Source organism: Hibiscus syriacus, unplaced genomic scaffold (genome assembly GCF_006381635.1).
Source record: "Hibiscus syriacus cultivar Baekdansim isolate YM2019G1 unplaced genomic scaffold, ASM638163v2 tig00110694_pilon, whole genome shotgun sequence".
In the NCBI taxonomy this organism is placed as follows: Eukaryota; Viridiplantae; Streptophyta; class Magnoliopsida; order Malvales; family Malvaceae; genus Hibiscus; species Hibiscus syriacus.
This window is the reverse complement of record NW_024062828.1, coordinates 846420-918508: the sequence shown is the minus strand read 5'-3', so window position 1 is coordinate 918508 and position 72089 is coordinate 846420. Positions and strand designations below refer to the sequence as shown.

At 31.8% G+C, this 72089-nt stretch overlaps 2 protein-coding genes and 1 pseudogene across 5 annotated transcripts; 2 read left to right on the top strand and 1 right to left on the bottom strand.

Moving 5' to 3' along the window:
- Nucleotides 1-31362: 31362 nt before the first annotated feature.
- On the top strand, nucleotides 31363-32553 carry LOC120138569 (annotated as a pseudogene).
- A 561-nt stretch (nucleotides 32554-33114) lies between these two features.
- LOC120138519 (DEAD-box ATP-dependent RNA helicase 14-like) lies at nucleotides 33115-45154 on the bottom strand. 4 transcript variants are annotated; one of them, XM_039153967.1, is made up of 9 exons: nucleotides 37948-38031; nucleotides 36838-37189; nucleotides 36434-36586; nucleotides 36223-36291; nucleotides 35404-35673; nucleotides 34842-35192; nucleotides 34429-34706; nucleotides 33879-34253; nucleotides 33115-33592 (listed from the first exon to the last, which is right to left on the bottom strand). In XM_039153967.1, the coding sequence occupies exons 2-9, from the start codon at nucleotides 37162-37164 to the stop codon at nucleotides 33484-33486; spliced, it is 1932 nt and encodes a 643-aa protein (XP_039009898.1). In that variant the 5' UTR covers nucleotides 37165-37189; nucleotides 37948-38031; the 3' UTR covers nucleotides 33115-33483. The 4 variants fall into 4 exon arrangements, with proteins under 4 accessions (XP_039009898.1, XP_039009897.1, XP_039009899.1 ...); XM_039153966.1 differs by lacking the exon at nucleotides 37948-38031 and adding an exon at nucleotides 45149-45154 and having other exon boundaries at nucleotides 33135-33616; XM_039153968.1 differs by lacking the exon at nucleotides 37948-38031 and having other exon boundaries at nucleotides 33135-33616; nucleotides 36838-36951; nucleotides 37071-37194.
- A 6656-nt stretch (nucleotides 45155-51810) lies between these two features.
- Nucleotides 51811-52527, top strand: LOC120138513 (50S ribosomal protein L12, chloroplastic-like). Its single transcript, XM_039153959.1, has one exon. The coding sequence runs from the start codon at nucleotides 51846-51848 to the stop codon at nucleotides 52413-52415; it is 570 nt and encodes a 189-aa protein (XP_039009890.1). The 5' UTR covers nucleotides 51811-51845; the 3' UTR covers nucleotides 52416-52527.
- Nucleotides 52528-72089: the final 19562 nt, after the last annotated feature.

Genomic DNA, 72089 nt, shown 5'->3' with positions numbered 1-72089 from the left:
ATATCATCACTAACTTAGAGAAAAACATACCTTTATTAAGTTGATAGTTGATAATTTGGGAGAGAAATCATTGAAAAATTATATAGAAATAAAATTATGTAAAAACAAATTAGAGACGGGGAAGAATGTCATTGGATATAGGAATGGATGTCGCCGGAGAGATTGATAGCTGAGATAGAATGAGTTACGATTTAGGGATTTAGGTTATGAGTTGTTACTGCTGCATAGTTATATACCCAAAAGATTTGTGTTGAGAAACTAAAACCTGTTGCGAAATTAAATTTGTGTTGCGAATTCGAAAACCGAGTTGCGAATTTGAAAATCGAGTTGCGAATTTGAAATTCAGTTGGGAATTTGAAATTCAGTGTTGCGAATTTGACAAACGCGTTGCGAATTTGACTTTTTTGTTGCGATTTTCTAAATTCGCGTTACAAATTTGGAAACTGGGTTGCGAAATTAGAGTTCGAGTTGCGAATTTGAAATTCAGTTGTGAATTTGAAATTCAGTGTTGCGAATTTGGCAAACGCGTTGCGAATTTGACTTTTTTGTTGCGATTTTCTAAATTCACGTTACAAATTTGGAAACTAAGTTGCGAAATTGGAGTTCGCGTTGCGAATTTGTTGGTTATTTTCGCAAATCCAAAAAAGGTTGGTTAAAATCATATATTATAAGGCATTTTCGGTCACTTAGGTTATTTTCTCTATTTATGTTTATGTTTATGTTTATGTTTATGTTTGTTTATGTTTATGTTTATGTTATGTTTATGTTTATGTTATGTTTATGTTTATGTTTATGTTTGTTATGTTTATGTTTATGTTTATGTTTATGTTTATGTTTATGTTTATGTTTATTTATGTTTTGTTTATGTTTATGTTTATGTTATGTTTATGTTATGTTTATGTTTAGTTTTATGTTTATGTTTATGTTTATGTTTATGTTTATGTTTGTTATGTTTATGTTATGTTTATGTTTATGTTTATGTTTGTTTATGTTTATGTTATGTTATGTTTATGTTATGTTTATGTTTATGTTTATGTTTATGTTTGTTTATGTTTATGTTATGTTTATGTTTATGTTTATGTTTATGTTATGTTTATGTTTAGTTTATGTTTATGTTTATGTTTATGTTATGTTTATGTTTATGTTATGTTTATGTTTATGTTTATGTTTATGTTATGTTGTTTGTTATGTTTATGTTTATGTTTATGTTTATGTTTATGTTTATGTTTATGTTATGTTTATGTTATGTTTATGTTTATGTTTATGTTTATGTTATGTTTATGTTTATGTTATGTTTATGTTTATGTTATGTTTATGTTTATGTTTATGTTATGTTATGTTATGTTATGTTTATGTTTATGTTTATGTTTATGTATGTTTATGTTTATTATGTTTATGTTTATGTTTATGTTTATGTTTATGTTTGTTTATGTTTATGTTTATGTTTTGTTTATGTTTATGTTTATGTTTATGTTATGTTATGTTTAGTTTATGTTATGTTTATGTTTATGTTTATGTTTATGTTTATGTTTATGTTATGTTTATGTTTATGTTTATGTTTATGTTATTTTATGTTATGTATGTTTATGTTTATGTTTGTTATGTTTATGTTTATGTTTATGTTTATGTTTATTTTATGTTTATGTTTATGTTTATGTTTATGTTTATGTTTATGTTTATGTTTATGTTTATGTTTATGTTTGTTTATGTTATGTTGTTTATGTTTATGTTTATGTTTATGTTTATGTTTATGTTATGTTTATGTTTATGTTTATGTTGTTATGTTTATGTTTTGTTTATGTTTATGTTTGTTTATGTTTATGTTTATGTTTATGTTTATGTTTATGTTATGTTTATGTTATGTTTAGTTTATGTTATGTTTATGTTTATGTTATGTTTATGTTTATGTTTATGTTTATGTTTGTTTATGTTTATTTATGTTTATGTTATGTTTATGTTTATGTTTATGTTTATGTTTATGTTTATGTTTATGTTTATGTTTAGGTTTATGTTTATGTTTATGTTTGTTATGTTTATGTTTATGTTTTGTTTATGTTTATGTTTATGTTTATGTTTATGTTTATGTTTATGTTTATGTTATGTTTATGTTTATGTTTATGTTTATGTTTATGTTTATGTTGTTTATGTTTATGTTTATGTTTATGTTATGTTTATGTTTATGTTTGTTTATGTTTATGTTTATGTTTATGTTTATGTTTATGTTTATGTTTATGTTTATGTTTATGTTTATGTTTATGTTTATGTTTATGTTTATGTTATGTTTATGTTTATGTTTATGTTATGTTTATGTTTATGTTTATGTTATGTTTATGTTTTGTTTATGTTTATGTTTAGTTATGTTTATGTTTATGTTATGTTTATGTTATGTTTATGTTTATGTTTATGTTATGTTTATGTTTATGTTTATGTTATGTTTATGTTTATGTTTATGTTTATGTTTGTTTATGTTTATGTTTATTTATGTTTATGTTTATGTTTATGTTTATGTTATGTTTATGTTTATGTTATGTTATGTTTATGTTTATGTTTATGTTTATGTTTATGTTTATGTTATGTTTATGTTTATGTTTATGTTTATGTTATGTTTATGTTATGTTTGTTTATGTTTATGTTTATGTTTATGTTTATGTTTATGTTTTGTTTATGTTTGTTTATGTTTTGTTTGTTATGTTATGTTATGTTATGTTATGTTATGTTTATGTTTATGTTTATGTTTATGTTTATGTTTATGTTTATGTTTATGTTTATGTTTATGTTTATGTTTATGTTTATGTTTATGTTTATGTTTATGTTTATGTTTATGTTTATGTTTATGTTTATGTTTATGTTTATGTTTATGTTTATGTTTATGTTTATGTTTATGTTTTAGTCAATAATCTTTAAAGTATGTGGTTAAAAGCTCTTAGTTTACATCTCTTCTCTCCTCTAAATTTTGAGTTCAATAATAGTAGAAACAAAATTTTCTATTTTTCCTCATTTAAGTAGGAATTGTTAAAAAATAACTTACTAAATTTACTTATTTGTTATCATCATCTCTAGTTTACATGGAAGGTCCAGATAATTAATGGGGCTCTTGTTATTTTCCATGCTTTCAACTAACAATATTTTATATATATGAAGGTATATGTAAAACAATTATTTGAACACTGGCCGATTTTACAAAAAAAACACTTTCTAGTTCTAGATAAATACAGTTGATGTAGACTTTGTGCAAGGACAGATCAAGAGGAGCGGATGGAACAATCATCTCCTGAAAAATTTAAATTATCATATATTTCAAATGTTGTTTTGTATTTTTATTTTATCATCCCTAAAATTTTATAAATATGTGAACCCATCAAGTAGTCTTAGTGATTAAATGGAATGATGTTCTCCCTTGAGTCTTGGGTTCAAGTAGTTGTGTCTGTGTTTACTCATTATCAATGACTAAGAAAAATCCTTAACAAATATTTAATCACCTCAACCTATTCGAAAATATAACAACATTGAGAAAAAGAATACTTTCTTATTCAGACTTAAAGGATTACAAAGTTTGATAAGAATGAGATAATCTACTCCTCAATAATACAAGAATTGTATATATAAGCTAGCTAATAATGTAACTAAATTATACTAACTAACTATAACAATTACTAATTATAATAGCCCCCTCCCCCAAGATGAAGATTGATGTATTTTGAGAAGTCTCATCTTGGCAATAAGAGAATAAAAGGCGAGAGAATGAAGAGCCTTTGTAAAGATGTCTGCAAGTTGATTGATGGATCGAATATGAAACAATTTTATGATGACTTACGTGATCTTATCTCGAACAAAATGGTAATCGATCTCAACATACTTAGTATGCTCGTGAAACACATTATTTGTGACCAAATGAATGATGACTTGATTGTCACAATATAAGGTTGCATGAGAAGTTTATATCTTGAATAGGGATGGAATATAGGTACAATTTAGTGGATTTCACACCGCACCCACTCCAATTAGTGTGGGGATGGGTATAAATTTAGTGGGCATTGGACGAGTGTGGATGTAAAAAGTCATACCCATCATGTGTAGTGGGTAGGTGATGGGTTTGAGAACTTACTCGCCCCGCATCCGTCCGCCCACTATTTATCTACCATATAAATTTTGGATCATTATGAATTTAGGTATAATTTCAGAGACTATTATGTAAATCTTAAGATTTTGTAGAACATGACTTGTAATTTAACCAAATGTTAGGGTATAAACATTTTTTAAAATTGAATATTGTCTTTTTTTCCTATCTCAAATTCTCAATCTTTAGAATTAGTTTCTTAAGGGTCGTGTTTTTTATATGTTTTGTTGCTTATATAATCTACCAGGCTGCTGCCAGGCATGTATGGGCGGGTACAAGCGAGTACGGGATAGGTGGTGGGTATCTAGTTGGGTAGTGGGGGTGGGGTGGATTTGAGAATGTGTAGGAGGATGTAGATTTAAAAATTTTACCAGTTGTAGGTGTTGGGTAGGTGGTGGATACGAAACTATTAAGTATGTATTGGGATAGGGGAAGGGTTATCCACACTCGCCCCGTCTGTTCACCATCCCTAATCTTGAAAGAGGATAAGAGGGTGGCAATCCAAACTAACTCACAAGTAGATGAACCCATGGCTCGATATTCAGGTTCATAAATGGACTTGCTCATAGTGTTTTACTTCTTTGATTTCCATGAAATAATATTATCACTGAGATAAGTGCATAAACTAGTTGTGGATCGACGTATGTCAGGACATGAGTTATAGTTTAAGATAACAAAATCACTAAGTTGTGTGATGGAATTTGAGGAGAATAACAAACCAAGTCCAAGAACCTTTTTGATATAAGATAAAAGGTTGTATGTTGCCATAAGTTGTGGTTGTCTTAGTGAAAAAACAAATTGACTAAGCAAATGAATTGTGTAAGTGATATCAGGTCTAGTATGAGTAAGATACAATAAATAACCAATGTCGTCGATAAATATGAGGATATGTTAATAGCTTTCCTTTAGTTATACTTAACTTGTGAAGAGAGATTATGGGAAAATTTGTAGGCTTTTTGCCAAGAGAACCCATATCTTCCAATAATTGCAAGGCATAATGTCTTTGTGACAAAGAAATACTCGATGAATTTCGAGCAACCTCAAAGTCAAGGAAATAACGTTGTGAACCGAGTCCTTGAGTTTGAAGTTTTGTTGAAGAAAGGCATGCACTTCTGCTAGTAGCTTCAAGTTTTTGTCAGGAAAAAACAATATCATCAATATATAAAATGAGTGTCACCAAATCATCACCCGAAATTTGACAAATAAAGAATGCTTTAAATGTGATTGGTTAAAACCAAACTTCAGAATCAGTTGGAAAAAGTATGAAACCATTGTCTTGATGCTTGTTTAATCCTATAAATGGACTTCTGTAATTTGCAAACCTAATTAGAACCTTAAGAGTATGAGTTGTATCCAAGAGGAAACTTTATATACACCTCCTCATTGAGTTTTCCATTAAGGAAAACATTGTTAACATCAAGTTGTTGGAGATGCCAACCATAAGTAGAAGAAAAGGAAAGCAACACCTTAAAGAATGTCATTTTTGCTATTGGTGAAAACGTGTATGTCAGTCAATGCCTTCAACTTGAGCGAACCCTTTTACTACCAATCGAGCCTTGTATATGTCAATATTTCCATCAACCTTATGCTTAATTCGATATACCCATTTACAGTCAATAGCTTTTTCACCTTCAAGCAAGGGAACTACTAATCAACACTTAAGAGACTCCATAACTTTTAACTCCTTATCCATAGCCATTCTCCATTCTATAAACTTAAGAGATTCATGATAAAAAGAAGGTTCATAATTTGAAAAGGTATTTGTTGTGAAGACAACATACTCGAGTAACAATTTGGATGTATCAAGGTGATTCTCAATGGGATAAGAGTAGGAAGAGGAAGATGCATGATTGTAGTAATACTATTTAAGATAAGAGGGCTTATGTGTAGTTCTAGAAGATCTTCAAAAAATTATTTCATGTATTGTATGATGTGGATGTGATTCAAACACCTCTTCATGAATACAACATCGTTTATCTAAAGGTTCATTAACAGTTGTAGCAACAAACTCTTGAGAAATAGGATCTGGTAAGATTGATGGATTTAGCGGTTCAACATATAAAACACTATCACTGATAACAGTATGTAAAACATTGATATGAAAAGGATCAATAAATGAGTTAGATGACTTTATATTTGGAAAATGAAATATTCTTTCATGAAACACAACATCTTGAGATAGCACGAGTCTTCAAAATATATACTTTGTACCATTTCATACCATCAATGAAAATTCCAAGCAATGCTCTTCCAAAAAAAAATTCCCTATGTGCACGAAGTGTAGAGACAAAACAAAAACACCCAAAAAACCTTCATATTCATGTAATCAGGAGGCTGGGAATTGAGAACTGAGAACCTCATAGGGTGACTTCTTAACCAATACTAAAGAAGGAAATCTATTTATAATGTATGTGGCTGTGAGTAAGTAATCTCCCTAGAACTTGACGGGCACTCTTGATTGAAAGAACATGGTCTTGTACAACAATTAAAATGTGTTGATACTTCCTTTCCATAACTGATTGTTATTAAGGAGTCTCAACACAAGAAAACTGATGAATAATACCCAAACTGGAGAACAAATTTGTGAACTATAATTCTAGATCATTGTCAAATTGAAAGATCTTCAAACCAAAATCAAATTTACTCTTGACCATACGAATAAAGCTAGAAAGAATAGAAGACACATTAGATTTATGTTGTAGCAAATATGTCCAAGTAAATGTGTAAAATCATCAACTAAAGTGAGAAAGAAATGTTTGTTATTATATGGACCCCAAATATCACAATGTACCAATTCAAAATTAAAATTTGTATGATTCATGGATGTGGAAAAAAGAAGACGATGTTAATTTGCAAGGAGACAAATCTAACAAGTAGTTTTATTAATGACAAAAGATAGTAATACATTCTTTATCAACTCTAAAACATGAATACTAGGATGACGAAGTCTATCATGCCAATAAACTAAAACAACATTAGAACTATGACTAAAAACATTTTAAATGTTGTGTGCTAAAGGTAATTATAATAGATATAGTCCTCGATCAATCTCACCATTTCCAATCACTTGCCATTGGTCCTGAATCAAGCATCGAGTTTTATGAAACAAAACATTAATATCAAAATCTTTGACCAAAGAACTAACTGCGAAGGGATTAAACTTGAATCTCGGTACATATAACACGTTCTTGAGGACTAATCTTGAGGAAAGAGAAATAGTAATAAAGAATCTTACAAGAACTATGGACTTATTTAGAAGAAGGATGGTATAATCTTTTATAGGAATTAATGAATCAAACAAATCTTTTGAATAACATACATGTCTAGATGCCCCTAAATCAATAATCCAACATTTGTAACCATCAAAAGAACTAAACTTGTTTATGTAAGAGAGAATCTTACCTTACATTACTAGGTTTATGGATATGGAAGAAAGGTCTGATGCCAAAGCTGTCTGGACTTGATTTGTGAGCATGTCTATCAACTGTTGACACGGATGAGTAGACAAGAAATCAGTATCAACAACTACATTGGTAATCATGGATTGCTTGGAATTTGACGACCAAGAACAACCATTGTACCCATGAGGATATCCATGAAGCTTGTAGCATTTTTCTTTAGTGTGACCCATCGTATTACAATGACTGCACTAAGGATAGACTTTTGGATTAACATCGGCTTTGATAGAAAATGTAGCCTCACAACTAGATTGACCAACATAATACTCTTGACCCTCATTTTAAAGGAAAAAAAGGGGGGAAAAACTTTTTAATAGATGGGAGAGGATCCAACACATAATTTGGCTCACATGAGCATGACTCATTTAGGCCCATCAAGAATTACAAGTTTAACTCTTTTTGTTGTTCATCTAACATTTTTTTAACACCACCACAATCACATTGTAAGCAAGTACATATATGTTAACAGAAACTAATTCATCTCATACAATCTTGAGTTATGAGTAGTAATTACTTACTTTCATAGACCCTTAAACAACTCGCCTAGCTTCTTTCTTAAGGAAAAGATTCTTGGTCATTTGTTTGTTGAAAATGATCTTCAAGATCCTTCCAATATCAGCAGTAGTCGAGTGATACAAAGACTAGCAGTAATGTCTTTGAAACTGAGTTCAGATTCAAGAATTCACAAGATTATTGACTCTTTTCCAAGAATTAACAGATCAAGTGAGGTGGGATTCGGTGTAGGAATGGAACCATCAACAAATCTTAACTTGTTCATCGACCACTTCCAACTGTTATAATTACCATTGGCGAGGAGATGTGTAACTGAGATCATACCAGGATTGTCAAATTGGTGAAAGATAGTAAGGATTGTTCCTATGATCAAATTGATCAGTGATCTCAACTATGTTAAAAAAGAATTGAAGAAGAAAGAAATAGATGATGGAAGTAAAAAAACTTCTTATACCATATAATAGCAACGAGAGAAGAATACTTTTCAAACTTGAAGGATTACAAAGTTTGATAAGAACATAATCTACTCCTCAATGATACAAAAACTAGACATATAAGCTAGCTAATAATGTAACTGAATTATACCTAACTAACTATAACAGTTACTAACAGTAACAAAAAAATTTAAATATTTGTCTTCCCTAAAACTTTAGAATTTTATTCTCCCAACTAAAATCATCTGCGTGTCCCAAATTTTATGAGTTGACTTTAACAATTCAATCTATACCTACCATGTTCTTTTTTTTTCCCTATGTTAACTTGAAAACATTAAAAATTATCAATATATTTAAAATTTTAAACATAAAAACATATATTATCTTTTGATGGGGTTCCTAGGAAGGTTGAAAAATATCATGGAAAAGGAATTTAGGGATAAATTTTGTTGGCAAAAAATATGAGGTCCATGTTTAGATTCCCTTTGGAGAATGAAGCCGTCGTTGCCACATCTTTGTTAAGCAGCTTTGGAATTCATGCTATCCATGAATTTTGCACCTCCAGGTAATCAATGAAACCTGAATTGACAATTCTTTTCCTTGTGTTTAGTCTGTAATTTCACATTATCCCATAATTACATGAACCAATCAATCATGTAAATGCCATTGTCCATTCATGCAAAGCTTAAGCCCCCACAAAATCTATAACCTCGTCTTCCCATATGCAACGTATATAACGCCAGCTGCAAAAGTAATGCCATTGTCGATTCATTCAAAGTTTAAAGCCCCCCACAATAACTATGACCTCGTCTTCCTATACGCTACGGGTATATTCGAAATTATTTTAGAATAACCACTTCATATTCGAAATCATATAATATTATTAATATAAATAATTCATATAATTATTTAATACCATATTCGAAAAGTTAGATTTTGATGAAAATCAATTAAATATTTTTAAACTTTGAAAATTATTTAATATCAATAAAATAGTAATAAATCAATGAAAGCATATTCAATGGTCAGATTAGAGTATCAAAATTTGAGGTATTAAAAATTGAGAAATAAAATTAATAAAATAATCTTCCAAGAGTGAATTATTGAAACCTCAACATCTTTCATTTTGTTATTTTTTATTTTTCATTTGTCGATTATCTATAACACCCTCACGTCAACACGTTTTAATCAAACACCGAACTATAGATATCACATCAAATGACCAAAATCAAATAGATTTGAATCAAAATCAAATTTGAACATTCATCATTTAAATCATCACAAATTTAAGGCATAATAACCTTATTTGATTCATTAAGCAATACACAACATTAAAATGTCAATTTTTAACATCTAATTAAGCCTAAAAATATATGATTCATACACTAAAGACTCTAATAATTTTTATAAATTTAATTTCTTTTAACTTCATAAATCATGATAGAACTTAGACATTTATATCAAATCATTTTCTAGATCCTCATTTAAAATCATTTTAAATGTCAATTCTATAATATTTTGAGTTTATATTTTTTATAATCTCCTTAACATATGTAATACCCCAAACTTCAGGTCAGTGACTGAAATGTAAGGATTAAAATTTGGTGGTTTAATTTCAATAAATTGAAAAATTCAAGGACTGATTTGGAATTTGTGTCTAGGACATATTAACAAAGATGGAGAATGGAAGGGAAAAGAGGTATTTTAGCATGAATGAATTTAAAATTCATTTTTAAAAGATATTTAAGAGGTAAGGAATAGTGAAAGGAAAAGAAAAGTCTGGAATTCTTCATCTTCTCTCTCTTCTTTCTCCACCGAGACTCTCCATGCTAAGGTAAGAGATTTTAAAGTTGATTGTTTCTTTCATTTCTGATTTGGTTTTGAGTTCTTAGGTAATATAGAAGCCTAAGGAAGCTTAAGGATGAGTAGAACTAAGGGATTAAGAATTTAATTGTGATTTAGTAAATGGGTTTTTAAGAGAATTGATTGAAATTGATTGTATTTGGATTGTTAAAGATATATTTGACTTTTCAAGGGTTTAATTAAGGGATTAGAAGTGTTAGAAAGGATTAAGAACATGTTTGAAAAATTGCTATGATTTTTAGTTTCAAGAGTTCTATGGAGAAATTAAGGTGTTAAAGGGGTTTTAATGGATATAAGTTAGTGGTAATGACTGTAATGAGCTTAAAGGCATGCATGGAGTTAAAAGTAGGAGATTTAGGTAAATTTGGGTAATTTTTGAAGTGAAATAGATGAATTTGGGTAAAGGTATATGTACTGGAAGAACAATACCGATACTATAAGGTTAAGTTGAAATAAATAATTTGAATCGGATGAACATTATCGATACTGATTGAAGTAGTATCGATACTGATGTGGATGTATTGATACTAAGGGTAAGGTATCGATACTGTAAGTAGGGATGAAATTACAGAATACCAAAATGGTATCAATACCGAAGTGGGTATCGGTACGATAGAAGAGAAGTATCAGTACAGTAGAAGAGTACCGATACTATTCAGTCTGAAATTAAATTATGTGTTTCATTTTGTTTAAGTAAGGCTAATTGATTAGATAATAATGAGCTCTGATATTCATATTGATCATGCAATGTGTAGATTCGATCGAAATAAAATGTTGAACAAAATGAAGAATAAAGTTGGGGAGTTAAAGAGAAAAAGAGTTTCTTAGGGCTTAAGTGAGACAAAGGTGAGTGCATTTTATTTATGATTTCAAGGTACGGAATGAGGGAGACTTGCGATGAGTCAACCTCGGCTGATTTATAAAGAAGTTGTTTCAAATAGTTTATAATATATATTTTATCATGTTTTGTTAAATGATTTCTTTGAATGATTTGGGTATGAATTACCCAAACTATTTAATATGGTACGTTCTTTATATCTCATGTGAATATTGTGAGTATGAACTACATGATACTGGTTTTGTGAAATATATTACTTATTAATTATATGAATGATTGTATGGAGAACAATATATGATTTTGAATTAAGACAATGTATGAGTATATGAAATAAGTAAATATGTTCTATGTGAATATGATATATGTAAATGTGTTCTACGTGAATAAAAGACACTTGAATAATAAATGTGAAAAAATTATATGGAAAAAGCCCAAAGTATATTTTATGAGAATTAGGGGTATAGTTGGCATGCCAAGAGTCGAGGGTTCTACGCGGTCCTTCGGGACAAATTCTACATGGTCTTTCGGGACAAAATCTACGTGGCACTTCGGTGTAAATTATATGAAAAGTGGTGACTATATTAGTGCACAACCTCAATGTACTCACATACCTTGAGTTCTTAGTGGTATACGTTGGGCTAATTAAATAAATGGATATTACTTAAATAAATTGATATGGGTTGAAAATAGTATATATATGTAGTTTTTGTTATGAAATGTAAGTTGATTATGAATTGAACTGTTATTAAATGTCTATTTCTATTATATGAAACATAAATGGATTTTCATATTAAGTATTTTTCTATGAAATGATTAAATAAATGTTTTTGGTTTTAATATACTCATTATGCCTCACTAAGTCATAGACATATAGCGAGGAATTGTTTTCACACATAGGTTCAAAAAGCTTCGAGGAGTAAGTCGAATAAGCAAGAGCATGACAACATACTTGTGAAGATTTTAAGATCAGCGAAATTTGAATTGTATGTCTTTGTTATTGAAAAGTTGTTGGCATGTACTAATAATGTTTTAAACTGTAGATGCTCTGATATGTTATTAAGTTTCATTTTTCTTTGTCAAATAAAAAATAAAAAGTCAAAATTTTAGCCAAGTTTACAAAGTTTTCATAAGTTAAAAGTCAATGTTACATCTCAGATTTGTATCCCAGTCGGGTATGGGTTGGGGGTGTTACATTTGTTGGTAATAGAGCTTAGGTTGAGTCAAGTTTTCGAAATAGACCGGTTGGTCGACTGTAAAAAATGTTTTGTTTGTACATGCCAATGAAATAACAAGTATCTCTGATATGATAGTGTAATGAATATATTGTCCTCGCTAGTCTAGTTAAGTGATTAGATTAATAGATGTCAGACTACGAGGGCTCTCAAAGTGAAATAGGATATGAAGTTCAGGAACATCCGAATGAAGGGGAAGTTGAGAAATGTTGGATTTAAAATTGATTTCAGAATAGAAAGTGATAGTTAAATGTTTTAGGTTACAAAAGTAAAGATGAATAGTGTATAAGTCTTTAGGAGAATTCAGGATTAATAGATGTCAGACTACGAGGGCTCTCAAAGTGAAATAGGATATGAAGTTCAGGAACATCCGAATGCAAGGGAGAAGTTGAGAATGTTGGATTTAAAATTGATTTCAGAATAGAAAGTGATAGTTAAATGTTTAGGTTACAAAGTAAAGATGAATAGTGTATAAGTCTTTAGGAGAATTCAGGATAAATTCAATTACAGATAGACATTTCCATTATTAAACCCTAATAGATGGTTGTTCAAGGTCATGATTCAGAATGGTTCGGAAGGAAATATTTTACAGGAACAAGTGCGAACGATTAACTTCTACGATAACATGCAAAAATGATTTGTATTGATAAAAATTACTTGTTGTCGCAGTCGTCTTTCGGATGGGCCCGAAATTGGGTTTAGACTAAAATAAATAGGTTAGAGAGTCACCACCGATCATTAAAAAAAATATTTAGGTTGATTGGACGCCATCTTACCTAATCTTCATTTTACCAGAAATATGTCAGATTCGGGAGTCGGTTACAGTCAATGAATGATTAACACCCTTGAACTCCCCTTTCGGTACCACTTTAATTTGTCGGTTGTCTTAATTGCGAAAATTAAATTTAAAGACTCGATTCGAATTACTTACCTTAGATCGTTGAAATTACCTCTAAAATTTGAAACGTTAGATTATAAAAATAAAAGAAATATCAAATAAAAATTAAATTGAAAAATAAATCAAAGAAGGAAATATTAATTTAAAAAATGTATAAAACTGTTAAAAGAAAATAAATAAATGACGAAAATATTAAATTTTAGAAAAGAAAAATAATAAAATATAAAAATGATAAAAGAGAAAATAAAATAAAATAAAATAAATAAAAAAAAAAGTGGGAAAATAAAAAAAAAAAGAAGTGTTAAAATTTAAAGAAATACAAGGAAAGAATTGCGCATCAAACGAATTGCGCATCAAAACTATAGGAACTGCGAAAATAATTTAAATATTTCATAATTACAACCTAGTCCTCCTATAATACCTCTTAAAACACAAAAAAAAATAACATTTCCCTTATTTTCACCAATTCTCCCATCTCTTCTTTTAAAAACCATTTTATGTCTGATAACCGTCATTTTGCTATCAAAATAATTTCTGGCTTCTCAGTTAAATAGAAAGGAAAATGTTGTATAGATAAACAAGTCGATCCACAGGGACTATGGTTTTTTTCATTTAGTAAAAATGTTTCTTGATTTTAGGTAAAGATAGAATTCCAATTAAAGTTTGAAAATGTATATAAAATAAAATAATAATAAAATAAAATCTAAAGATTGAGATAAAAAGAAACTTATAGTGAAAGCACCTCGGACTTCAGCTTTGCCTCGAATTCCTCGGATCATCGAAACAATCTTTACTTTAAAATTCACATCGGCTTACAATGATAATTCTTCGTTGTCGACTATTTGTTGTTTCAACAATACTGGTTTCGATCTCATTTCCTTTTAGCAACAATTTTGCTAAGTGTGTCTCGGAAAGTGAATATGCTTCAATAAGCAAATCCTTCTTCAAACGTTAATCATAACAACATCCAGACCAATGTCAAATCGTTTTGATTTGAAAAGTAAGCTCAGAAAACATAGAGAAACTCTGAAGCTCTTAGGTGTCTTACAATTCTCACGTTTGGATTGAGCTTTTTTCGCCTTTGGACTAAAGAAAATTACCTAAGCATGACCAAAGTCATACCTAGCATAATTGTTGAAAACGAAATTTAAAGAAAATAAAGAAGTGTGCGAAAATAGAGAAAGCTAGAAAGAAAAGGAGATTTTATTCTCAGATGTGAGAGATCTGTTCCTAATTAAAACACTTAAAACTATTTAAACTAAAATTCCTAAAAAAAGATAAGATAAATAATAAAAATAATATCCTAAATCCTAATTAAAATACTTAAAACTATTTAAACTAAAATTCCTAAAGATATAATTAAAATAATATCCTAAACTTATTGGCCCCCTAAAAAAAGGAAATAAAATAACAAATAAATAAATAATAATGACATTATTTAAAAATAATTATTATTTCGAAATACTTTCAAACCATATATTATAAGTTAAAAAATGTTTTAAAAAACTATATATTATATTTTCAAAACTATATATATAATATATACTAAATAAGCCCCGGACGAAAATGGGTGTCTACAGTGCCCCTCTTTGTCCTTTTTCGTATAACGAAAAATAGGACAAAGATAAAAGGACACAAAATTTCGTTCAGTATAAGGGGTCCCTGAGTCTAATATTCTCCATTGTGAGTTGAAAATTGACTCTGATATTGCAATTAGGAATAACTCCCTGTTAAATAGAGTTGCAGACGACTCCTCCATCGCAAAGTTGAGTCAGTCTTAAAATGATATCCTTCTTATGAATTGGAATCGTAGTTCAAAATTTGAATCGGAATGTGCCTTCTTGTTGCCAAACCGTAGTCAACATTGGTCTTCTTTTTATTTTAAAGACCTCGGTTGAAAAATTCGATCGAAAAGTAGTTCCTTGTTGCTACTAAGCTGCTGATATGCCTTCAAGTTGAATGGAATTGAACTCAAAAGTTTTTTTTGGCAGATAACTCTTCTTGCCTTGAGCTATGTTGTAAATTTGACTGAGATATAGTTCATTGTTTCTAAATCGCAGCCAACCTAGGTATTCTTTTTGACTTAAAGACCTCAGCTTAAGCTTCAACCGGAAGGTAGCTCGCTGCTACCATGCGGTTGATATGTCATTGAGCTGAATGGAATTGAACTCGAAAGTTTTTGTTAACAGATAGCCCTTCTTGTCTTGAGCTATGTTGTAATAGGCTGGGAAATAACCCCCTATTATTACAGATACTCATTTGCTGTGAAACTGAGTCAATCTATTTGGGCCAGATATCCTTCTTCGTGAAGTTGAAATCGTGGGTGGCTCATTCGTTGTGAAGTTGAGCTCTGAGTTAGATATCCTCCATTGTGAAGTTGAAATCCAATCTCGAGTTGTAGTGCTTGCCAACTTGGCTTTGGGTTGGATATCCTTCGTTGTGAAGTTGAATTCCACTTGTATAAGTTGCGTCGTTTCGAGTTCAATATCTTTCGCTGTGAAGTTGAAATCTAGCTCAAAATCTGAACTGGAAAGTTGTTGTTAACAGACAACTTTTCTCGACTTAAGCTATGCTGTAAATTTCTTATAAATGAAGAATGACCCCTTCGCTGGTCTAAGCCGATCATAATTTTTGAGACGACTCCCCTTCATGGGAAAACCAAGTGATATTCTGTCAGTCGGATATCATCCGTCGTGGAGTTAAAATCTGGCTTGAAAACATTAACTGGAAACTAGCCACTCATCGTTGAGTTAAGCTGAATTGAATCCATTCTGAATTGACTCTCGAACCCATTTGAAGTTAATTCTAAGATCTGTCGATCTTTAATAGATCAAGTTGGTTTAGGTGTAGCTCCCTACCACTAAGTTAAGTAACCCCATAAATCTTTTTTTAAGGTACTTTTTGAATAGAGTATTTTTCGTCTTGAAGTTGAAACTTGACTCTAAAGCTGTAAAACTTATGTATGCAAAAAATGATAATGTGATATTCTTACATATGTCTAAGATGCATGCAACATGAATTAGTTCTTGTTTTATTCTTGGGTGGAGTCTCATTCTTTGTCTATTGGTCTTGTCCTTGGAATTGATCATGCCCCAGCACTTACAACTTCATGGTAAATTTCTGATATTTCCTCATTTGTTGGCTTAATCCAGTGATCTTACACTCATGATTGTATATGAGAATCTTAAGCTTTCTCTTTATTTACTCAAGGGAAATAAAACTCTTTTGTATTTCAGATGACGATCAACTACTGGAACTGGTTGAATCAACATCATGGTTGACAAATCAATATTTAGTGAAAGGCCTTCTTACATGGCTTGGAAGCTCAATAACCTCTACAACCAAGGCTGACTCTTCTAGCAAAATCATCTTGATTGTCATGGAAAAATACCGGCAAACAAGAAGGCATCCTACCTTGAAATTATATCAAACACCCTCAGTGCCTCTTGTGAGTTCTCAACTTCTTGTATTAGAGAGTATTTTGAATTTCTTCCATGTAAATCTTGTTCTCATTGCTGTAGGTATCTTGCACCTTATTGGATGACCATCTTCATAGTAAGAGAAACTGTATTGCTCATATGCACTTATTTTTCACAAAGTCAAGCTTGTTTTGATAGTAACCATCTCAGGAGGTACAGGTGGTAGAAAGAGAAGAGATTGAAAACTTGGAGATGTCTCACATTGTTTCAGGTCTTTCAATCAACTTTCGAGAAAATGTCTTCTCTGAGATATATCTTTCCTTTTAAAGGGTTTGGTTGGTATAAAAAGATGTCAGACCAATTGGAGCAAAGTATCAGTTCATGAATATCAAATAAACGAATCACACAAGTTGCTTTTAAAAGTTATAGCCCTTTGATAAGTGTCAAGATCCATGGGTTATATGAGAAGGCAATGCGATTTGGTTTTGAATTTCATGGATTTCAAATAGGATGTAAACAAAATGACGCAATTGACGCATTCCACTACACGGCCCTTTAGAGAGCATTTCTATTTCAGTTCTCAGGCATCCTCTATTTGTTTAATTTTTACAGACTCCTTAAGCAGAGATAGTGTCGAAATATCAATCTAAAAACAAAACCTTTGAGTGTTTTTTGTGTCAACTATAACAAATGTTTCCTGACTCTCTTAGTCCATCTTTCATTAAAATTTAATTTCAAATCCACATTTATTTCAGGCATTATCGTCTTTCTTTAAACCTGATGTCCTTGCTTTAGATTTTGCTAGGAGATTCATCTTGACAAACAGAGACTAGTGTCATGATCTGAATGTATTCGTATTCAAAAAGCTAGGGAACTTAACATTGCTCATTATTTTAGTGGAATAACCTTAGTTAAAGGATTCAAGTGTCAGAAAGTCTTCGACTTGAAAAACTCAAATGAAACTCACTTCATAAAGCTCGAACATTACCACCATAGCTGCTTCAGACATTACCTCCGAAGATTAACAGCCTACTACTTTCAGCGGAGTACCCCCAACTTTGTTAAAATTAACACATTAATTTTTTGATTTCGAGATTTCCTAAGTTTGTCAGAAGAATCTATTATAGTCTAAGTTTTAGTGAAAATTAGAAAATTTCATCTTTAGAGCTCAATTTCTAAGCCATTGATCTAAGCCAAATTTGTTTATTTCACCATTTCATTCGTGAAAATTGTATTTCGTCACAGAACGTCCTTAGTAGACATGCAAACTAAGCTGGTCTTGCAATATCATGCATCGGAGATGCCCTATCTTGTCTATTTCCATACTTGTACGAGTAAGATAGCATTTTTCCTTTGCGGGTAAAAGATATGGATCTTTTAAACAATTCTCTATTACTCAAAGAAATGTTATTTTAAAAGAAAGTTCAAGCATATAAAAGATAAATTCAAACAAGACATTTTTTTTCATAGGGAACACGATTATGTGGTAATAATGACGACATCTTCTTGTCTCATCCCAAGATACCATGTTCCTTGATTGCAACATTCACTTTTCAAATCCATCTCTAGTTACATAAACATCCACTTCGGTAGTGTCATTGCTTTTATCATAAAATTCCAGCTCTTTTCTGTCCATCATTAGATGGATCAAAGCTCTAAACTCTGAGCAATCTTACACATCATGCCCTTCTTCATTGTGGTAAATATTTGTTACCATCTTAATGTTTGATATATCGAAATGGGGTACAAGAAATCCTACTTTCACCATTTGTTTCCATACCCAGGCTAGGGGAGATGTTATTTCAGCAACACTTATTTTGACTCTCTTGTTATTTTCCTCAGTAATTACATTAACCCCGGTTTCTTAGTGATTAGGCAAAGGGTTCTGTGCAACATTCGATGCTCCTGAGTTGTTGAAGTGGATTCAATTCTTGTTACCAATTTTCTGCACGATTCTCTTGAATACGAAACAGTTCTCAATAGTGTGCCCTGGGACACTGCCATGATATTCGAAATGTCCCCTCTCTCTTTCTCTCTTAGGTTCTTTTAAATCTAGTCTAGAAGTACCTAACGGTACAACTACAGTTGATTTTGGGTTGGAGATTGTAACACCTTTATTAGCGTTGTAGGTTTTGATGTTGTTAATCTCTCCATCCCTTTTCTTCATAGGAGATTTCTTACTGGTCACCTCTCCCTCGATCTTGCCTTACTTTATGGCCATTTCTATATTCCCCGACCATAATTAAGTCAGAAAAATTTCTAGATGTGATTGCAACCAGGTGTCCGAAGTAAGGAGCATTCAATGTTTGCACAAAGAGTTTCATGGTTTCCTTCTCATCCAAAGGTAGATGAACTTGCACAGCTAAATCCCTCCATTTCTATGAATACTGTCTGAAACTTTTGTTATGCTTCTTCTCCATGCTTTGTAGTGTGACTTGATCTGGTCTCATATCGTTTATATGCTTGTATTGTTCCAAGAATGACTTGGCTAAATCTTTCTAGGTCTTAATATGAGATCGATTCAGCTAGTTGTACCACCGGATGGCTGAACCGGACAAACTCTCCTGGAAGCAATGAATCAGGAGCTGATCATTTCCTGCATATCCTGTTATCTTCCGATAGAACATGATAATGTGATCTGAAGGGCAATTATTCCCATCAAATTTCTCAAACTCGGGAACTTTGAATTTTGGTGGGAGCACTAAATTGGGACTAAACGCAGCTCTAGAGCATCAACTCTATAATAATCATGGTCCCCCTTAACCACCTTCATTTTGTCTTCCAGCAGTTTGATCTTTTCTTCCATTTTCTTTGCCTTGTCTTCTCCATCAAAATCCGGTATATGGTAATCATCTGTATTATTCTCAGAGTTAGATACAGAAGTCTTTACCTTTACAGCAGAAGAGGCTTTCGCTTTTACAGCGGGTGAGTCCCCTTGTAGTCCTGGTAGGATTCCAAGTAAGATAACCACATGCCGGGTATGTGGCATAGCTACCCCTTCAGATAACCCTGCCCCGGGTGCCCTTGCCTAGTTCCGGCCAGATAGCATGGAAACAATTTGGTCAACCAAAGATTCTTGGCTTTTAGTGATTGTTTCTAGAGTGCTTTGGTTATTCTGGCTTATCTTTTCTTCTAACTCCCTCTACAACCTCAACATGTTCTCTTCAAGTTGAGCAATTTTGGCTTCCATTTGTCTTTTCTTTATGCGGGTGTTGTAAGGATGATGTGTGTCCAAGGCTTGTGGAGGTATACTCAGTGTTTGTTCCCTAGACATTTTCTGTTAATTAATGTGAATGTAAAGAAATGAAGAAAAATAATAAATGCAAAATATATATAAATTCATTATGCATGAAATGTTTGAGGCATTGATCCAAAAATACGTCTGTTATTATAAATAATCTTTATTGAGACAAAACCCTCTAAAGGTACATTTCAACTAAATCTTTTAAACCTCGAACGGCTTTTAATAGGTTAACTAGTCTTCTGCCTTCGTCTGTCACCGGTTGAATACCCTGTCAAACCACTCCGACTTCTCTAGCTAAACCGTGCAAGTATCGAGCTTCTTTTTGTACTTGTTCCAATAAGTCTCGAATGACTGCATCTTTGGCTTTCACTATCTGCTGAGTCTGCTCCCTAACGGAAACACCATTGGAGCCCTCCATCGATAGGAACTATCAAAAGTTCATTTGCTTGTTTCTTGAATTTGTCAACAACGGCCTCCAATTTTAGCTATCGTTTTGTCCTATTATTGTTGTATTTAAAGGGACTCTCCAGGTTAGTAACCTTTTTTTCATCTGACCTTGCAACCTTTGCTAACCTATTTTCGACAAGTTGACTTTTGATGTGCTTGGTGCATATCCCGGTCCATTCTGAGTCCTTCACAATGCAGCAGGGTGGTATACTCTTCGATTACGAGCACCACATCTTCTTGATTGAATGTGACACATAGTTGCCTTGCAGATTGTCTCCCTTTTCCTTCTGAGTCTTTTCTGACCATAGCCGAACCTCTGTGTCTTTCACCTCTTACATTACAACCCCTTTGTCCATTAATGCAAACTATTCATGTTTAACGAATACGTTTTTGTGGATCAACACCTCTTTTGAATTATGTAAATTATAAAAAAAATTAACTAAAAGAAAACAAAAATGAAAGGAGAGAAAGAAAAACAAAGTTAGTAAGATAAAGATAATAAACAAAACAATGTAAACAAAAAGTCCTACCCCACATGATATCTACCCCACATGCTTATTATTCCTACCCGGACATGATCTCTATCTCGTATGTTAATTTTGAACAAGTCCTAACCACATATATTTCTAGTTCGCATGTTTTGAACAAAAAGTAAAGTAGGAAATAATTTAAGACAACCTAGGTTTTGAAATGGGGTTTTGGGGTGGGCTCTAATTCCCTGTAGTCTCCCAGTTTAGGTTCTAAAGAAGGGTACCCGAGTTCTCCTTGCTGGTGCCCCCTTGGGCTTGCCAGACCCTTAGTCCTAAGCCCATTACAAGGTTATGTGGACCAAGTTAAACTCGAGATGATACATTCCTTTATGTATATACGGAGAATAAATTCACACGAAAACATAAGGTATATGAATCCCGAAGGTTACTTGCTAGGTCTATACGCAGAATAAATTCCTACGAAGGCATCGCATTCACCTCCACTTAAAAGGGTTTGGAGCTCGGGTATAGAGACAGAGATGAAAATTTTAAAAATCTAAAATCATTGAAAAAAATCAATACAACTATTTATTTGAAAGAATAATCAAAGATAAATAATAAGAATCGAATAAATAAATTAAAATTTAAACTTGTTATTTTCACTTAAAAAGATAACCTGAAATTAATTCTGGCCTGACTCACTTACCTGTCCCTACCAGAGTCGCCAAGCTATCGCAGCCGTCTTTCGGGTGGGCCCGGAATTGGGATTCGACTTGAATAAATGGGTTAGAGTCACCACCGATCATTTAAAAAATATATAGGTTGATCGGAACCATCTTACTTGATTTGCTTTTTACCAGAAATATGTCAGATTCTGGAGTCAGTTACAGTCAATGAAGGATTAGCACCCTTGAACTGCCATTTCGGTATCACTTTAATCTGTCGGTTATCTTAATTACGAAAATTAAAATTAAAATTAAAAGACTCGATTCGAATTACTTATTTTGATCGATGAAATTACCTAAACAGTTAAAAACGTTAGATTATAAAATAAAAGAAATATCAAATAAAAATTTAAATTTAAAAAAATAAATCAAAGAATGAAATATTAAATTTTAAAAAAATGTTATATAAAAAATGTTAAAAGAAAAAATAAAATAAATGAAGAAAATATAAAATTTCAGAGAAGAAAAATAAAAAAGTGTTAAAATAAAATAAAATAAAAAAGTGAGAAAATAAAATAAAACAAAATAAAATAAAAAAGTGGGAAAATAAAAATAAAACAAAATAAAATATAAAAAAGAAGTGTTAAATTTTAAAGAAAATACAAGGAAAGAATTGCACATCAAACAATTGTGCATCAAAACTGTAGGGACTGCAGAAATAATTTAAATATTTCATAATTACAACCTAGTCCTCCCTATAAATACCCCCAAAACACACACAAAAATAATATTTCCCTTATTTTCACCAAACTCTCCCATATCTTCTCTTAAAACCCTCTCGATGTCTGATAACCGTCGTTTTTCTATCAAAATAATTTTTGGCTTCTCAATTAAATAGAAAGGAAAATATTGTATAGAGAAACACGGTTGATCCACATGGACTATGGTTTTTGTGATTTAGTAAAAGTGTTTCTTGATTTTAGGGAAAGATAGAATTCCAGGTAAAGTTAAATATATAATAAAATAAAATAATAATAAATAAAAGGGAAATATAATAAATAATAAATAATAATAGTAAAGATAAAAAAAGTTTCTAAAAGTTGTTTTTAAAATAAAAGAAAATAATTAAATAAAAGAAAATAAATAAAAAATCTAAAGAGATTGAGATAAAAAGAAACTTATAGTGAAAACAACCTCAGACTTCAGCTTTTCCTCGAATTCCTCGGATCATCGAAACAAATCTTTACTTCAAAATTCGCGTACACATACAAGGACAATTCTTTGCTGCTGACTCGGATTATGTTGTTTCAACAATAACTGGTTTCGATCTCAGTTTTCTTTTAGCAAACAATTTTTCTAAGTGTGTTCTCGGAAAGTCGAATATGCTTCAATAAGCAAAACCCTTCTTCAAATGTTAACCATAACAATATCTAGACCAATGTTGAAATCTTTTTGTTTTGAAAAGTAAGCTCAGAAAACAGAGAGAAAACTCCGAAGCGATTTAGGTGCCTTACAATTCTCATGTTTGGGATTGATCCTTCGCTTTAGCCTTCGGCTTAAAAGAAAATTAGCTAAGTACGACCAAAGTTATACTTAGCATAATTGTTGAAAACGAAATTTAAAAAAAATAAAGAAGTGTGCGAAAAATAGATAGAAAGCTAGAGAGAAAAAGGAGATTTTATTCTCAGATGTGAGAGATCTATTTCTAGTCTTACCCTGAGAGGGTATTTATAACCTTCAAATTCCTAAAACAAGCTAAAGATAATTCTTAAAATAATATCTTAAAGCCTAATTAAAACACTTAAAACTATTTAAACTAAAATTCCTAAAACAAAGATAAGATAAAATATAATAAAAGTATTATCCTAAATCCTAATTAAAATAATTTAAACAATTTAAACTAAAATTCCTAAAGATAAAATTAAAATAATATCCTAAAACATGAGTTTAATTCAAATTCAAATTGCAGAAATGTGCGGCTGATCTATTCGTTCTTCTAGAAACACTGATTGGGCCTTCTAGAAACTGTCACGTCAAACCGTGTCATGCCCAAAGTCATGCCCATGTCTCCATCCGTGACCAAATAATAAAATAAATTGCAGAATGTGCCCGTTTTACTACTAATTTTGGAGAGTAAGACCTGATTAGAACACTCCTCACTTGCCCACCCGGTTGGGTCCTTACTGGGCCTCTTGGACTGTTTTGGACTTATTGGACCCCTAAAAAAAGGAAAAATAAAAATAACAAAATGAATAAATAAATAAATGAAAATAAATAAATCAATAAAATGACATTATATTTAAAAAATAATATTATATATATTCGAAAAATGCTTTCAAAACCATATATTATATACGTTCAAAATGTTTTCAAAAACTATATTATATATATAATGTTTTCAAAAACTATATATGTTAATATATACTAAATAAGCCCCGAACGAAAATGAGTGTCTACACTTGTTAAGGATTGACGAGCTTCGTAGTTAAAAGTATAGAAGTATTTCTTTTTAAATTTGATCGAATATTAGAATTCGAAGAGCTGAAGACTAGTTTGGAAAATATTTTGAAGTTTAACCAGATTTTGTTGATATTTATGTGCTAGGGAATCGAATTCCGAATTATATCCGAAAGACAACGATAATTGTATTTTCCAATGATATTGGATTTGATTAAGATAAAGGAATGACATGAAGTATTTTTATGAATGATTTAAACTTTCAGAAAGAATATAATGGTGAAATAGTATAAAGTATAATATATGTTCGAGCTATGATTGAATGGAAGTTTGAAAAGTTATTTGAATTTGAAATCTTTTGGAATTCTCTGGTTATTCAAAAGATTCATAAGGAAAATCTTAATGGCCCTCCTCACTAAGCAAGTTATTAGTAAATGAGGCAACATTTTTGGATTATTAAGAAGCAAGGAGATGCAAGGTAGGTAATAATAAGATCAGTTGAAGAAGAAATTGTAATGTTATAGAGGATAATTGAAAAGATTCTTCTGTGGTAAAGAATACAAATAAAGCAAGTAGGTTTAGTTCGAAGTAAGAGAAATTTATTTTGAAATATGAATAAGGATTAAGAATTGTTACTGATAAGAAATCAGGTTTAAATGTAAACTTTGTAAACTGGATTAGAAAAATCCGTCAGAAATTGTACTAATTAAAGTGGAAGAAGTATTTTTAAATAGTTAGATATGTATTTGAATTTAGTTATGAGGATCAAGTGGAGAAATTCTGAGTATAAGGAATAACAAAGAATAAGATTCCTTACAAAGTAGTAAAGATTACCAAAGTTAGGAAGGTGCAATAATTTGGTAATTAGAAATGATTCTAAGTAGTATGATGATGTTTTTCATACCATTATGAGAAGGATATTGGAGTACAAAGAAAAAGGATAGGACTTTCTACGGAGTATAATAAAGTTATGGAAATTGATATGTTACTTTAATTGTTTGTTAGAAGAAAAATATAACACGATAATTGCAGAGGTAAAGTTCAAGGTTATGTTGTTAGAAAAAGGAAGAATATATAATTACATGTTAAGGATAGAACATGTTAAGAATTTTAAAGAGGTGTAGCTTATAAGCTTGACATGTTGAAAATAAGGTATTAAATAAAATTGGAATGAAAGTAAACAATTTTCAGTTCTCAGTAAAAATGAGAAAGATTTACGATAGATTTTGTAACTGGGTTACCTTTGACACCGAACAAAAGGATTTAATTTGGGTAATTGTGGATTATTTAACAAAGATTACATTTCATTCCTGTTCGAACTAATTTTTCAATGGATAAGTATGCGGAACTATACATCAAGGAGAGAGTTAGACTAAATGGAGTGTCAGTTTTAATTGTATCTCATGGGATCTAAGGTTTACTTAAAGGTTTTTGAATTCTTCGTACAAGGCTTTCGGAACTCGATTTAACTTTAGCGCTAATTTCCATCCACAGATAGATAGTTGGTCCGATCAGGTTATTCGGAATTTAAAAGTTATGTTAAGGCATGTGTGATCGAGTTTAAAGGATCAGGAGGAAATTCGTATGCTAAGTTTACTAAACATAAGTGTGGATTTTCTAAGGTTGTATTCCTTGGCCATTTAGACTCAATTAAGAAGATAAGGATATGTATATTAAGGAAGCTTGAGATATAGTCGAATGAAATTCCAAATAATGATAAGAATATAGTCAATGATTATATTTTCTCTGACCAAATTATTGAGGATAGATATTACTTAATTTGATTGATAAGTGTCAAGAAAATGTTAAGAAATTACAAAGAATATTGGCATGAGTTCCAAGGTTAGTATGATTAGAATTTGGAAAAGATTATGTGAGTCATAGTAATATGTATTATAATTATAGAATGTGTGTTTGCATAAGAAGAAAAGTTTTAGTTACACTGTTAAGAAACTAAAGAAGTATAAAAGAAATCAACTGACTCACAATCTCGAGTTAGCAATGATTGAGGATACTTTGTTGATAGAAAACCACTAATTATTCGGTGAATGATGTTATATCCATAAGGATCTCAAAAGTTAAAAGTATGTGTTGAATTGAAGGAATGAAAAAACAAGAAATGGATTAAATTCCTTGAAAAATGAGGACGTGGTTATCAATTACAAACATGAAAGATTAATATGGTGGCTGGTACTACAAAGCTTAAAGACATTTTATTTTGAAAGTTTGGAATCCATGATTATTTTTAAAGAAAGATTGTGTGTTGTTTGTATAATAATTTTTAAAGCCTTTATTACTTGATCGAATAAATATCTTAAAGAAAAGATGAAAATTTTATGGTTGACAAATATGGAATAAGTGGGAAAAGGAGAAACTAAAGACTTATTGTCTGATGAAAGATTATAGTACTATAGAAAGAGCTTAGAAATAGGTATGGAAAGAGTTATCATTAAGTTTATTTTTAAATGATTGACATAAAGTGAATATTATTTTTAAGATTATAGTACTTATTGTCAGCAAGTTTAAGAAAGGTATCAAGATAACTTTAAGTGAAGTTTTGCATAGAAGAAAACTTTAGACTCCATTAAGTTGGTTCGAATTGAAAGATCAAGACTTAGTGCGGCTAGATTTGATCAAAGAAGTTGAAGAAAAAGTGAATATTATTTAAGATAATCTTAAGATAGCTGTTGATCGACAAAAGTCCTACACATATTTGAAGATAAAGGAAATTGAATTCCAAGTAAGTGATAAAGTGTTTCTCCAAGTCTTGCCTTGGAAGAAGATTCTCTATTTTGGACGCAAAGGAAAGCTCAGTCCTAGATTCATTGGACCTTATTAGATCTTAAAAAGAGTTGGACCTATAAGTGAGCATTGCCACCAGAATGGAAAAGATTCACAATGTCTTTCATGTTTCAATGCTCAAGAGATATCGATCAGATCCTTCTCACATCAAAGCACCGAAAGAAATAGAAGTTCAATCTGACCTGGCCTATAAATAAGAACTAGTACAAATTTTAGTATATGAAGTTAAATAACTAAGAAATTAGATGATTTCATTAGTAAGAGTGCTTTGTGTAATCACAAAGCGGAAGAGGTGGCATGGAAGTGTGTTGAGGACACAAAAAGAAAAGTTTCTCATCTCTTTGTATAATGAAAATTCGAGGACAATTTTTCTTAAGGGGGAGAATTATAATACCCCAAACTTAGGGTCAGTGACTGAAATATAAGGATTTAAAATTTAGTGGTTTAATTTGAATTAATTAAAAAGTTTAAGGACTGAGTTTAGAATTTGTCTCTAGGACTTATTATCAAAAATGTAAGAATAGAAGGGCAAAGAGGTCTTTTAGCATGAATGAATTTAAAATTCATTTTTAAAAGATATTTAAGAGGTGAGGAATAGTGAAAGGAAAAGAAAAATCTAGAATTTTTCATCTTCTCTCTCTTCTTTCTCCACCGAGACTCTCCATGCTAAGGTAAGAGATTTTAAAGTTGATTGTTTATTTCATTTCTGATTTGGTTTTGAGTTCTTGGGTAATATAGAAGCTTAAGAAAGCTTAAAGATGAGTAGAAACTAAGGGATTAAGGATTTAATGGTGATTTAGGGTCCTAAGAGAATTGATTGAAATTGATTGTATTTGGATTGTTAAATATATTTGACTTGTCAAGGGTTTAATTAAGGGATTAAAAGTGTTAGAATGGATTAAGAACATGTTTGAAATATTGCTATGATTTTTAGTTTCAAGAGTTCTATGGAGAAATTAAAGTGTTAAAGGGGTTTTAATGGATATAAGTTAGTGGTAATAAGTGTAAATGAGCTTAAAGGCACGAATAGAGTTAAAAGGAGGAGATTTAGGTGAAGTTGGGTAATTTTCGAAGTGAAATATATGAATTTTGGGTAAGGGTATAAGTACTGGAAGAATAGTACCAATACTATAAAGTTAAGTTGAAATAAATGATTTGAATCGGATGAATAGTACCAATACTGATTGAAGTAGTATCGATATTGATGTGGAGGTATCGATACCAAGGGTAAGGTATCGATACTGTAAGTAGGGATGAAATTACAGAATGCCAAAATGGTATCGATACCGAAGTAGGTATCAGTACCATAAAAGAGAAGTATCGGTACTGTAGGAAAAGTATCGATAATATTCAGTCTGAAATGTTAAATTAGGTGTTTCATTTTATTTAAGTAAAGGCTAATTTATTAGATGATAATTGAGCTCCGATATTCATATTGATCATGTAATGTGTAGATTTGACCGAAAACAAATGTTGAACGAAATGAAGTATAAAGTTGGGGAGTTAAAGTGAAAAAGAGTTGCTTAGGGCTTAAGTGAGGCAAAGGTGAATGCATTTTATTTATGATTTCAAGGTACGAAATGAGGGAGACTTGCGATGAGTCAACCTCGGCTGATTTATAAAGAAATTGTTTCAAATTGTTTTATAATATATATTTTATCATGTTTTATTAAATGATTTCTTTGAATGATTTTGGGTATGAATTACCCAAACTATTTAATACGATAAGTTCTTTATATCTCATGTGAATATTGTGAGTATGAATTGTATGATATTGGTTTTGTGAAATATATTACGTATATTAATTATATGAATGATTTGTATGGAGAATAATAAATGATTTTGAATTAAGACAATGTATGAGTACATGAAATAAGTAAATATGTTCTATGTGAATATGATATATGTAAATGTGTTCTACGTGAATAAAAGACACTTGAATAATAAATGTGAAATAATTATATGGAAAAAGCCCAAAGTATATTTTATGAGAATTAGGGGTATAGTTGGCATGCCAAGAGTTGAGGGTTCTACGCGGTCCTTCGGGACAAATTCTACACGGCCTTTCGGGACAAAATTTACGTGGCACTTCGGTGCAAATTTTATGAAAAGTGGTGACTGCATTAGTGCACAACCTCAATGTACTCGCATACCTTGAGTTCTTAGTGGTATATGTTGGGCTAATTAAATAAATGGATATTACTTAAATAAATTGATATGGGTTGAAAGGAGTATATATATATATATATATATATATGTAGTTTTTGTTATTAAATGTAAGTTGATTATGAATTGAACCGTGATTAAAAGTCCATTCTATTTATATGAAACGTAAATAGATTTCATATTAAGTATTTTTCTATGAAATGTTTAAATAAATGTTTTTGGTTTAATATACTCATTATGCCTCATTAAGTCATAGACTTAGCGTAGGATTATTTTCACACGTAGGTTTAAAGAGTTTCGAGGAGTAAGTCGAATAAGCAAGGGTAGGGTAGCTTACTTGTGAAGATTTTCAGATCAGTGAAATTTGAATTGTATATGTGTTTGTTATTTGAAATGTTGTTGGCATGTACTAATAATGTTTTAAATTGTAGATGCTCTGATATGTTATTAAGTTTCGTTTTTCTTTTTCAAATAAAAATAAAAAGTCAAAAATTTAGTCAGATTTTCAAAGTTTTCAAAAGTTAAAAGTCAATGTGACATCTCATATTCATATTCGGGTCGAGTACAGGTCAAAAGTGTTACAACATATATCTACCATAAACTCTAGTAAAGGCACTCACAATAGTAAAGTTACCCTAAATGTTACTTCAAACTTTTTGAAGACTTTATTTAGGCATTTTTCTTTCCTTTGGTAGATCCTCATTTACTTTTTTCTCTTGAATTTTCTTTTATATGCATAAGACATCATACATACGTAATTAAATCAACATTCTAATACTTAACTTCAAAATAATAAAGAGAATTAAATATAAATGCTAACATGACATGAAATTCTTGCCTAAGATTAACTTATGAATGAAATTTATAAAAAAAAACTTATTTTTCCCCAACTTAAACATTAAGATTTTTTATGGAAAAAAATTTATGTTTTTGTCACCCTTTAAATTTTATAAGTTTGTCTCCTCTAAAATTTTAGGATTTTGCTTTCCTAACAAAAATAATGTGTATGTTCTTAACTTTGTAGGTTGACTCTAACCATCCACCTATACATACCCTCTTCTTTTTTTTTTTCCCTGGGAGAGTCTAGAATACAATTGTTAAATCAGTTGTAACCGAAAATCTTATCAAGAGTGTAATATTTTATGTTGGACAAGGTAGCATTTTAGATTTAAACCGAAAATATTATAAATTATATAACGTTTTAGGTTGATGATATTTTAAGGTAAAAACATCCTTAAATTAACCTTTTGTTGCACAATAGAACTACCCTTTTTCTCCCTATATTAATTTTTTTAATAGTTTGAGATGATTACAAGGTAATATTTATTCGGAAGTTTCTTAACCAACTGACAAGGCAAACACCCTGCAGACACGTAGCTACTCGAACCTAAGACATTTAAGAAGAACACAATTCTCTTTTATCATTGAGACCACTTGATGAGTTATTCTCCCTATGTTAACTTGAAAACATTAAAATTTATCAAATATATTTAAAATTATAAACATAAAAACAATATATTATCTTTCGATGGGGTTCCTAGGAAGGTTGAAAATATCATGGAAACGGATTTTGGGGATAAATTTTGTTAGCATAAAATATGGGGTCCATGTTTGGATTTCCCTTTCGAGAATGAAGCCGTCATTGCCACATCTTTGTCAAGGCATCCTATATGCACGTGCTTTGGGATTCATGTCATCCATTAATTTTTTTCCACCTCCTGCAAATCAAATGAAACCTTGGATTGAATGATTTCATTTCCTTTAGTCTGCAATTTAACATTATCCCATAATTATATGAACCAATCCAATCAAGTATATGAACCGCACGACTTGTTAAGCAAACTGCCAACTGCGAACGTAAATGCCATTGTCGATTCATGCAAAGCCCCGCACAAAAACTATGACCTTGTCTTCCCATACGCAACATTCAAGATGCAGAGCACTAAACTCTCTGTTTCTCCTTTAACTCCATTGTTTAGACCTTTAAATAAGAATCCAAACCCCAGATGTAGTCCGGTATCCAACTCGTCTTCTTTAAAGCCATTCAGTTCCATCAATGTACTTTCATTTCAAAAAGCTTCTTTGCTTTCTTCTTGTTCCTCCTTCAATGCTCCTCGGGTGTCCGAGTCATTGTTTATTCCGAAAGGAAGATGTGATGGTCTTAGTGTCAGAGCTCAAGAGGTTCCTGAAAACATAGGCGAGACAAAGGGCTCTAGCTCGTAGCCATGTTTGCAATTTGGTATCTTTTGAATATCTACTTCAACATTTTCAACAAGCAGTTCTAAATCCATTTTCCTTTTGTCTGTTTTCTTGGAAACCAAGCAATCACTGGGATTGCAATGGAACCCTTTTTCATTGTCTTGTTCTCTGTTCTGATTCTAGGATAGGTACCACTTTATGTACTGTCTGATTTGATTAGTTGAAACCAAGAGGGTTTCTTATTTTACCTCGCAATTCTTTTCCTGCTTGTATATTTGCAGTGGCCTACTTTTTGGATAGTATCCTCCCTTGTACCAGTTGTTGGTGGAGTGGCATTCGCATCATTCTCTGAGGCATCATTTAATTGGTAACAAACACCCTTTTTCTTAGTACATCTATTTGACTCAAGTGTAGGTCAAATTGTTTCTTAAACGTGTTCTGCAACAGGATTGGTTTCTGCAGTGCAATGGCTTCCAATGTGACTAACCAATCGCGTAATGTGTTTAGCAAAAAGTTCATGGTTAGAAGTGAGGTACAAACCACGTATTATATCCAATACAATAGGCAATGTTTAGACGAGGAACTAATCTGTATGTATGTTTTATAAAGCAGGAGACACTGGACAATATCAATCTTTTCTCAATAATCACCATAATTTCGTTTATTCTATTGGTTCCTGCTGCCATTTTATTGGAAGGAGTGAAGTTCAGTCCATATCTACAATCTGCTGTAAGTATTTACATTTGTTGTGTTAAAGCGATTAGAGCTTGTTATGCCATTAACATTTTCACATACTTGGTGTAAAAGGCAAACCAAGGTTTGAATATCAGAAGCTATGCATAAGATCTCTTCTGGCTGGATTCTGTTTCCACAGCTATCAACAGGTAACCCTCTTCTTCTGTCATTCTACATGTGTCCGATGTTGTATATGAACATATATTTAATACAAATATTTTATTTTTTTGAAAAAAAAAAAAAGAATTGTGTCATTATCGTATGCAGTGTCTTTGAATGTGTATAATCTGAGTCTGGATTGTGTATGACAGGTCTCATACATGATATTGCAAATGGTGTCACCAGTGACACATTCAGTGGGGAATTGTGTGAAGAGAGTTGTGGTCATCATTTCATCAGTTATCTTCTTCCAGACACCTCTTTCACCCATCAACTCCCTCGGCAAATCATCTGCTTTAACGGTGCAGTAAAATTCAATTATATTTGTATTTTAGCTTTTAACTACTGGCATACATGCAGGCACTACACTGGCTCTTACTGGATTCTTCCTGTACTCCAGAGCGAAACAATTGAAACCATAGCCCAAGTACGCATAATAAATCATCTGTATCCATTTATGATTCTTTTTCCCTTTTTTAAAGGAAAAAAGCTTAATCTGAATGTAAACTTTGCTTCATTTCCGAGAAAAGAATCCGAAAATTGAGAGAAACCCAAGCTTGTTGATGGGTTCTTTTTTATTCTTTTAAGACAAGGCTGTGCTAATCTGTAACACTAGGGTTGGCACGAAAACTTTAATAAAATAATATATTTACCATTTTTTAAAACAATAATGGAAATTATCTTTATCAATTATTAGTTTCCCTTGATAATGCAAAGCCCTTGCTTAATATTTTTTATATACCAAATATTTAACATATACTCGAGATGTCAAATGTGGCAAGTATTTAACCCTAAAAGCACTTCATCTTTGTAACTCAACCTAAATGCTAACATATACATTTAATGACCCTCCAAATATTCATTCATTTCTCAATTCTTTTGCGGAAGAAACATAACATTAGATATTTAAGAAAATAACAATAAATTACTTATCAGTAGAAATTTTTAAAATAATCCACTCTGTAATAGACAGTAATCTGACCCTTAACATATCCATCGCACAACCAATACATCACAAAGATTCAAGGTTTTATCCTAATACGTAACAATCTTGGCCTACTTTTATTTTATTTTACCTCCATTCATCTGAAACCTGGCAAGTCTATCAAGAAAAATGTAACAAATATTCCCTTGTGATTCAACTTCTTAAACTATATAATATTAAAACTCGAACCAAACTCAGAAAGAAAAGTTTATCAGAAGGCATGAACCACCAAATTCCTAAATTCTGAGGTCAAAAAGATCAATGAGGTATCATACCTTCTTCCTCATTCCCTGAAACCTTTACCAGCATATTCCCCTCCTGCTGAGAGTCGCCAATCGATCTTCCACTACTACCAGCACCGCTATATGGTGATTTGGACCTCTCACGAGCGTTGACGTGCAGCAGCACTATCATACCTGTCAGCACTACGACTCCGGCTGCGTTCATGGAAACCACTTTTACTGCAATCACCCCAACCTGCAGGACTCCGACTGCGACTTCTTCCCTTATTGTAACTATCATGGAAACCACAATCATATCAGTTCAGACATAACAAAGGGACCAATAAACATGGGAGAATTTAAAGTTCCATACCAAAATTAGAATAAATTCTAAATTCACTAATCAAAGACGATGTGGGAAAATAAAGAAAAATCAAATACCACCACACCAACAGTTCAATAATTGTAACTAGTACAGAAGCAAGTATAGAACGTAGAATTAACAAAATTTTAAAATTAGAAGAATAAATAAAAAGATGAAGAGAACACAACATACCTATCACTGGACTCGTGCCTATATCCCTGTCCTCCAGTTCTCTCATTCCAGCTAGATGGTAATGAAGAAATTCCTCGACCACCTCTGCCACCATCCCTGCCGCCAAACCCAAACCCAGTACGACCACGGCCACCAGAATTGGGAGTCCAACGTCTAGGCATTCCCCTTCCACCACCACGTGAAGCCATATCACGAAGTTCTGCAGGCACCCTCTGGTTTGCACCTTCTAGAACTTTGATTAGCTCTGAAGTATGCTTCGAATCCTGATCACCAAAGAATGTATATGCTAATCCAGTAGCACCTGCCCTTCCAGTCCTCCCAATCCTATGAACATAATCCTCGACCCCAGTAGGAAAGTCATAGTTGATTACCACCCTGTGAAAGATATTAATAATTGCAAACATTATCATGATTTACTAACACGGAAAATGTAATAAAATCACGAACAAAGCGTTAAATATGAAGATTTTCCTGCATTAACATAAGTAGCTCCTCACAGCTATAGAAGTACAAAGTAATGGAACCATACATAAGAAATCCCAACCCCTACCTTATGTCTTTAACATCCAATCCACGAGCAGCAACATCAGTAGCAACAAGCACTGGGGACCTCCCAGTGCGAAACTGACTTAACACATAATCTCTGTCAGCCTGAGATTTGTCTCCATGGATAGCAGAAGCTCCAAATTGTCGAGCGAGGTTGCGAGCAAGTTGATCACACATCTTCTTAGTTGAACAAAAAACAATTATCTTGGATCCTGGTTCTTGTGAGCGCAGTATCTGCTCCAATCTTCTGTGCTTTTCCATTGGTGATAATACTTCAACAAACTGCAACATATCATGACAATGATAAATTTCTTAGCAACTATATATTAGAGAGAACCATTCATGGACATAAAAACTACCCGACAGATTCAAATAAGAATTGAATTATATCAGAAATAGCAATAATGGAGTTCAAACCTGGGTAATAGACTTGTTTGCCACAAGCTCATCAATATTGCCAATGTTGACCTGAACAGGATTTACCAGTAGATCAGCAGCAATTTTACGGACTTCCTTTGGCCATGTTGCCGTGTACATTAGTGTCTGCCTGCGAGTAGGAACTTCATTCACAATCTTCCGTATTTGAGGTTCAAAGCCCATGTCCAACATGCGATCAGCCTCATCTAACACGAGGTAAGAAACTTGGTGGAGGCTGATTCTCCTCATCTCCAGAATATCATTTAACCTGCCAGGAGTGGCAACCACAATATCTACTCCTCTCTCAATCTCTCTCAACTGAGGACCCTTTGGTGCTCCCCCATATAAACACTGCACATATACAAATATTGAATCACATCAGTGTAAACTCACAGTTCTGTCCACATTCACCTTTGAAAAGATCCTATATCAAAATATAATTGGGGGAGGATTATTTGAAAAAATTTAAGCATACTATTTATATAGGATCATTATAAAAGAACTAAAAAAAGAATTGAACAAATTGATGCCCTGACTTCTGATTCAAAGAGTGGTAACATACCGTGCACCTAATTCTTGACGACTTCCCAAACTTGTTAGCTTCCTCTTGTATTTGAGTAGCCAACTCCCTAGTTGGCGATAAAACTAACACAGTTGGACCCATTTGAGGATCATTACGGCAACGTTTGAGATGCATAAATCCAGGAAGTAGATAACCCAATGTTTTCCCAGAACCCGTTTTCGCAATGGCCACTATGTCTCTACCTTGCAATGCAATTGGCCATGACTGAGCCTGAATGGGAGTCGGAGCAGAAAACCCAGCATTGTGCACCTGTTAAAAGAAAAGAAAAAAACAAACACCAGCAACCTCCATGAGCAGAACTACCTTCAAGACTTTTGGTTTTCTTTTAGGAGTTATAGATGAATGGCCTAAGTCAGAAGAAGCGTCATCCCCCATATGCAAGCAATCAATGCTTCCTGATGGAAGCTGGAACTGGAGGAGGCCTCTTCTTCCATTCAGACACAGTAGCAGAATTAATCATCAGCTACGGCAGTCCAGGCCAAAAACTTGGGTCATCCAGTATGCCCTTCCGAAAAATCGGTCCACCATACAAGGTCGCCCCAAGTTACAAGCAAAGCCCCCCACAGAGGGCACCACAGTGTACGACATTAACCCCTCCAAGGAGCAAATATCGCACCTTCGACAAAAAAGTAAAGATGGAAAAAGAATTAAGATGTGTCTGACGCTCATCCGGACCTCCAGCAATCACAGAACTTTCCAAAGAAACATTCAACTTGCATGGTTCGACTAACTTACCATATGCAACTTTCAATTGACCACCTGTGTTATAAAGTCTAGAAGGAGCAAGAAGAAGCATACCTCTCTCAGTATCTCAGAAGGAAAACCAGTAGATTCAAATGATGAAAAGGGCGGTGGTACTTCACCTCCCTGACAAGAAATAAGGGAGAGAACAATTTGTCAAAAGGATGGTAATGTCCAAGCAAAATGAGAGTTACAAAAGCTAAATTGCCTGAATGAAAAAAAAATACTAAAATGGTTAATAAACCGTAATTACCACCTAGATACTCACAGTTACTGTTATCTCATGCTGATGACAATAAGCGTCACCAGACAAATTACTTTCTCCAGCTGCTGATCCCAGTCCTCTAGCAAATAATCCACCAATAAGAGTGTTGGAAGTCCCATTAGGTGTATGGGAATGAAATGGTCCACCCCTAGCATTCTATGCAAAATTAAGAACATTAAACCGATCCTAGGTAGGAAATGAACATACCATAAACTCCCACTTAAGATGCTTGAACCTTATGTAACTTTGATAGTCAAATATAATATATATTTACAAGAAAATGGACATGCTTTAATACTCACTTTGGTACTCAACAAGTTATAAAAATGTACTACTTTTTCATGTAAGACAAAAGAAAAAACATATCACAAATACCAGATTTATAGGACCAGAAGGGGAACAAATACCTGATCACTCCCTAATACTGACTCAAGTTTTGGTACAGCATCGGATACTTTTCCATACCGATCATGCTCCTTCTCAGAACTATACCTATAACGTCCTTCATAAGATTGTTGAACCAGCACTGAAGAACCCATAGGCACTGAAGAAGATTTTGGGCCAGAATCTATATTTGTAGGCCTTTCGTATTGTGTGACATTTGTAACTGGATTCCAAAAGTAGAGATAACCAGTTTTACCATCAACTAGGCCTTTCCATGGTTTGGGAAGAGTTGGGTCTGGCGGAGCATATTGTGGACCACCAGATGCAGTTGCAGTTGCAGCAGCAGCCATAACAAGAGAAGCAACCAACAAAAATCTGCAAGCTCCAAAAATTCCAAGGCAGAAATGAGAAAAGCAAGGAAAACTTCTTGGAGAACACAAAACCAAGAGTTCATTTGCTTTTTGTTCATTTGTAATCATTCATTAATTTGCTTTTCATTGCTTACTCTTTCCCTTATAGCTACAATTTATGGAGGAGAAAATAAGACATAAAAAATGAAAGGAAAAGCAGCAGTATGAAAAGGCATAAAGAAAAAATATATGCACTTAAATTTTAAGAAGCATAAGGAAGCCTTGAGAAAATAACTTCTGAACCAAATCAAAGAATAAAAATTAAGAACCAGGATACCTAATTGTTCAAAAAGCCTCTTCCAATAACCCGTAAACAGCTAAAAATTTGAATGCAAAATCTCAATATTTTCAAATATCGAAATTCAAATAGGTCCTCTAAAAGCATTCTGAGATCAATATATCGCAAAACTTCAAAAACAGTAAGAAGAATAGATTCCAACAACCAGACCGACATCCAATACGTTCCCAGATCCAGAACCAAGAAGAAATCCCCAGTTATTCTAATCATATATTTATCACTAAACAATCAAAAGATTCCAAAACGCCAGCTCTACCAAACCAATTAACAACATGCAAATTACCAGAATCTTAAAAAATTAATAACTTAAAATTAAGAACCCTAAAAACCCAAATTTTGAAGGGGATCGAAATCGAAATATAAAAATTCGATAACGAAATTCAGATCCAAGAAACTCAAGAGAAAACGTATGGAAATGGAAGCACCTGAAGGAGTCGTTTCGGGAGGACGAAGCGATAATCGCTTTTCTAGTTTGGGTTTTTTCTTTTAGAAAAAATAAAAATTTAATATTTTTTTCTTGGAATTCTTTGGTTCCCTTTTTATCTCTCTCACCCTTCTCCCTAATCGCAATGTTTTCCTTAAAAAGCAAATGAAAGGGGTAGAGAAAGAAAATGGGAAGACGAGAACTAGACGGAACCAATGCGTTTATTTATAGCATGAAGATAACAATTTTGTCGATACTAGTCCTCTCCACACCCTACGTGAAAAAATAAAGGGTAAACTACATGTAAGTTTTTGTATTTCTCACTAAATTTTTAAAAGTTATAAATTAGTCATTAATATTATTGATTTATAATAAAATGACCACCCCACCATCGTTCTTGATAAATTGATGACATGATAATATTAACAAAAAGGTTAATATTTAGTTTAAGATCTTAAAAAATGATTTTATATTTAATTTACAAAAAATTAATTTCATTTTTTTCTAAAGACCACCACCATCATAGTTCATGTTGTTTAGGGTGTAAATAAATAGAGTATTCGGTGAACTGTTCATATAACGTTTGTTTATATTTATTTATTAAGTTAAATAAATAAGTATGAAAAAATTATGTTCATTTAATAAACGAACAAACACAAACAGAAGTGTGTTCCGTTCATTTATATTCACGAACATGCTCGTTTATAAGCTCATTTGTGAGCTCGTTTATTGACTCATTCATTTATATTCATGAACAAGCTCGTATAGTCGGTTCTCCTTTTTCTTATTTTCTTTACATTTTAAATATTGGTAAAGGTATGGACTAAATAAATACATGGTAAAAGTTAAAATTTAAACTATGAATTTTAAGGAGTTTAAGCACGAGTGGCATAATTTTACCATTTTTAAACTTGAATATGAAATGGTAAAATTAAAATTGAACATATAAACGAACATTAAACGAACATGTTTGTGAACGCTAAACGAGCACGTTCATAAACATATAAATCAAAACGTTCACGAACATTATACGAACTTCTTCGTGAACCATAAATAAACGAACACGAACACAATATTAAAATTTAAACGAACACGAACCAAACCTGAACACATTCAAAAATAAACAAATTAACATGAGCATAATATCGTTCATTCAAGCTCTGTTTATTTACACCCATGTTGATTAGTTGGTCTCATCCTTGAAGAAGATAGTGGCTTTCCCTATTTACACCCATATTGATTAGTTGGTCTCATTCTTGAAGAAGATCGGGGCTTTCCCTTTTAAACTGATGTCACTCTTTGCATTTGTACACAGGTTAAGCCCAGTTATAGCCATTATCCTCTTCTACTTTTAGTCCAAGTCCACAGTCTTATACTTCTCAACAACCCTATCTAACTCTCTAGTTCAGGAGATGGATTCAAATAGCGGTCATATAATGGAATAGTAGTTAGAGGTGAAAAAACACTTGATTTGACTTAAAAAAATAATTTTTTTATTCAAATTGTAAAATTCTCAATACCGGGTTAGTGACCAAATTGTAAAATTTCAGAATTTGATGATAAAAATAGAATAATTTAATAGTTTAATGATTTATTTGGAAATATTTCCTAAAAGTTGTTAGTAATTATCAAAGAAATTAAAGGGCAAAATGGTCCTTTGACAATGAAATATATTTTTTCCTTGATAAATATGAATCACGTGGGGTGAGGGAGAGTTATATGTAAACTCTCTTCTTCTTCTTCCTTCTTCTTCCTTCTTCTTCCTCTCCTCTTTTATCTCCAAGCTCAAAGGTGAGTTTTCTATTTAGTTAATTTCTGGTTAAATTTAAGGTTGGGTTATGATCATTAGATGATAATTAAGCTTAAGGAAAGCTTAATTTGTTCTAAAACAACAAGATGAAAGGTATAGGAGAGATTAAAGATTTTGAGCTCTTGAATGAAATCTTGGAATAGAGTTCATAATTAGAAGTGAAAGTCAAATTTGACTTGTCATAAATGGAATTAAGAAGTATTAAGTGTTAGAATTGAATTTAGAACATGTTGAAAATTTGGTATGATTCTTAATTTTAAGAATTTGAATGAAGTATGAGAGATAATAAGGTGTGGTAATGATAGAGGTTAGTTAAAATGGTTGTAGTTGAGTTTGGTGATATGAAAGGAGTTTTGTATGAGGAAATTCAGTGAAGAGCTGATGAATTTTCGGATGAAAAAACATGTTTTAGGCAGAGTGTATCAGTACCCTATGTATGTGTACCGATACCCTCTTGAACGAAAAATTTCAGAATGTAATAAGGGTACCGATACCATAGGGAGGGTATCGATACCCCCTAAAAGAAAAATGGAATTTTGGTTCATTAAACTAGTTTAAGTTATTGGAATCGAGTGATAATGTTTAGGATTCTGATAATTGTATTGAAAATTATATTTATGTAGATACAAAGCCTAAACGAGTTCCGGAAAAATCAAAGAATTAGGATCGAATCAAAGCAAGGCTGAGGTGAGTGCATACTATAAGTATAGTACAATGGAATAAGACTTGTGATAAGTCTAATTCCTATGTTGATTTTCATAGTACAATAGTTATGAACATGCATACATGATAATTATTATGATACATGCATAAGATATATATATGTGTGTGTTTATATGATTTGATAAATGATATATGTGAATAGATTCAAATGCACATGTGATATAATACGTGATATGAAAATATGACATGAGATAAGCTATATGAGCTATGTGATCACAAGAGAAATGACATGAGTACATGAACATATGAAACATAAGAATAATGTCCATGGTATATGATATGAGAGCTATAGGTATAGTTGGTATGCCAAGAGTCGAGGGTTCTACGTGGTCCTTCGGGACATATATGTATCCTTTGGAACATTTACAGGGCCTTTTGAGACACATATTTGATCCATTGGAATATGTATATGGTTCTTAAAGAGTGGTCCTTCGGGACAAATACAAAACATAGGTCCTTCGGGACAAATACAGAGGTCCTTTGGGACAAAATTCATATGCCCCTAGTGGGACCCCATACGAGCTGTGGTGATAGCAATAGTGCACAACCTCAATGTACTCGAATACCCTGAGTTCTTAGTAATGTACATGGGCCTATGAAAAGTTATCACAGGTAAATGCATTATTACTGTTATATGATTATCGAAGGTAAATGCATTATTATTGTTTACATTGAATTACATATGACATGATTGAAGGGATAGATTGCATGTTCATATTCATAAGGAATGCATTATTATATTTATATGCCTCACTAAGTCTACGACTTAGCGTGCAAATGATTTACACGTAGGTACTGAAAAGCGAGAGGATCAAAGCTAAACAACATAACAACATATCTCCACTTGAAGCTCATATCAGAAGTAAATTACAAGTATGTATTGTTATGTAATAAATAGGTTAGCATGTAAACAAAGTCGGTAAATTAAGTATATATATGTTCTGATCGAATTTTGGATTGTTTTAAACGTATTTATGTAAATGGTAAATGTATAGTTATTAAAGTTTAAATTTTATAAGTTTTATATAAGTGGATCGAATTTATTGTAGCAAGGGTATCGGTACTTGTAGCAGGGGTATCGATACCCCTGCAGCAATCTAGAAAAATTTTAGAATTCGGTATTGTTCATGGTATTGTTCATTCTGTTCACAGTATTGTTCATATCGGATAGTACTATTCATAAAATGTATATTTTCTTAAATTGGTTATAACGAACATAATTCAATAATATATTATCATATTTTCTTAATATAAGTCCAAATGATATATATTTTGTTAAGAATATTGTTTTAAAAAGTCAATGTGATATATCGGACTCGTATCCGGGTCGGGTACGGGTTGGGGTGTTACAGTTAGAGGTGAAAAAAAATCAATTTGACTTAAAAATTATTTTTTATCAAATTGACTTTGAGTTTTAATTTCATAAACTCGACTCAACTCGAAAAAATTTCAAGTTCAAAGGTGTAAAATGCAACTCGAATAACTCGAATTTTTTAGTATTTGGTGGATTAATTTTAAAGTTTGAGTCAAGTCACTCGATTTTGTATGATATATGTATATCACATATCAAAATAATATGAATAAATATATATGTATTGTATATGATTATAAAAGCATTTAAATTAGAATCAAATAATATCATAATATTATAAATATTTACAATTAAATTTAAACAGAAACTCAAAAATTTGACTCAACTCAAATTTTATAAACTCAACTCTACTCAAATAAATTTCAAGTCAATTTCGAATTATAAAATAGGACTCATCAACTTGAATAACTAGAAATTTTTTGACTCAACTAGACTCAATCAAACGCTAACCCTAATAGCGGCCACTATATCACGATCGCGGCAACGACCAAAACTGCTATCACGAAAAGTAGCGGTGTGAAGCAAAGTCACATCAATAACGGTGGATCGCGGTCTCAATTTAATAGATAGCGGCTAATCGCGACAATAGTGGGCCACTATTCTGCTATTGTTATGCTATTTTAAGTTTTTTAAAAAAGAAATCAGTTTTTATTAAAAAATCAACTCTTTAAGAAAAAATTCACGATTGCAATATTTATAATAGCATCTGTTATATCTACAACCACGATAAACGAAATGCGACCGCAACCACAATTTAAATATCTGATCTACTGAAGTTAGATGTGATATTGTCACCAAGACCAATGGAATAGATACCACAGTAGAATATACATAAAAGATGACAATTTGAAAACATTGTGTCTGTTTGAAATTGCATTTTTTTTTGCTTTCAAGTTTATGGCAAACGTGGACCCTGTCTGTGATAACTCCCATTCTTAATCGTGCGTGCTGCCCAGTTAACCACAATTTCAGCTTTTGGGTTATTTTTTGGGCAAAACATGTGTTGTTGTTGTTGGTATTATTACTTCTTGCTATATGTACAGCTTTTTTGTCTTTTAAACAGGGAAAGCCACTATCTTCTTCAAAGATGAGACCAACTGAGCAACCTGAATAATGAGGTGGTAGTGAGAATTTGAAAAAAAAAATTGAAAATTAAATTTTGTAGGTTAAATTAGATATAAAATCATTGTTTAAGGATATATTTGATATTTTAGCAGTAGCTTAGGGGTAAAATAACTATTAACTTTTTGATTAATGTTGTCACGTCATCAATTTAACGGGATAACGATGGAGTGATCATGCTGTTATAAATCGATAATGCTAGTGACAAATTTGTAACTTTTGAAAGTTTAGTGAAAAAATAGTTACCATCCGTATAGTTTACCTAAAAATAAAAAGATGTGAAAAAGGAAAATCATTTAACGAACTAATATGTAATATCACTATTGGTTGTTTTTTTATTAATATCTACTATTATTTTATTATTACAATTTTGTGTATCAATTTTGACATAATTATATATTGATTTTTTTTATTAATTTTGGTAAGTACAAGACAATATCTATTCTAAGATAACTTTCAACCATTTGACATTGAACACACATATCTTTGGCATTCTTGGTGCTCGAATTTGAGAAATCAAGAAATAACAGCAATTCATTTACCACAGATGTCGCTTGATTCGTGCACCTATATATTGATTTTAATATCTCTATATTAATCACAACATATTATCATCAATCAATTATACATTAGTCTTAATGTATTTATTATTATTTATACCCACAATAATACTTGACTAAGAATTTTTTTCAATATTAATCATATTATTCTCATTACTTTATTACAGTTCAGTTTATTTATAAACACATAATAATAATTGAAATAATAATAATATTATTATATATTAATAAATAAAGTAAAAATAAATACGTTATTAAAATCATCTCATAATTAGTCAATAAACATTAATTAACAATACGGAGGTATCTAAGTACATTCAACAAAAGAGCAAGCATCCCCACTATGACAGCACAGCGGTGACATCTCAATACCATAACATCATGATAAAAGATATAGGACACCCAATCCTAGTACTAGAAGAGTGTGTACTGTTTTTTTTTTTTGGTATAACAATTAGAAACGGGTTAGTTGGAGGTTTGAAGATCTCACAGCAACGTGGCAGATAATTCTGAAGGTGGCTCTAAGTAAATAGTAGCAGTAATGGGGGATCCTCGGCTCAAAGCAGCCAACCTATCCGCAGCCATATTCTGCTCATGACATATATGTGATACCTTTGTGATCCATTCAAGTTCGAGTAGTTCATGGATTTTAGTAACCAAAGCACTCCCCACAAGCGCATCCGATGAAAAATTGCAAATCTTCATAACTTCGAGATTATCGGTTTCCAGTTCAATATGTCGGATTCCTAATCTCCAATCATGCAACAAGAGATCATGAACACCCCACAGCTCAGCAGTAAGAATGGAACACCTTCCTATACTTCGCGTGAACCCAAAAACCCATTCTCCTTTAGAGTTGGGCGGAATGCCTCCCACACAACCCCATCCGAGTTCCCCTTAATCCAACCGGTAGGAGGTCGAGTTCAAGACTGGATGCTTCTAGACATCGATGGAATAGGATTTGCGTTTCCAATATTAGCATTCATAACTTCGTCAACAAAGCTATCACAACGATAAATAAACTCCTCTCTTTCAACGTAATTAGGATCAAAGAGGATACTACATCTCCGTTTCCAAATGTGCCAACAGTAAACGATGAAGCGAATATCCTAATTTACATTCATTTGCGTATACACTTCAGCAACCCTTAAGTTGCGTTCAATCCAAATTTTGTAAGGAAGAGTCATGAACTCATTAAGCTTATCAGTTTTGATAACCCTTACCCACATATTCCTAGCCATACTGCAATGCCGCAGGATATGATCAGCATCCTCCATAACAGCCCCACACAGCTTACAATCCACTAGGCTAGTAAGGTGTCGATGAGATCGTTCAACATTAGTAAGAAGTCTATCATGGAATAATAACTAAAGAAAAACACGGATTCTTTGTGGGACTCCTAGCTTCCAAATCAAATTCCATAGAGAATGTTCACTACTATTGTCGAGGCATGTAATATCATTATAAGCTGACCTTGTAGTAAACTTCCTATTATGTTCCCATCTCCACCCGGGTGTATCAGGACCCAAGTAATCTTGAGGTGGTTGGACAGAAGCAATTCTTTGGAGAACATGTTCAGGGAGTAATGAAGAAAGCTTACCCCAATTCCACGTACCTGAAGGGAGAACCATGTCACAAACCGAGGTGGGTCTTGGTGTACCTGCTCCTTTATAAGAAAATACAAGACGATTTTCAGTATCAAGCCAATGATCATACCAAAAATCCGTATCTCTCCCATCCCGTATGTTCCAAGCTATACTGATATACAGGTCACTCCAAATGTATCTTAGTCCTTTCCACAATCGGGAGCCATTAGCATGACTTAATGAGATAGGAACAAGATTGTCCCATTTATACTTCTCACGAATAGTACGAACCCATAGTTTCTCCGGATTAGATATCAATTGAAAACCCACCTTCATCAAGAATGCCTTGTCTTGATTATGTATGTTTCGAATACCCAGAGTGTGTACTGTTTTAGTAAACCAAGGAAGAAGAATTTTGGTATTTTTGTGTACTAGAGATGCTTGAGTGCTACATAGAAGGAAACTTTTCTCTGGCTTTATTTGAGTAGTTAAGTTTTAGTTTATGAAATACCTTAGACCTATCTTAGATATTACGATCAAATTTGGGACGCCACAAAGTTTAAAATCAAATTATTATTCCAAAATAAACCATAAAGTTGAAAATAGAGTTCAAGGTATGATAAAATGATTTCAAAGCCACAAAATGGAAACATAATACAATACTTAAAAACGAAAATAAAATAAGTATGATAGACCTTCGAAATATGATGAGTTGAGATTATAGAGCAACTCCAATCTAAAAAGGAAAAGAAAATAATGAATGAGCTTATAAAGCTTAGTGTGATTTTTATGTGCGAAAAGTAATTAGAGACCATACTTGTAATATAATTAACTAGAGAAAACTTTATATACAAATATTAGGCAAGCATAACAAATGCAAACAGACCCTAACTACCCATCAATCTATTAATCTCCACAGGCAGAGTTCCTTGAATTCAATATCACCTTTTTTCTCCAAACAGTGAGAGCTACAGGTCAAAACAGTAAGTCAGACAATGGTATGATACAAACAACACATTCAATAACTTCCTACCTAAACACGTGCAATATGTAGTATGATACATAAATATGTTACAAGTTATAACAGTTTTATCATGTTGTCCATGTGGTATATACAAGAATGTATTATAAAACTGATTAAACAGATAATCTTATCAGTTATACAGTTTGAACATATATTTAATTTAATCAACTAATGGTTAACCATAAATAGTTATCAATAATACATGTTAAACATTGTAGTTACTCATTTTCGTCCGGGGTTTATTTAGTATATATATAATAATATAATATAGTTTTTAAAAAATATTTTTTTTTAAAAACATATAATATATAGTTTTTAGAAAACGTTTTTTAAAGCATATAATATATAGTTTTTAAAATCGATTTTTGAAAATATATAATATGGTTTTGAAAATACTTTTTTGAAAACATATATTATATACTTTTGAAAACACATTTTTGAAAACATATAATATATATATAGTTTTAAAAACGATTTTTAAAAACACATATAGTATAGTTTTGAAAACATATATATAGTTTTTTTTAAAATGATTTTTTGGAAACATATATAATATATAATTTTTGAAAACATATTATTTTTGAAAATATAATATTATTTATTTTTATTTATTATTTTATTATTATTATTAATTTTTTTATTCGGTTTTTGTTTTTCAGGTCCAAGAGTCCATTCGGGTCCAATGAAGCCCAATCGAGTCATGCCAGCCTGACCAAGCCAAGCAAGCACGGTTTGGGCCTGATCCAGCCCAATAAAAATTAGGGTTTCGTGAACCTTGAAGTAATATGACAGGAGCACCGCAAGCCTGACGGCTGGCCAAAGTCACATAGGTCAAACAAGGAACAGCCGGCGAAATGGCCGGCATAGTGGACGTTAAACTGAAGCGCGACAAAATAAAAAAAAAGGGGATTCCCTCTCCCATTTTTCGGTAAAAAATCAACAAATCAACCCGATTCGAGCGTGCCAAAATAATAGGAAAATCCGACAAGATCGGAGTAGGCCATCAGATTCAAGAGGGGGAAAAAGCCCCCGAACGACTATATATACCTGCAAGCTCATCGGGGGAAAGAACACAGAGCAAACAAAACAACAAAATACCAAGCTATTCAGACAAAGAAACCATTCAAATATAGCAAAAAAAAACATAAAAAAATCAAAGCCTTTCCCGAAAGCTACCGGGAAAGCGCAAAGTCTACGTCGGGAGGCCAAGGGTCGCCAGAGAACAAAGGATCTCGTCGGTTGGTTGATTTGAGAGAATTTAGAGAGTGAGGGAGAGAGTATTTTATGAAATATAGTTTAAAATGAATTTTTTTGGGGTTTAGGGCTATTTTTAGGGGGACCTTGGTGTAATTAGCAAATATTTAAATTATTTTCACAGTTCCTACAGTTTTGATGTGTAATTCATTTTGGTCACCTATTGTAATTTTGCCCTTAAATTTTGAATTAATTCAATTTAGTCCATGATTATATTTCTTATATTTTGTAAATTGACCCCTTAACTTTTTTATTTTTTCTTGCAACTTTCATTTAGCATCAATTTCCTTAATCTTTTAATTCTTTTCAATATTAATCATTATTTAATATTTATTTTTTTAATTTTTAATTTAATTTTATTTTTTAACATTAATATGAATTTTTAGGACGATTTTAATCGATCAAAGCTAAGTAATTAGATTCGATTCGAATTTAATTTTTAATTTAACTTTTAATTTTCGCAATTAAAACAATCGTGAAATTAAACTTGTACCGAAAGGGCAGTACAAGGGTGCTAATCCTTCCTTGACTGTATCGACTCTCGAATCCGATTTATTTATGGTAAAACGTAGATAATGTAAAATGGTAAATTAAGGTGTTCGATCAACCTAATTTGTATAAAATGATCGGTGGCGGCTCTAACACATTTATTTAAGTCGAAGCCTGATATCAAGCCATATAATTTAAGCATATGTGTGTATGATACATGCACCACACGCCATATAACAAAGGAAGATGGATTAACTCTTCCGCTTGGTCCAATCAGACATGCCATGTCCAAACTTCTGAAAGACAAGCTTCAAGTTGCGGTTCAAGCCGTCATCAACAAGGGGCTTCACTATGACATGGAGATTGAAGAATTCAATTAAGGAAATCCATTACTCATTCCTACTACATCTACTTGGATCAAAACAGCTCAAATTGAAACAACTTCAGGATCAATTAATGACACAACTAGAGACAGTCCAAAAAATATCTTTAAAGGACCTTAAAGGACCATTTCATAAATATTACAAATTTTCAATATTTTATTGATTATTTATAATATAATTTAAATGCATTATATTTTAGAATTAAATTTATTATTTTATTAAGAATTAAGATTGAATTAAAATATTATTTTTAGTTTATTATTATTTTCTTAGGAATTAGGATATAATTCAAACATTATCTTTAGTTTATTATTATTTTATTCATTAATCATATTACAACAAAGATTCTTCACCCTATATAAAGGAGGTTCCTCCAACCATTGTAAACACATCTTTTCTTGAATATAATACAACAAGAGTTTTCTTTTGCAAGTGCTTATTGTTTTGTGCCTTTGAAACATTTTTCATTATTAAGTTCTTTCAAGTTCTTCGTGAGAGAGATCTTTACACTTCGGTTTGTCTATTCATTTGATTAGGAGGGCTGGTTAGAGTCTATTATCGAGTTTTCCTAGTCAATTGCGATTAGGAGGGTTTGAAGGACAACTATCCATCTATCTTCACCATTCTCATCATCATCATCAAATCGCCCACCATCACCATATCCATAATTCACGTCAACTTCATACATACCAGGAGAATTTCAATACAATTTCTTAATATTTTTATTTATCTTCTATTCATTTTTTATATATATTTGTTAACTAATATTCATCATCTTGTTTGATTTTACAACAATTGAATTCAAGAGCCCTAAATTGGCATTAAAACCTCTTCTCAATCCAATCTCTTTCTTTGATTGAGTCTAGAACCCTAGGCTTGATTCTCTATCAATTAGTATCAGATTTGGATTGATTTTGGAGAGAATCAAGTAATCTTGCTTGTTCTTATACACATCAATGTCAAGGTATCTACGGAGCTAGTCCACTACGACTGATTGTTATTATGTTCTTTTTGTATTTTTTTTAATTTTGTTTCAATTCCTTTTTGTTAGTTTGTTATTTTACATCAAAAAAAGAAAAAGAAGGAAAAAGGAAAATAAGCCCGAAAAAATCCAAAATATCGTAAACTAATGAATTTGGAGTTGATTTTTACATGCACGTTTTTCATTCCAAGAGCAAACTCCAATCCAATCCAGGTCAATTGGACATCAATAGACCCCTCAAAAGTGTCATTCAAATTTGTTCGACATATTTAAGGTTCCTTCGTTGAAGAATTTCCACAAGACCTGAAGGTATGTTGGGCAGAAATTTTACAAGCTAATTATACAATCATTATACACATTACACATACAAGTTTAGTACAAGAGTGAGACACAAACATATTTAGGCATATATGGGTACATGGAATGTAAAGGAGATTCTTCTTATATCAATGGTTAAACATGTCTGGTATGAAACGATCAGATCTGGAATAATTACTTAAACATATTTGACTTAAAGATCAAGTTCTTCTAACTCAATCCTTGAAGCCTGGATTATCCTAAAAAGATCCAAAATAAAGGATTACATTACTATCGGCATATTACAGATTAAAAATAAGTGAATTATCTGAATCAAATGTCAAACTTTAAAAAATAACTTATCAAATCAAAACTCGGTAAAATAGATCAAGAAATTGGAGGTGTTGCTTGATAGAAGTGCTGGCCAGCTTCTCTGTCCATATGTTTGGACTGGTGGTTTGGTTGTAATTGCATTAGACCTAAATTGAAGGTAGGTGAAGAGGACATGCTTTGCGAAATTAAGGCTTAATCATTGTCTCGTACCTAATCTCGCGCTCATAGGAAGAGTAATCTTAGTAAATATAGCACGTCAAGTTGTTCCCATTGTCTAATGAAGGATCTTCGACCAACATGCAAGCTTTATTGCTCCTTTTTGTAAATGTCAACTGAAAATAACAAAGTATGTTAGAGAATATTTTAGGAGGAAGATGAGAGGTGATATAACTATTTGGCCTTTGGGGGATGATTTTGGCTAATGTTTTTCATGATATTATGTGTTCAACACTCACTACATCATTTGTTGATGGCAACAAACATGTCACAACATCAATAAGCATTTCATCCCTTCTGGTTTAGGCGGAAAGTCATAACTAGTGGTAGATCGGTTGTTGGCTGATGTCAAGGTATTTTTCTCTAAAAGGAGGTAGAAAAGAGATAAGTGAGAGATATATGGTTTCATCCCTTCTGTCAATCATGATCATGAGGCTTTATAGTGGCTTTTAGAGTTGATGGCTGACATAGATTCATTATGGTTACTTGTGGGTTGGAATGTTAGGTGGGTATATTTAGTTGGCGATAGATTTGACTCTAGTAGATCATATGAGTCTGTAAAAAGTCATGTTAAGTTATTATGGGTTTTCGAGGGATGTTAAGTATACGAGATCTTTCTTGTGGAGATGTTCTCTCTGTCTTTTGATATTCTTAAAGATCTTTCTCCGAAGGTGCTCTTATGAGTTCCTAGCTACGGAAAAACTCTTTTTTCATATGCTTTGAGGTGTGGTTGTCCATATAACACGCGAATGACATTTGGTGATGGTGCAACACAAATCAAATCATATTAGTATTGATTCAATTTTAAAAATTAGTTACATTATTAATAATTAATAAATAATTAGTTACAATAGGTAAATTAAACATAATAATCTAAATCCTTAAAATAAAAGTAATTATATTTAACTGTATTTAAATCTATAATCTCTTAAATTAGTATTAATTTAGACGAATAAAAATTTAACAATTATACTAAATAAAAAAAGGCAAATGGAATTTCCAATCTTATATCTATTTAGGGAAGTCAAATGGGTGGGTATGGATACATCTTTTCCCATTTTCATACCCACATAATATTTTTGTATTCACCACCTATCCACCACTCAGGAGGAAGTAAAAAATTTAAATTTATACTCATCTACGCACGTACATTTTCAAATTCACCCTCACACTTACTATCCCACTGGATATCCATCACCCATCTTGTATCGGCTTGTACCCGTCCATACCCGTCCATACCCGCGTGACAACAACTTTACATATTACAAAATGTTTATACCTAACATGTTTATACCGTAACATTTGGTTAAATTACAAGTAGTGTCCTATAAAATTTTAAATTTAAAGAATAATCAATGAAATTATACCTAAATTTAGAATGATCCCAAATTTATATGGTGGGTAGTTAGTGGGTGGACGGATGCAGGACGAATAATATCCTAAACTCATCACTTACTCACTACTCCCGAAGGGTATGACTTTTTACATTCACACCCGCTCACTACCCATCAAACTTATACATATCTCTGTCTCAATTGGAGCGGATGAGATATGACATTCACAAAATTATACCTGTTTGTCATCTTTATATTTATCCATTATTATTTTATCACATTTTAGAAGGTCAAATTCGTAAAATTGACCCAAGCTTACAACGGCAGTTTCACTATATAGCATACTCTCCCCTTATTTTCCTTTCCTTATCCCAATCCTCTCTTCGCTCCTCCAAACAGAGAAAAGAAGAACAAATGGCCTATTCAACTCTCTCAACCATTTCTCTCCGTTTCCCCTTTTATCCTCCACCCACTTCCTGTAATCCTACGCACCCTCTCATTTTCAAACCCCAATCTCTCCAGTTCCCTCTCCTTTCCCCCGCCCTCATCCACCGCACCACCGCCCTCCGTCCTCTCAATGCCACTGCAGCGCCCGAGAAAATCGTAAAACTCGGCATTGAAATCTCCAGCTTAACCCTAGAGGAAGCCCGGACCCTGGCCGACTACCTCCAGGAGAAGCTCGGTGTATCCGCCGCTTCTTTCGCCCCTGCAGCCGCGCCAGTTGCCGCACCCGGTGGTGCCGACGCCGGAGCCGCTGTTGTGGAAGAGAAGACGGAGTTCGATGTAGTGATCGAGGAGGTTCCTAGTAATGCCAGGATTGCGGTGATTAAAGCCGTTAGGGGTCTGACGAGTTTGGCTTTGAAAGAAGCGAAAGAGTTGATTGAAGGCTTGCCGAAGAAGTTCAAAGAAGGGGTTTCGAAAGAGGAGGCGGATGAGGCCAAGAAACAACTTGAAGAAGCTGGAGCTAAAGTTTCCATTGCTTAGAACAGATTTTTTGAAGGTTTGTTTGTTTGTTTTTAATGATTAATTTCCAGTACAGTAGAAAACAAACTTAAATTGTTTATTTTGATTATCCATTTCTTCCTGATTTATTCCACCTGGAGTTTTATACCTTTTAGTTGATTAATTTCTCTCGGATGGGCGAACTTGTCAATCAAAATGGCACATTTGGGTGTTTAAATCTGAAGTCATTTTGATCAGATAAGTTGCAAGCTCTACTACAGATCATGGAATGCAATGAACATGTTCAAATTTTCAATAGTAACTGGTTGTTATCATTAGTGTTTAATCATCATCTGTAGAATGACTTTTATAACCCATTGATTGATTCTGCACATAAGATTGATCATCATTATTATACTACAAATTAATGGGGAAAAAAGGATCTCAGTTTTTTTTCAAATGATCCAGTGGTTCAAAGCCTCAAGGCACACCCCAAAAGAAAAAGCCATGAAAATTAGTATTTGAAACCTTATCACCACAAATCACAAAATTCAATTCTGATAGGATAATTTCACCTTCAATTGAAAACTAAGATTATTTTATACAATTTTCATGTGCAAAAAATCTTTTTAAGACGAAACAAAACTCTCAAGTTATGATGGGTAAAACTCTGAAGACAGTTTGGAGCAGTAAGGGCCTCTAAATGGGTAAACTGTTGTATTATCTTATTTAATTTGTTTAGTAGGAATATAAGATTATAATGTAAATATATTATTTATATTATCTTATTTGATTTGTTTAGTAGTAATATAAGATTATAATGTAATATTTTTAAATTATGATCAAATTAAAATAAAGTATACAAATTAAAGGTTAAACTTATTATTATATTAATTTTTAATTTTTTTAACATGAACGGATCAACTTGTTACTGTTTTTTAGATTGAATAATTATTTTATACTTTTTATAGTTAAAAAGTCAATGGATTATTTATATATTTTACTTAAAAGTAAAAATAATTTGAATATATTTAGATGGTATTTTGAGAATTTATATGCAAATAAAAAACTGAAAGTTAATTTTTTTTAGTTTTTCTGAAAATAGATTTGAAAAACATTTTTTTATTTCAACATTATTTTTAACTTTGTTTTTTATTTTTTAATATGAAAAGTGCTTTTAGTTTTAAAAGTTGATTTGAAAAATGAAAGGGTAAACTACATAAATGGTCACTAATGTTTGAGTGAATTTTTGTTTTTACCACCAATGTTTCAAAAGTCACAAATCGATCACTAATGTTATCGTTTGTTACAAATTAATCACTCGATGTTAACAACCGTGACGTAAAGCACAACTGCATTGTTATCTGCTTACTTAGACTGGGTTGACCACTATGTTCGAGAGTCAAATGTCTAGAAATAAACATGAAGAATATGAAGAAGCTTTGTTGTTGATGAGATATAGATATGATCTTGTTAAAATAGCTGCCCTTACTTCTAAGTTCTGGAAAACTCCATTCTCTAAAGATGAACACAAAGAAGATGAAGAAGCAAAAGAGATTGGAAATGAAAGTGAAGAGAAATTGGAAGAACAAGAAGGGCAAGTCCAAGAGAATATTGTGAAAGTTGAAATGAAACATGAAGAAGTGAGTGAAGTTAGTGAAATACTTGTTTATTGTGAAATAGATGAAGAATAAGAAATCCCAAAAGTTGAAGCAGGGGTTGAATATGTTTTGGTGAAAGATAAAAGTACCGAACTTGTAGAAGAAACAAGTGTAGAATGCCAAGATCAAGAACATGAAAATGTAGTGAAAGAAACCCAACAAGAAACAACACTAAAAGAACAAATTTATATTGGAATTTCACTTGATGATGTTGGAAAGCCACCCATTGAAGAAAATGAATTCACCATTAAAGACATGCTACAACAAGAAGCTGAAGTGAAAGCAGAAGAATGAGAAGATGAAACTGAAGTTGAAGAATAACTCTTTTTCAAGCTTTTGGGTTCCCTTGTCCCTTAGATTTCTTCACGTTTCTCGGTTTAAATTTTTTCCAAACCATTTGTTTCTCCATTTTCACACTTCTTTTCACCTATTTGTTCTTTCTCATTGTCAACGCCTCCATTATCAAACTTTGTTTTTGCCATGGGAAAACCTCAAAGAAACCTTGTTTGTTTTCTTTGGGTTTAATTTGATTGATGGGTTCAACAATGGAAGGAGAAAGTGAAACAACCCTGGTTCAACAATGGAGGTATCTAAGGAGACTTGGGTGTGCAACACAAATTTTCTCAAATGGTTGTGACTTTTCCCCTTGATTTTACCCCTTTGATTTATTTATTATTTTAGTATTCATTAAATATTAGTGACTTTTGAATATTTTATTGTAACACCCCAATTTAGGAGGTTAAATCTTAGGAATTTTAAAGTATTAATTTAAAGTGGTATTTTGGAAGAAATTGATGATTAAATTGTAAAATTTCAAAGTTGGTAGACCACTTAAGGAAGTACATGAAATTCAGTGACCAAGCTCATAGTTTAACCATTTTCTTTAGGAGATAATTATAAACTCTCTCCCCCAATTGTTTCTGCAGATTTTTCCCATTTTCCCTCCCCATTGACCCTCTTTTGAGCTCTGATCTACTCACCGTTCGACGAACTGAAACCACCGTCGTAAATCTCAGTCGAAAGTATCGTCGGTTTTAACTCAATCTCTGTTGGTTTTCCGTCGATTCACGTCGATCCGACCACCCGTTTTTGACACCTCCCACACCACTGTGTTCTTGCATCGTTACAAGTCCATCGATGACCTTCGCATCTCCGACGTAGCTGGAAATCAAAGTTTTTGATGTTTCGGAATCGAGCTCTCCGCCATTCAAAATTGTGAACCGAACTTGGTAAGTGTCTTAAAACGCTTTAAAATAATTTTTAGAAATTTTTGTAGGATTTTTTGGGGTTCCCAAGCCACCGCACGTGCCCCCACGCACTGCCCTTGCGCGTGGGGAAGGCCTAGTGCGTATGGCCAGATTAAAAAAAATGGTTTGACCGATCCGACTTGACCTGACTGCTCGACCCGACCCGTTGACCATCGTTTACCGTTGACCGCCTTTGACCAACGTTGACCAGAACTTTGACCGGCGTTGACTTTTTCCGGGTATAATTATCCTAACATTTTTTAACGTCTTAAATCTATTTTTGGGGTCTGTTTCGCCAAATTCAAATCCGTTAAGCTTTTTTTCACTGATTTATCATCCGATTCGATCCATTTTTTTGGAATTAAGCCTCGTTTTTTATGAAATTTCTATTGTTATGTATTTGAGGAATTATTGGAAGTTGAATAAAGATCGAGGGCGTTCGAATGGAATTTATATGGTCGATCAATATGGCACGGAAATCGAGGTAATACATTACTACCTCTTTATGCTTTATGGAATATGCTGATAATGGATAAATGCATGGATGTATATAATTGGTCTATTATGCCTGTTTGATTATGGATGGATTTGAATCGAATACGGTTTAAGTGAAAAAATAGTTAAGTCTCTATTGAATTACAAGTTCTGTGATTGAGTAATAAAGGAATTAGCCCTGAATATATAAATTATAATTTATCTCATTAAGGGTACTTGGATGATAAATTATGAGAATACTTCGATTAGGTAAAATTACAAAAATACCCTTATATTGTAAAAAGATAAGAATTGATACTGGAAGTTGGATAAGATGTTTATTAAAGAATAATTTACTATTTAGAGATTATCTGGAAAAGCAATTAACCCTAGGATCTCCAAATTATATTATCCTTGTTAAGAGTTTAATACCAAAATTATCTGGTTACGAAAATGCCCTTGAGAGGTAAAAATAGTCCGAGTTAACTCTGAATGAGAAAGTAACCTGAGAATTTGTACTTAAACCGATAAATTATTGATTTAATTGTTGAGATCCTACTTTTGTATGGAAAATTCCTGATAATTCTTCAGTAATATCTGAAGGGCTTTTAACCTGGAAATCTCCGAGTTATAAGTAAATACTTGAAGAATAAATTTATCGAGGGTGCTCTTCTGTCAGAATTGTTCGAAGGGAATGAAATACATGATAAGTCTAAATTAAATAATAAGATCGGACGAAAGGAACTGATTAAAATATGCTGGATCTGTAAAATGACCAAATTACCCTTGTAATGGAAATGACTCAAGAATATTACCAAGCCCAGTAATAAATGGATATCTTCAAGCTTTGAAATGATTGAAAAACATTGAGCACCAAAATGACCAAAATGCCCTTATGGACTAGACTAAGTAAATATCCTTATGGACTAGACTAAGTAAATGTCTTGGATTAATTAAGGAATCCAAATAAACATGGGTGTTGTACTACCCTTAAAAGTAATGAAAAACAATTTAAGTGAGTAGGTCAACCCAAATGCTATGTCAATACCTGAATGGAATAGATATCACTTGAATGTGTGTTTTTCTTCTCAAGTTTATATCGATGATAATTCTAGAAGTACTTGGCTCATCTCAATTCTAGAGCGCCTTCGGTACTAAGAAGTGGATATTCGTGAGATAAATCAACCACGAATACATGAATGACTTTATTATATGATTAAATTGAACTGAAAGGAAGTACGATATGTATCCGAAATTCAGAAATGTCTGAATTACCTTGGAAAACCCCGAAATAACTGGAATAAACTTGAGTGCTAAATGAACTAAGTAACCTCAATGGCTAAGTATTAAGTAAGTGATTATCTAATGCTATGTCAATACCTGAATGGCATAAATATCACTTGAATGCGTGTTTTTCTTCTCAAGTTTGGATCGATGATAATTCTAGAGGTACTTGGCTCAACTCAACTCTAAAGTGCATTCGGTACTAAGAAGTGGATATTCGTGAGATAAATCAACCACGAATACATGAATAAATTTATTATATGATTAAATTGAACTGAAAGGAAGTACAATTTGTATCCGAAATTCAGAAACGTCTGAATTACCTTAGAAAACCCTGAAGTAACTGAAATAAACTTGAGTGCTAAATGAACTAAGTAACCTCAATGACAGAGGATTAAGTAAGTGATTAGGATAAGTCTGGAAACTCTGAAGAGTTTACACAATGTACCATCCCTATGGGTTATCTACCACAAATCGAGTACGTCATCAATTCCTATTATCGTTGAAGAGTGGAAAAGGAATAAAGAACATTGGAAGATCCATTAAGCGATGACTCAACAGAGGATTTATGGACAATAATTGTTGGTATTAAGGAGTGAATACCTGGAAGGACAAAGAATGGACTAGTCAACATGCATTAGTTCTGGGAGTTGTTCAGTTTGAGTTATTTTGATAATCCCAACAATCGACATAGATTGTAAAGGTCTTGAATCTTCGTTCTTCTTTATCAACTCAAATCACTCTGGTCATATATGAAAACATAAGTAACTCAAATGTAAAGGATTCTTAATAACTGATGATTTTGTCAGTTATTGAACTCTTCCAATAGTGATTCTAAATTCTGAAATTTTATCAGTATACTAAAGATCCATATTTCTCTACCTGATAAGATTATCCAGTACCTCTGAATAATATCTGTAAACTATAGTGTGTTCCCTAATCACATGAATATTTTATCTGATTTCCGATTGGAATTCTATTATGATACCTGACTTGGATTTTGATATGATACTTGACCTGGATTTTGTTATGATACATTACCTATTTTTGATCTGATACTTGACCTGAATTATGTTTTGATTTTTGATATATTCGTTTACGGACGAAACATGTTTTATTTGGGGGGTATTGTTGGAGGGAGCATACCTAGAGGCTCATCGGCTTTGTGCTCAGGGCCTTACTGGACTTGACGGTGGGTGTGTGGTTCTGGGGAACCTACACATTTTGGACTTGACGAATGGGGGTGGTAATCATGTTTTTAATACATGTTACATAAACCGATTTTACTTAAATATTTTATCTGTATCTTTTCACTGGTTTTACAGGAACACACTAGATAACCTATTTGATCTCCTGAACTCAGTCATCCGAAATATTTCCCTGAACTGAAAGCTCACAGTCTGTTACTACCTGAAATATCAGTAGGATTTCCGCTCAGCATAAAGATATGTAGATGTCTGGACCAATAAGGAAATATATGTTTATATGTATATACACGTTCTTCAGCATTATCTGGTAGTTCTGTATTACTGAGCTTTCCGAAGCTCACTCTATTACTCACCATTTCAGGTTAAAAGAATTGTACCAGTGCAGTTATCGACTTCAGTAAAGAAGTTCTTCTGACGTTGTTTACAGAGTATGGTACATGTGATTAGGGGGCATGTAATTGTATTTTGTTTTATATGCGAGCCTGAAAATCTGTTTTATTTATGCATACTGATAAATCATTTTATAATTTACATGTTTTAATAAAAGTTTTAAATTTTTCGCTATTTTTACAGTGGGTCGCTCCGGTGGCCCTAATATGACACTCCAGATCGGATCGGGTTACCCACATCAGTCTGAGGGGGTTATATTTATTATAACTGTAGAAGCATCGATTAACGACTATTAACGTTGAGCGACCAATTTGTAACAAACGATAACGTTAGCGACCGAGTTGTGACTTTTAAAACATTAGTGGTAAAAACGAAAACTTACTCAAATATTATTGACCACTTGAGTAATATACCCGAATGAAAAGTAATGGAGAATTGACTTTTAGGGTGCGTTTGGTTCACGGAATATAAGATTACCAGTGGGAATAAAAGATTACCAGGGAATAAGATTATTGGGAATGTTGTATTTTGTGTTTGGTTGGTTTAGCAGGAATGTAAGATTACCGTGTTTGGTTAAAGGAATAAAAGATTATTGGAATGTATATTTGACAAAATTGTCCTTATTATATATTTGTATAATATTACAAATTGTAAAATATTTATATATTTTCTTTAAAAAATTAAATTCATAATATTTATATAACTTTTTTACAAAATTAAAAATATAAAAAATGTTTAATGAAAGGGTAAATTTTTTTTAACCCCAGAACTTCATATAAAATTTTAATTATAGATTTTTTTTGTAAATCTAAAATAATTTAAGGATAAATTTATAATTTAAAATTCGTAGAAATTTTATTATTCAATGACAGAAGAAGGATATTTTTGAAAAAAAAATAAAAATTTAAGGGCATTTTAGTCCAAAACGCCGGTAATGTTTCAATACCTAAGGGAATGGAGGTAATGACATTCCTGGTAATATACCCCAAAAAATCTACTTTTGGTAATAAAACATTACCGGGAATGAGATTCCCGGCCAACCAAACATGGGAATGTGGGATTCCCATCCCATGGGAATCCCACAATCCTTGAACCAAACAATTTAATTTGGAATAAAATACTATATTAATTATAATGTAAATTTTAATTAAAAATAAATTTAATTTTTTCTTTAAAAATATCATGAATCTTTTTTTATAATAACTATCATGAATGTTAATTATACTTTTGTTTGTTCTTTGTTTTGATTTTAAATGTTTTTATGCAATTGTATGTTAAACATTTTAAAATTGATTTTAATTCAATTTTATGGATTTAATTTGGAATTTTTTTACATTATAACAATTTAATTAAAACTTCATAAGTAATGGTAATTAAATTTAAATAAAAATTAATGAATTCATCTCGAAGTTAATTATCATTTATGTTTTATAAAAACAAACTTACTTATATTAATTGGAAACATCAATCTATATAATATATACTTCTATTATAATATAATATACTATTATATAATGATTAAATTAATTTCATAAAAATTGAATTTTTATTATTTTCAATTATAGATTTTTTTTATAAAAATAGCTAGTTTTATTAAAAATAGAAAATATTCAAATTACAATAAAGGTTTTATATATTTTTTATTATATAAATTTTAATTATATTATTATATATATTTAAAATTTAAATAATAATTATAAAAAATTAAATATTAAGTGTTTTATAGATATTTAAGTATACGATAATAAAAGTGTTAATAAAAAATTATTAAAATTAGGAAAGAGTTTTATATATTATATATTATAAAATTCTATCTATAACGAAAATAATATATAATAAGTTGATATTTTAAAAAATAAATTCATAACTATAAACTTAAAACATATAATAAGGACATTTTTTATAATTAATAACACAAAAAAATAGTTACTTAAGATTACACAGAATCATATAAGGAAAATATTGAAAAATCTAATAAAATAAACTCGAACAAAAAATAGATACGAACATATTTGTCCGCATTGGCAAACGAACCACAAAATAAGATCAAACTATTGAAAGAACATCGACAAACGTAAATTAGAGTCGAGCTACGTGAAAAATATATCCACAAATGAAAATCGCATATTCAAATCCAATACGAGAGTACAAAGTAGAGAAAATCAACATGATAATAAATAAACATCATCTTAAACAATCGTTGCGATGTCAAATCTAAGTATGAGAAAAATGATAAATAAAAACAATTACCAAACAACTAAAAATGTACCAAAAGATATATAAAAATACCATAAAAAATGTATCATGAAGACAAATTTATTATAAAAAAATAAGAAAAACTCGAAGAGACAAAGTTATTACAAAAAAAAACCCCAAAGATGTGATATAATAAAAAAAATAATGAACACCGATAATCAACGATTAACATTAAATTGGTGTCACTGTTGATTATAAAAATAAATAAATAAAAAGATTAGTGGCGATCAAGAAGGAGAGAGAGAGATAAAACTAGATTTTTTTTTTGAATTAGGTGTGAGACTTTAAAATTATTTTTAATTATAGATAATTATATAAATAGAAAACTAGTGGTTGAACCAAAAAAATAAAAAAGAAATATAAAAATAATATTATAATTAATAAAAATTAATTTCATTTTTTTAAATTCAATTAATACATAAGACAAATTTTCCATGGTGGCATTTTTAATATTATAAAGGGTAAGCTGATTTTTTTAATCAAATCTTATTAAAAAGATTTTAATATGATTTTTCCAACTTAAAAGAGTAAAATGACTATTTTTCAAATTATAAAGTTAAGTGAAATTTACACTAATAATAGCGTTGAGTGAACAATCGAGTCGAGTTAAAAAATTTAGAGTTATTCGAGTTGACGAGTTCTATTTTATAACTCAAATTTGATTTGAAATTTTTTCGAGTCTAGTCGAGTTTATAAAATTTAGTCGAGTCGAATTTGTAAAATTTGAGTAGAGTCAAGTTATTTGAGTTTTTGTTTAAATTTAATTGTAAATATTTATAATATTATGATACTATTTGTTATAATTAAAAAAATTCTATAACCATATACGATACATATATATTTCTTCATATTTTTCTCATATATTGTAACATCCAAAAAATAGGGCTAGTGACTAAAATGTAAATTTTGAAAACTTTGTGCTTAATTTTGAAACAAGTTAAAAATTTAGGGATTTAATTGGGAATATTTTGTGAGGGGTTGTTTAGTAAATATTAAATGAAGTAAGGGTAAACTGGTCTTTTCAAAGAATGATTTTTATCTTCCCTTTATATAGGATAATAAACACGTGGAGATGGGAAGAAATGAAAGAAAACTCTGGAGACTTGGTTGGCTTTCTTCTTCTTCTCTTCCCGTAGCTCCTTTGGTAAGGTAAGATGGTCTCAAGTGAATGTTTCATTTCGTTTTTAAGTTGATTTTAATTCTTGAGATGATAAGAAAGCTTAAGTGAAGCTTAAGGTAGCTTAAAACTCTAAGATGATTAAGTTAGAAAGGATTGTTGAGTTAATCGATCGACGAAATAACCAAGAGGGGGTGAATTGGCAATAAAAAAAATTCTGGTGGAAGCTTTTGCAGAAAATTAAAAATAATTGCACATCGATTTAGAGTGGTTCGACTTTCTCAACAAAAGTCTACGTCCACAACCTTAGCTATCCACACTAAGGATTTTCCAACAAATTCACTAATTTGTTCTTTCTTTTGAGGACAAAGAGTAACCTTACAACCCCCAAATTCTTTAGAACACTCTCTCCCAAAGAGAAGAATACAAATTTCGCAAACTTACAGAAAAACCTCACAAGGCAAGATGTTTGCACAATTCTAGAACAAAGAAAGAACACTCAATAATGAATACAATTGAGCACAAATGGTGTTCTTGAAATCAAAATGAATATTGAATGAAAATATGCTTGAAAATGCTCAAACAATAAGTTCAAGGCTTTCTCTTTGATTCTCTCACAATTGTTCTTGATCAATGGCTCCTAAGCTTGTTTAAATACACCATGAATCACTTCTGAACATTGGGGATCATTGGTGAAGTCAATAGAGCCGTTATTGAGTAATTATTATTTAAAAATCTGGTGGGAGCATGGGTGCATCGGTACACTCTTAAGGGTGCATCGGTACACTATGTGTAAAATTCAAATATTTCAACCGTTAGTTGACCTAGTACATCGGTATACTTGGGGTGCATCGGTACATTAATTACATTCGATGTTTCAAAAAAGCCAGGATTGTATCGATGCATTATATGTGCATCGGTACATAAAATGCTTTTGACGTTTCAATAAAATCAGGAGTACATCGATGCATGGTTGTGCATTGGTACACAAAAAGCATTCGAATTAGGGTGTGCATCGATACATTAATGAGTACATCGGTACATCCCTTTGTAAACTTGATTTTTGGCTCAATTTTGGTTCGAAATACTTTGTAAAAATTGTTTCAAAAATATTTTAAGTTTAAAACACAATTTTACACTTTAGTAAGGATTGAAATTGATCTTTGAAAAACTTGGAGTAATATTTTGATATTCTAATAATTTAATCGAATATACTTAAAAAATGATTATAAAATCTTAAAATTCAATAACACTTAATTTGTTATATCGAAACATCAAAATATTTTCAACAATCTCCCAATTTTTGATATAACAAAACATTTGAGGAATTTTAAGATCATTTTTTAAATCAATTTTGAAAATTACTCTCCCTTACTATATTCTCCCCCTTTTTGTTAAATCAAAAAGACTCTATAAACGTTTTTTTAAATAAGATTTTGTAAGAATATAACCAATTGATTTTAAATTTAAAACTTAAGCTGCTAAGAGCACAATTAAGAGAAAGATTAGCCATTAGTTCCATAAATCAATATTCATAATATGAGATGGTAATTGGTCATATTTCAACTAATATGTAAATGGTGCAAAAACTAATAAAACATTAAATTCAAATTAATAATTTAACCAAACCAAATATATAAATATAATAATTCAAGTTCAAACATCCAAACATCAACATCAAAAAAAATATTCAAACATCCAAATATATCAATCCAAAAACATCAAAATGTTTTAACAATCCAAAATATAAAACCTAAGTTCAATCCAAGAAAACTAAGCAAGGCAAGGTCTAATCATCCATAGAAGGATCGGGAGGAGGAGGATAATGTGTTCCCATCTCGAGTGTAAGCACATTTAAGCGTTTGTTCATAGCTTCATTGTTTGCACGCATCTCCTGTTGAATTTCCAATTGTTGAGCCCCCATAGCAGTTAAATGGGACTCTATGGATGCAAACCTCAGATCAAATGACTCTAAAATGATCGAAAGTATGGAGGTATTTGATCTTCTTGTTGTGCCGGCTCGTCCTCGGGTACGTGATCGTCAATATCTTGTATAAGTTGTTGAAGCTTTGGGTCATCGTCATTTGCCGGTGTCGGAGGAGCTCGTGAAGAACTAGCTCCCAGTGTTTTCTCGATGGATTGAACCCATTGACCCTTGTCCTCCGACCATCCCAATTTCTTTAAGGATGTGAGATTTATTTGGTTCTGGAGAGGGATGGGAATATCAAGCGAAACCTTAAGCCCAAGTTTGATAAACAAATTAATAAGGAGATAACCGTAAACTAAAGTTTCAACATTTTTGGATGGGATAACGTTTACGATATCTACTAATTCACCGAAAATGATCTGTGGTAAATTTATTTTCTTGTTATGTTGGTTACAATGTATCCACCATAAGTCTAAGACTCTAAGAGAAGAGTACCTACCTCCGGATGGTTTAAACCACCAAGAGATATCAAGTGAAGAAATCGCTCGTGATGAGTTCTTAAGGTACTTACACTAGCCTTAGCTTTGTAAGGAGTAGCCACCATTTCTCGTTCATTATCTAGACCCACGTTATCTAACCCAAAAGTAGTAGCGATTGTGTCGGAGTCGATATAAACGAATTCACCTAAGAGATATGATCAAATTCCTATGGTTTCAGTTCGACGCTCATTTTGAACACAAACCACATTAGAATAGAAAATACGGACCAATTGGTGATAAACAATGGGCTATAGCTCAAATATTTATCAAATTTCCAAAAACGAATGATAGAAAGATATTCAAAATTCATATCGACCATTGCTTGGATAGAGGGGATACATTTTTCCCGGATTTTGTATGACTGAAATGAATTAACAAACCTATGGTAGAGATCTTCTCTACGACGACCAGGTTGGTTAAAACAAGAATTAAGAATAGTCAATTCGGGAGCATTTGAGTTTGGATTTTGAGGTAGAGGTGGAATAGGAGGTCGATTTTGGTTTGAATGACTAGATGACGACCTAGGGCGTTTAGACATGATTAAAGGTTAGAATGGATAGTGTTACCTGCAATTTGAAACATATGTATGCAATATAATTAATCCAAAAACTCAATATGAGTCCGCAATATTCAAGGTTCTTTAAACCGAATCCTAATGGGCATAAATTTTGAATACTATTTTTTGAAATCAATGTTTGAAAAATTATGTATAGTTTTTTTTTTATGAAAAACAACATAATTAAATCAAAAAAATCAATTAAATTAAAATTATTTTATTTATTTCGAAATTTTTGATTTTTTTTGAAAAATCTTGTGTTTTTGATGAAATTAGTTGTAGAATATAGTTTAGAAGCATCGTATAATCAATGCCTGATATAAAGTTCAACCTAGAACTAATTAAAACTAGTCCTAAGTTCAAAATTGATAAAATAGTAGTTTTAGAAAAATACCTTGAAGATTTTCGAATTTGAGTGAGATTAGAAGATGTTTGCACGTATTTGATGATTGTAGCATGATTTGGAGATGAAAAACTAGTGATTTCCGACTTAAATTGTTGATTTTGAAGCAATGTGGAGATTGTGTTTGAGAGAGGGGACGAACGGCTAGAGTGTTTATAGTTTTAGGTTTTGGCTCAAATAGGATTTTTAGGGATTTAAAGCCAAAAACCCGACGGGTGCATCGGTACACTGCATAGTGTATCGATGCACATTCAAATAATGCATCGGTGAACCTTCATAGTGTATCGATGAATATTCAAGGAATGCATCGGTACACTTTCATGGTGTATCGATGCACTTAGCACAAAAATGTTAAAATCCATTTTTAAACACTCAAAATGCTAAATTAACTAGCTCTAGTGGTATTGGCAACTCAAAGATCGAAAATTAACAATGTTCAATCAAATAAAATCTATCATAAAATTTTATTTGAACATACAATTAATTTTCACTAAGAATCATAAACTCCCCCTAACTATTAGCAAAGAATGCAATCAAAAACATTATTTTTATAAGCATTTTTCAAAACTAATTAAAAGTGCTACAATTATTTTAAACACTAAGTTAAGGCATGTTAGTTAAACCTAATTCTCTTCTAAGTGTCCAAAATCTCTCTTTACATGATCTCTTATAAATGATGTCTAATTTTAATATGCTTAGTTCTATAGTGTTGGATTGGATTTTTAGTGAGACAAATAACACAAGTATTGTCACACTTGATAGGTATGATACTAACTTCAATTCCATAATCTAAAAGTTGTTGTTTCATCCATAAAACTTGTGCACAACAACTACCGGCTGAAATGTATTCCGCTTCAGTGGTAGATAATACAACACAATTTTGTTTCTTTGAAAACCATGAAATCAACATATTTCCTAGGAATTAACAAGTACCGGAGGTTCCTTTCCTATCTATTTTGCATCCTCCATAATCCGCATCAGAGAAGGCATGCAAGCTAAAGCTAGAGTCTCTGGGATACCAAAGTCCTAAACTAGGAGTGTCCTTAAGGTTTCTAAAGATTCTCTTAACGGCTAATAAATGTGATTCCTTAGGGCATGATTGAAATCTAGCATATAAGCAAACATAAACATAATGTCCGGTCTACTTACAGTTAGATATAACAAAGAGTCAATCATTGATCTATATAATTTAACATCCACAAATTTACCTCCTTCATCTTTGTCAAGCTTTGTTGATGAGCTCATTGGAGTGGCATGAGGTTTCCCATTTTCCAATCCAAATTTCTTGAGCATATCCTTGACGTATTTTGCTTGATTGATGAAGATGCCATCTTTTGGTTTCTTATTTTGAAGTCCCAAGAAAAATGAGAGCTCCCTCATCATGTTCATCTCGAATTCACTCTGCATTAGATTAGAAAATTCTTGGCAAAGAGTATCATTAGTAGAACCAAATATTATATCATTAACATAAATTTGAACTACTAATAAATCTTTATATTTTCTCTTTAAAAATAATGTAGAGTCAACCTTTCCTTTTGAAAAACCTTTTTCTATTAAAAAATTTGACAATCTTTCATACCAAGCTCTAGGGGCTTGTTTTAAACCATAAAGAGCTTTTGTCAATTTAAAAACATGATCTGGAAATTTTTGAATATTCAAAACCAGGAGGTTGTTCCACATACACTTCTTCTTTTATAAAACCATTTAAAAATTCACTTTTAACATCCATTTGATATAATTTAAATTCATTGAAACATGAAAATGCTAATAACATTGTAATTGCTTCCATCATAGCTACGGGAGCGTATGTATCATCAAAATCTATTCCTTCTTCTTGAGTATAGCCTTGAGCAACAAGTCTAGCCTTGTTCCTCACTATATTACCACTTTCATCAAGCTTATTCCTAAATACCCATCTAGTATATACAGTAGATTTATTACTAGTCCTTTCAACTAATGTTCATACTTTACTTTTCTCAAATTGATTTAACTCTTCTTGCATAACCATTATCCAATTTTCATAATCTAATGCTTCTTGAATATTCTTAGGCTCTATACATGAAATGAATGCAACATAATTACATATATTTCTAAGAGAAGATTGAGTTGTTACCCTTTTGGATGGATCACCTATAATCTCACCATCCTTGACATAGTTGTATTCTCTTGGGTAAGAGATTTCCCTTTCTTCAATGGTTGGATTCTTGAGAACATCGTGAGTTTCCTCATCTTTCGTTTCTTCCTTTGATGATGGTTCTCCAACGTAATGTCTAACGTTATTTGTTTTTATAATACCTACATCATCATCAACACAAGAATCCTTCCTCGGAAGGGGATTATCATCGAAAACAATATGTATAGACTCTTCTACAACTAAAGTTATTTTATTAAAAACCCGATAAGCTTTATAATTTAAGGAATAACCCAGAAAAATTCCTTCATCACTTTTAACATCAAATTTGCCAAGATTTTCTTTACCATTGTTTAAAACAAAACATTTAAATCCAAAAGGATGAAAATAACTAATGTTAGGCTTTTTATTTTTGAAAAGTTTATATGGAGTTTCTTTAAAAATGGCTTAATTATTACTCGGTTTATAACATAACAAGCGGTATTTTTTGCTTCCGCCCAAAAATATTTTGGTAAATTATTTTCACAAAGCATGGTTCTAACCATTTCTTCTGAAGTTCAATTTTTCCTCTCAACAACTTCATTTTGTTGAGGGGTTCTAGGTGCTGAAAAATTATGGCTAATACCATTAGAATTACAAAACTCAGTAAATCCAAGATTTTCAAATTCAGTACCATGATTACTCCTAACACTAGTTATGGAGTAACCTTTTTCGTTTTGGATTACTATTGAAAACATGATGAATATTTCTAACGCTTCATCTTTAGTACTTAAAAATATAACCCAAGTATATCTAGAATAATCATCTACCAATACAAAGCAATATTGTTTTCCACCCAAGCTAACAGTTCTAATTGGCCCAAAAAGATCTATATGAATCAATTGTAATACTCTACTAGTTGATTCCTCATTAATGGATTTAAAGAAACTCTTCTATGTTTTCCTTTAGCATATGCATCACATATTTTATCATTAACAAATTTTAGCTTTGGCAACTCTCTTACTAAATCTCCTTGAAAAAGTCTTTGTAAAACACTCATGCTAGTGTGTCCTAGTCTCCTATGCCATAACCAATTATCATGTTCATCCTTAGCAACTAGGCACAAGTTAGTCATATTTATTGTATCTAAATGCACTATGTATATGTTTCCTATTCTATGACCAACAAGCATAATCTGATTAGATGCAATGTCAACAATTTTACAACCATTTGTTTCAAATAAGACAATTGTATCCTTTATCGCATAATTAACTAATACTCAATAGATTATGCTTCAACCCATTCACATATAAAACATTTTTAATTTGTATTGAAGAGGTATTACCTATTGTACCTATATCTTCAATGTGACCTTTTGAGTTATCACCAAAAGTCATCTCTCCTCCATTTTTGTCGTTAAGCTCGATGAACCGACTCTTATCTCCGGTCATATGTCTTGAGCATCCAGTATCAAGGTACCATGAGTTTGAACTTGTATTTTGCACCTTGTAGCAATGCTCTTTTCCCTACAAACATAGATTGATTTTTGATTTTTGATACCCAAATTCTTTTGGGTCCTTATTCATTAGTCTCCAAAATCCTAGTCCCTTTAGGTATCCACTTGTGTAGGATATCCTTATCTTTAGTAGTAATGAGTCTTTTAGGAACCCATATACTTCTAACAATTTTTCCATTTGAGGTTCTTTGGGGACCTCTATGATTGTATTTTTTAAACTTTTTCTAACAAAGTTGGATTTTAAATTTTCTCCATTTTCAAAACGTTTTGTTCCAACTTTACTAAAAGAAGCTTTAAGATTATCAATTTCTTTTTGATGATCGTCATTTACTCTTGAAAGTAAATTATGCAAATCAATATTTTTCTTTTCAAATTCATCTATTTTGATTTTTAATTCTTTGATTTTACTTTCAAGATCATTATTGGTCTTGGATATGAGATTATTTTCATTTTTCAATTTTGAAATATCATTTTTGTATTTTAAAAATAATTTCTCATAATTCGAAGCCAACTCAGTATATTTCTCTACTAACTCGTTAAAAGAATAATCTTCAGAGTTGGATGAGTTAGAGGTTACCTGAGAGCTTTCCCTGATAGCCATCAAGTACAAGTTTGCTACTTCTTGTTCCTCTTTATCAGATTGTTCATCATCGCTCCATGTAGCCACGTGAGCCTTGTGCTTCTTCTTTGATTGACCCTTTTTCTTTAATTGTGGAGAATCATATTTGACATGCCCCAGCTTTTTGCATTTGTAGCAAATGATCAGGTCTTTCTCATTCGATTCAATTTTGAAGCCTTTATTTTGTTTGAATTTTCTTCCTCGGTTGGGCTTCATCAGTTTTCTGAACCGTTTGGAAAATAATGCCATTTCTTCGTCATCTTCATCTGAATCACTCTCATCTTTTGTGGATTTGAGAGCAACTCCCACGTTCTTATTTTTTCTCCGTCTCATTCTTTGTCTTGTCATTCTTTTCAAGGTCAACCTTATCTTGAAGCATTATTTCATGTGTGAGGATAGAACCAATTAACTCATTGAGAGTTAAAGAATTTAAGTTTTTGGCCTCGATGATTGCCGTCATCTTTGATTGCCAAGCTTTCGGAAGAGAGTAAACTAACTTCCTCACAAGCTTCTCGTTTGGAATAATCTCTCCATATGATTTGAGACCATTGACAATCACGGAAAATATATCCGTCATAGTTTGATGTCTTCATCCAGTTTCATACTGAAATTTTTATAGCTATGAGTTAGAAGACTAATTTTGGATTCTTTTACCTCGTTGGTACCTTCATGAGTGACTTCTAGTTTATCCCATATTTCTTTAGCAGTTGTACAAGATGAAACTCTCTCGTATTCATCTGTTCAAAGAGCACAAAATATTATATGGATAGCCTTTGAGTTGAGCTGGAACATTCTTGTCTCTTCTTCACTCCATAATCTTGAGTGAGTGGAAGGTATGGTGTATCTGTCTTCCACGATATTTCATGCTCTCATGTAACTTTCTTGAATGAAATACCTCATTCTATTCTTCTAATAAGCATAATTAGCTCTATTGAAGAAATGAGGCTTATTGACGGGCATTGAATCAAGACCAAAGTCGAAGTTTGAAGTGGAGGCCATTGATGACTTGAATATCGATATAACTCTTCCCGAATCGATTCAAGAGATGATTAAACCTTCAAATGAGTGAGACTCTGATACCAATTATTGAGTTAATCGATCGACGAAATAGCCAAGAGGGGGGGTGAATTGGCAGTAAAAAAATTATGGTGGAAGCTTTTGCAGAAATTGAAAATAATTGCACATCGAATTAGAGTGGTTCGACTTTCTCAACCAAAGTCTACGTCCACTACCTTAGTTATCCACACTAAGGATTTTCCAACAAATTCACTAATTTGTTCTTTCTTTTGAATACAAAGAGTAACCTTACAACTCCCTCAAGAATTATACCCCAAATTCTTGAGAACACTCTCTCCCGAAGAGAAGAATACAAATTTCACAAACTTACAGAAAAACCTCACAAGGAAAGATGTTTGCACAATTCTAGAACAAAGAAAGAACACTCAAGAATGAATACAATTGAGCACAAATGGTGTTCTTGAAAGCAAAATGAATATTGAATGAAAATAGGCTTGAAAATGCTCAAACGATAAGTTCAAGGATTTCTTTTTGATTCTCTCATAACTGTTCTTGATCAATGGCTCCTAAGCTTGTTTAAATACACCTTGAATCACTTCTGAACGTTGGGGATCATTGGTGAAGTCAATAGAGCCGTTATTGAGTAATTATTATTTAAAAATCTGGTGGGAGCGTGGGTGCATCGGTACATTCTCAAGGGTGCATCGGTACACTATGTGTAAAATTCAAATATTTCGATTGTTAGTTGACCTAATGCATTGGTACACTTGGGGTGCATCGATACACTAATTACATTCGATGTTTCAAAAGAGCCAGGAGTGTATCGATGCATTCTCTGTACATCGATACATAAAATACTTTAGATGTTTCAATAAAATCAGGAGTGCATCGATACATGGTTGTGCATCAGTACACAAAAAGCATTCGAATTAGGGTGTGCATCGAAACATCAATGTGTGCATCGATACATCCCTTTATAAACTTGATTTTTGGCTCGATTTTGGTTAGAAATACTTCGTAAAAATTATTTCAAAAATATTTTAAGTTTAAAACACAATTTTACACTTTAGTAAGGATTGAAATTGATTTTTGAAAAACTTGGAGTAATATTTTGATATTCGAATAATTTAATTGAATATACTTAAAAAATGATTATAAAATCTTAAAATTCAATAACACTTAATTTGTTATATCGAAACATCAAAATGTTTTCAAAAAGATTAAAAATGAGAGGTTTATAAGTGAAATCTTGGGGGAGAGAGTTAGTAAGTAAAGTTTGAAACTAAATTTGACTTGTCATCAGCTAAATTAAGAAGTATGAAGTGTTAGAAATGAATTTGAAACAGATTGATTTATTGACTTCATTATTGTATTCAAGTGTGCATATGGGAT

What these genes read in the sequence shown, in the direction of transcription:
- LOC120138519 (XM_039153966.1), bottom strand. Translation starts at nt 37,164, where the DNA reads ATGGCTGCTGCTGCAACTGCAACTGCATCTGGTGGTCCACAATATGCT. An exon ending in CGTCAAGAATTAGGTGCACG is followed by an intron (nt 35,193 to 35,403) that starts GTATGTTACCAC and finishes GTATATGTGCAG; the next exon opens with TGTTTATATGGGGGAGCACC. An exon ending in CAAACAAGTCTATTACCCAG is followed by an intron (nt 34,707 to 34,841) that starts GTTTGAACTCCA and finishes GATATGTTGCAG; the next exon opens with TTTGTTGAAGTATTATCACC.
- LOC120138513 (XM_039153959.1), top strand. Translation starts at nt 51,846, where the DNA reads ATGGCCTATTCAACTCTCTCAACCATTTCTCTCCGTTTCCCCTTTTAT.